The 71,671-nt window shown below is 43.1% G+C and overlaps 3 protein-coding genes across 9 annotated transcripts in view; all 3 read right to left on the bottom strand.

Moving 5' to 3' along the window:
* Nucleotides 1-19,291: 19,291 nt before the first annotated feature.
* actr8 (actin related protein 8) lies at nucleotides 19,292-39,921 on the bottom strand. 3 transcript variants are annotated; one of them, XM_029648361.2, is made up of 13 exons: nucleotides 39,647-39,920; nucleotides 39,122-39,292; nucleotides 31,535-31,645; nucleotides 30,147-30,251; nucleotides 29,813-29,986; nucleotides 26,348-26,441; nucleotides 25,044-25,176; nucleotides 23,182-23,335; nucleotides 21,032-21,127; nucleotides 20,744-20,887; nucleotides 20,346-20,619; nucleotides 19,938-20,101; nucleotides 19,292-19,769 (listed from the first exon to the last, which is right to left on the bottom strand). In XM_029648361.2, the coding sequence occupies exons 1-13, from the start codon at nucleotides 39,788-39,790 to the stop codon at nucleotides 19,626-19,628; spliced, it is 1,908 nt and encodes a 635-aa protein (XP_029504221.2). In that variant the 5' UTR covers nucleotides 39,791-39,920; the 3' UTR covers nucleotides 19,292-19,625. The 3 variants fall into 3 exon arrangements, with proteins under 3 accessions (XP_029504221.2, XP_029504222.2, XP_029504223.2); XM_029648362.2 differs by having other exon boundaries at nucleotides 20,747-20,887; nucleotides 39,647-39,918; XM_029648363.2 differs by lacking the exon at nucleotides 31,535-31,645 and having other exon boundaries at nucleotides 39,647-39,921.
* Nucleotides 39,922-48,414: 8,493 nt separating this feature from the next.
* On the bottom strand, nucleotides 48,415-59,251 carry LOC115119533 (uncharacterized). The gene is made up of 9 exons (XM_029648365.2): nucleotides 58,823-59,251; nucleotides 58,718-58,745; nucleotides 58,267-58,395; nucleotides 58,061-58,167; nucleotides 57,777-57,897; nucleotides 54,542-54,562; nucleotides 54,394-54,441; nucleotides 49,469-49,573; nucleotides 48,415-49,375 (listed from the first exon to the last, which is right to left on the bottom strand). Exons 1-9 carry the CDS (start codon nucleotides 58,883-58,885, stop codon nucleotides 48,699-48,701), a joined length of 1,299 nt encoding a protein of 432 aa, XP_029504225.2. The 5' UTR covers nucleotides 58,886-59,251; the 3' UTR covers nucleotides 48,415-48,698.
* Nucleotides 59,252-69,064: 9,813 nt separating this feature from the next.
* The window catches only part of LOC115124333 (voltage-dependent L-type calcium channel subunit alpha-1D-like), a 231,158-nt gene continuing 228,551 nt past the window's right edge, over nucleotides 69,065-71,671 (bottom strand). For all 5 annotated transcript variants that reach the window (XM_065005347.1, XM_065005346.1, XM_065005348.1 and 2 more), the window contains one exon: nucleotides 69,065-71,671. This exon is cut by the window's right edge and continues 2,932 nt beyond it. The gene's annotated coding sequence lies outside the window, so the exon portion shown is untranslated.

Genomic DNA, 71,671 nt, shown 5'->3' with positions numbered 1-71,671 from the left:
CATCCCACGGAACACCATCAAGAGAGGGCCGCCCAGCAAAACTCACGGACCAGGCAAGGAGGGCATTAATCAGAAAGGCAACAGAGACCAAAGATAACCCTGAAGAAGCTGCAAAGTTCCACAGTGGAGATTGAAGTACCTGTCTATAGGACCACTTTAAGCCGTACAAGCATACTGCCAAAGCAACACTCGAGTGGTTTAACCTCTTGAACCTATGGGGGCGCTGTGTCATTATTGGATAAAAAGACGTGCCCATTTTAAGCACAATATTTTGTCACGAAAAGATGCTCGACTATGCATGGAATTGACAGCCTTGGAAAGACAAAACTCTGACGTCTCCAAAACTGCAAAGATATTATCTGTGAGTGCCCCAGAACTAATGCAACAGGCCAAACCAAGATGAAGTTTCATACAGGAAATGCCCCAGATTCTGAAGGCGCTGTGTTCCAATGTCTCCTTATATGGCTGTGAATGCGCCAGGAATGAGCCCGCGCTTTCTGTCTATAACGTTTATTCAAGTTGGATAATCTTTGGATGCCGACAGCAGTCGTACCATTGGAATACATAGCTTGGACAGTAGTTTACAAAAACCTATTCCTGCTCTTTTCCCGTGATTCTTCAAATCCATTTTATATGTTATAGTGTTCTCTGACTTGTGGTCAGACTCGCTCAGTTGGAACAAACTGAAACTTGTTCCAATGCTGATTTGAATGTCCTTGAGAAACAGAAAAGTGTCAAAGATTGTTTTTTTGCGAAATTTAAAAGTAATCCTCAAAGTAATCATCTAGTTTTTCAAAAGTATCTGTAATCTGATTACAATATTTATCTTGGTAACGTAACGGATTACAGTTACCATTTTTTTGTAATCCGTTACTCCCCAACCCTGCCAGCCAGGCCAGGACAGCCAGGGCTCTGGGCCTGAGGAATGTACCAGGACATGGGACACTGATCCTGATAGGATTAAAAGACCTAGATGCACTATTGTAAAGTGGCTGTTCCACTGGATGTCATAAGGTGAAAGCACCAATTTGTAAGTCGCTCTGGATAAGAGCGTCTGCTAAATGACTTAAATGTAAATGTAAATGATAGGAAATAGAACTCATCTCACCATATAAATGCCAATGAGTACGAGGAGGAAAACAACTCACCACAGGCCTCTGTTCTAATGGTAAGTAAAACTATTGGTCTGGCCAGAGCTACTGGGTTATATACCCATAGAAATAAACATTCCTAGAAGGGCGTCCCCATTCAGGTCACTGGGTGGCTGATGTGTAAACCGTTCTAGAAATACTATTTATATGATTATAGCATTTCAGACCACAGAGCCCAAGGTGTTAGAGAAAGGGAGGAGAGATGAAGGGTTACTCTGTAACCAAGAGGAGGAGAGGAGAGAAATTAGGAAAGGGAAACAGAAATGTAATTTGGTTAATGGTTCTAGAGAGGGAAAAAGACTAGTGATGCAAACAGACGAGATGAAAATGTCAGTCTCAATGAGAAATTCTGTATTTCATATAAACTTGTAAAAACATTCTTGCTTTACGTAATTGGAAACATCTAAACATCTAACGTCTTGCAGGGGAAGCGGAAAAAGGGAGCATCTGGAAATAAATCTAATTATCATCAAATCGGACCATATGGTGACTTTAGCCATACCAGTTATCCTAACGCCTGAATGAAGGGTAATGGTGTGTGTGTGTGTGTGTGTGTGTGTGTGTGTGTGTGTGTGTGTGTGTGTGTGTGTGTGTGTGTGTGTGTGTGTGTGTGTGTGTGTGTGTGTGTGTGTGTGTGTGTGTGTGTGTGTGTGTGTGTGTGTGTGTGTGTGTGTGTGTGTGTGCGTGTGTGTGTGTCAGTGTGTGTGTCAGTGTGTGTATGTCCGTGTGTACGTTTGCATGTGTGTGCTAATCTATGGGACGTGTCTTTGTCAGCGTTTGTGTGCTTGCTCACCATGACAGCACCTTCATGAAATGTCTGCTGACTGATGATACAGGTCCTCCCTCCCCAGCTGCCAGGGGCTGGCTGTGACCTCTGGGGCTTCACGGGGCCATCTATCAGAACTACAACAACCAGCAACCTGCAGGTAGAGTCTCACCCTGTAGGAGAAACAAGGGGAGGAGGAGGGAAGAGGACATGGGCTGAGGGGAGGGAAGATAGCAGGGAAGTACTAGGCACGAGTCAGAGACCTTCTCATACATCAAGATCATTCTGTCTTCATTAAGGTTACTTCAGATTCTCTACGTGTGAAATCGTTTATCCTCTGATATTAATTTCCTTCTCCCTTCTCTGTGGAAAAAGGATAATTGCCACTTGCTTATAAACTTGATTATACACTGTACTTTAGTTTGTTTTTCCTAATATGAAAATAATGAACACTTGGATTGGATTAAATAATGTTAGTAGTAGTCGCTTGGCACAGCGTGTGTTATGGTACAAATTGTCCCTTCCAACCAGAAGTAAATATAAAGTAGCAAAGCCAAATTGTTTTCATTCAGGATTTTGCCTTGTGGGGTAGACTTGTGAAATGTGAGATCATTATTTCAAACTCTTTCAGCCTAGCTCACACAGACACCACGCTCATGCGCGAGCACAGACAGACAGACAGACAGACAGACGACCCGATTGCTGCTCTCCAGTCCCAACATCAACAGTGTGTCTGAGGCAGTTGCAGAAACATAACTCAGAGTGTGTCTGAAACAGAAGCTGTGAGTGGCTGCTGCACCCCTCAGACCCCCCTTTCCCCAAGCAGGGAAAGCCAAACAAAAAGATAACCAAAAATCCACAGGAGCCCTGCAAGTTCAGACACAGGGGAGCCCCACATAGAGAGGTCTGGTTTAGGCCCCTAATTCTGTTGCTCTGGCCTGTTGAACTACTCTGCCCCCCCCTCTCCCCTGCTCTATTCCCCTGACACTCTAATTTAATCAAGAGCTCTATCAGCAAAACAAATGATCTGAGGGGCCCTAAGCACCTCCAAACAATCCTATCCATCACTCTGGCACTCTGTCAGTGTGGTCAGCTTTTTAATGAAGCGCCCACACACATGCTAGCATGCACACACATCAGGGTTGTGTCTGAGAGAGAAAGAGAGAGAGAGGGAGAGCAGCTCTGAGGTCAGATCTATTAGGATGACCTTGCAGACAGACGCTGAGGCGTCCCCCACAGGAGCTCACCCTGGACTAGGTCTGCCTACCTCACTGACACCTGTCTGGCTTCCTCTGTCTGAGTGTCAGAGATAGAAAGAGCAAGAGAGTGAGAGAGAGCAAGAGAGTGATAGAGAGCAAGAGAGTGAAGTGTCAAGAGGTGAGTGGTAAACGACTCGTGTAGTGGTGGGAGATGCTATGTATGTATTGTACGGTTCCTTGATAAAGTTAGGGGTTGTGGTTCGAGGCCTGGGCAGGTTGTTGTGCTGTGGGACCCCAGGTCTGTGCTTCTACTCAGTGGAAGCACACATTTTCATTGGAGGAGCCACTCTAGGATGGATAAAAAAGGAGGTCACACACACACGCGCACACACACACACACTGACTCGCACAAACACACACACACATACATTGACGCAGAAATGTTTTTATAAATTCAGAACATATCATCAGCTGAGGGAATCAGCTCATAGGATGCTTCGAGTGCAGACAAGTATCCTCTGGGCTGCCTGGGTATCAGAGCTCTCTTCTGACTGCAGCTTCTTCCAGGTCTCTGGGGCTCAGTGATGAGATGCATCCCAACTAAATACAGCACACACAGGGTACTGATTAGGAGATGGATCATGGATGATGATACAGTATGACAACAGATTGGTATAACACTGTTTTACAACCTTATTCCAGTCCTTCTCCAGTTCATATGTACCTGGTATTTACTTTGTAACAATGTAGCTATATTATAATATCAATTCCTTGGTATGACTTGTGTACATTTATGAAAATGACAATGATATCCAATCAAAAAGCAGTGGAGATCAGTTTGGGGACATGATTGGCTGAGCCAGGAATGAGCTGGGGCAGATGAGGTTTACTGGTACAGGTGAAGTGTGGCTTGACTGAAGAGAAAGTTGATTGGTTCTGGGACGTTGCTTGGGCATTCCCTAGACTGGTGTGATGTGGGTACAATGCGTGCCTCTGTCCCTGCCTCAAAGCCCACTAAAGAGAAGCAGGCCAGCAGGAAACCAGAGAAGGAGAAATACAGAGGAAGGAAGTGAAAAATGTCCTCTTTACAGTTGCATAATACAGATAAGATGAGGTTACTAAATGCGGAGGTGTGTTGAGCGGAGAGTTTTCATTGCTCAGCACTTCTGACTGATGTGGAGATCAGAGAGCACAGAGGGGCCACAAAGTAACGCGGCGCAGCTTCAAGAGCTCATGAAGAAACAGAGGTATGGTATGATAGGCATCTGACGCACTGGATAAACCGTACCCCAAAACACCTATGACACACATACTGAATCGACTTATTTCAAATACGCTTTGAAACGGGAGGTTTTCAGACGTTTTTGAAAGAAGGGCAGGGACGTTGCTGTCCTAGCTTCAGGGGGAAGCTGGTTTCAGCATTCGGGTGCCAGGACAGAGAAGATCTTTTGACACACACAGTTATGGTATTCCCGGCAGCTCCTCTGTGTTTATCTTTGAACTGAGAAGGGAACCGGGGTAATTTATGAAAGACACACAGGGCCGTCCTCACACACCCTCGTTGTCCATACGCTCATACCCTCGAGTCCACACACACCCACAAACACTCCCCGCTCACTCCCAACAGGGTGGGAGTGAATGGGGGCCAATTAGAAACAGTACAGCTAAAGCATTAAGGACTTCCTGAGGTTGAAGAGGTGCTGTTGCGCCTTCTTCACCACGCTGTCTGTGTGGGTGGACCATTTCAGTTTGTCCGTGATGTGTACGCAGAGGAACTTAAAACTTTCCACCTTCTCCACTACTGTGGAGTTGCTGTATGTTGTTATGATTACACCATGAGTTGTTAATCATGAAGCATACACCCCCGCTCTTCCTCTTCCCAGAGAGGTGTTTATCTCTGTCGGCGCGAAGCATGGAGAAGCCCAGTGGCTGAACCGATTCCGACAACATATCCAGAGAGAGCCATGTTTCCGTGAAACAGAGAATGTTACAATCTCAGATGTCTCTCTGGAAGGCTACCCTTGCTCGAATTTCGCCTACCTTGTTGTCAAGAGACTGGACATTGGCAAGTAGTATACTCGGGAGTGTAGATGATGTGCACATCTACAGAGCCTGACCAGGAGGCCACTCCGTCTGCACCTTCTGCGGCGTCGTTGTCTTGGGTCAGCTTCTGGGATTAGATCCATTTTCCTGGGAGGTGGTCCATACAGAGGATCCACTTCGTGAAAGTCGTATTCCTGATCGTAAGGTAAGTCGGTAAGTTGACGTCGCTCTTATATCCAAAAGTTTCCTGGGGTAACAATGTAAAAAAAGAACACATAAAAACACAAAATACTGCATAGTTTATTAAGGACTCGAAGCGAGGTGACCATCTCTGTTGGCGCCATCAAACTATCTGCCCTCCATGACACCTACAGCACCCGATGTCACAGGAAGGCAAAAAAGATCAAAGACAACAACCACCCGAGCCACTGCCTGTTCACACCGCTACCATCCAGAAGGTGAGGTCAGTACAGGTGCATCAAAGCTGGGACCGAGAGACTGAAAAACACGCTTCTATCTCAAGGCCATCAGACTGCTAAATAGCAACTACTAACTCAGAGAGGCTGCTGCTTACATGGAGACCCAATCACTGGCCACTTTAACAAATGGATCACTAGTCACTTTAAATAATGCCATTTTAATAATGTTTACATATCTTACATTACTCATATCATATGCATATACTGTATTATTGCAGCAGCAGCAGCCTCCATCTTCAGACAGACAGACAGAGAGACAGAGACAGAGAAACAGAGATACAGAGACAGAGAAACAGAGAGAGAGAGAGACAGACAGAAACAGAGAAATAGAGAAACAGAGAGAGAGAAACAGAGAGAGAGAAACAGAGAGAGAGAAACAGAGAGTGAAAGGGAGAGTGAAAGGGAGAGAGAAAGGGAGTGAGAAAGAGAGGGAGAGGGAGAAAAAGAGAGAAACAGAGAGGGACAAACAGAGAGTGAGTGAGAAAGAGAGGGAGAAACAGAGAGGGAGAGGGAGAAAGAGAGAGAGAGAAACAGAGAGAGAGAGAGAACCAGAGAGAGAGAACCAGAGAGAGGGAGAGAGAGAGAGAGAACCAGAGAGAACCAGAGAGAGAGAGAAACAGAGAGAGAGAACCAGAGAGAGAGAGAACCAGAGAGAACCAGAGATAGAGAGAGATAAACAGAGAGAACCAGAGAGAGAGAGAAACAGAGAGAGAAACAGAGAAACAGAGGGAGAACCAGAGAGAGAGAGAGAAACAGAGAGAGAACCAGAGAGAGAGAGAACCAGAGAGAGAACGAAACAGAGAGAGAACCAGAGAGAGAGAGAGAAACAGAGAGAGAAACAGAGAAACAGAGAGAGAACCAGAGAGAGAGAGAGAAACAGAGAGAGAAACAGAGAAACAGAGAGAGAACCAGAGAGAGAGAGAGAGAGAGAACCAGAGAGAGAGAGAAACAGAGAGAGAACCAGAGAGAGAGAGAAACAGAGAGAACCAGAGAGAGAAACAGAGAGAGAGAGAACCAGAGAGAGAACCAGAGAGAGAGAGAAACAGAGAGAGAACCAGAGAGAGAGAGAAACCGAGAGAACCAGAGAGAGAGAAACAGAGAGAGAGAGAAACAGAGAGAGAACCAGATAGAGAGAGAAACAGAGAGAGAGAGAGAGAGAGAGAGAGAGAGAGAGAGAGAGAAAGAGAGAGAGAGAGAGAGAGAGAGAGAGAGGAACAGAGAGAAAGAGAGAGAGAGAGAGAGAGGAACAGAGACAGAGATTAGACTGATGTATATGTTAAAGAACAGAAAGCTGTGCCCTCTGGGACAAAGTCACTAACTGTTCTATGCACTTTGTGTATATAACATAAATTATACAGATGATAAAAAAGTGTCTTTAAAAACAGGCTTTTTTTAATCAGAGTGAGAGTGTTCAGACCAAGGGCACTGTATGATTCATAACCATAACAGTACTGTACATCAATCACATTAGAGAAGGGGGTGGGAAGCGGGACGGGCATGGATGCCATCACTCTTCATATTGATTTGTCTAATAAAAGAGCCTCCTGTCTCTTAGCAATGAATTATGCATCGTACTTATGAAATGTCCCCTCATATGTTGTACTGTAATGCACACACTTGCATGATGCATGCAGTCTTGCACACCTGCTTCAGTAGGGACCTGTTTCTCTCTGCCTTACACACCTGCTTCAGTAGGGACCTGTTTCTCTCTGCCTTACACACCTGCTTCAGTAGGGACCTGTTTCTCTCTGCCTTACACACCTGCTCCAGTAGGGACCTATTTCTCTCTGCCTTACACACCTGCTTACACACCTGCTCCAGTAGGGACCTGTTTCTCTCTGCCTTACACACCTGCTTCAGTAGGGACCTGTTTCTCTCTGCCTTACACACCTGCTTCAGTAGGGACCTGTTTCTCTCTGCCTTACACACCTGAACACATTAGCAAGGGCATGCACAAACAGGCACGGATGCAGGTACATGCACGCACACACAAAGAAGGTAAGATAGGCAGCAGAGATGAAAGGTGCTTGTAGTGATGGATTACTCTGTTCTTTCCTCTCACTCCTTCAATCACACAGATAAGTAGTCTGTAGTGTGTACCATACAGAGAGGCAGAGTGCTGTTCCGTGGGAACAACAGAGCCCATTCTACCTCCTATATTTATCCTCTGACAGAAGTGCCTTCAGACTCTCCTCTCCCTCCTCTCCTTTCCTCCCCCTCTCTCCCTCTCCTCTCCTCCCTCTCTTCTCCTTCCTCTCCTCCTCAGCAGAAACTCCTCGCCTGGCTTAAGTGGTAGAAGTGTTTACGTCCGGTATGTTGAGAGCAGGCAGATTTGAGGACACTCTGCATACCTTGGTACCACACAAAGTACATTTTCTTACTGGGTAGAGGCAGAGCTATCCCCTTACCTACTTTAACACTAAGCGTGACTGTTCCCAGGACCAGAGTCTTATCAGACAACTCCATGTCAGGTTTCACCAGACAGTAGCTTAACTGCTCTTTACTTACCACTCTACACTCTATTTTCCATGGCACAAACAAAAACGCCCCGCCCTTCCTCCAGCCCTATCACGGCACAGATCAATGCATCACCTGCCACTGTGCAAACGGCCAATGGTAACCCTGGCAACCAGAAATATGGCTAGTCAATTATTCATTTGATCAGGGAAGTGGAAGTCATAAGAGCCCTGGTCTGTAGACAGGCAGACATACAGACAGACAGACACGCCAGGCATGGTCAGTAATAGCCCTGTAGCATGCTGTTTACACACTAACACACAACACCCTCGCAGAGCTCAACACAGTTGACCGCAGATCAAAGCCCTTAACCCTCAGGCCCTATGGCCGACATGGGAGTGCTATATGAATATCTGTCATCCAGACACACAGAGTTCACATTTTACAGCCCAGTACCACAACAGACTGACACCAGTAGGGTGAAGAGCATGGCGGGGGTGGTGACGGCACTCTCTCAGAGGACTTTGAACCTGCTGTACAAAATACTGCCTCCCTGACCTGTACAGCACAGGACATCCATTATGCCAAAACACCATAACATGGTATGACACCTGGAGCTGACACACAGAGAAAGGCTCTATGGCTCAGAAATAGCGGAGGTTGTGGATGGTGAAAGATCATGGCAGATTAGTTATGTTAGAGCCATGGGGTCACAAACAGACAGAGTGAGAGGAGGTGACTTCATCCACGTGATTTTTAAGGGAGGGCGAAGAGGTTTCAAGTTTCAATGTCAAATGTTCAAGTACGGTGAAATGCCTTTCTTGCTCTACGTGTCTCCAGTAACGACCTCATCTCTGAAGACAGAGAGACAGCCTCTGGCTTTAACATACCTCTTCAATATCTTTAGAGTGTATTCAGTAATCCTATCTATCATTCTTTAGGAGCTAGCTATGCCCCCTAAGCCTCCCCCCCAACCCCCCATGCCCACTGCCCCTAAATGTTCCCCCTTATCAACAACCCATTAGCTCCATTAACATGAAGTAACCCAGGGGATGTCATGCCCTCATGTACAATCAGGTCAATTCAACAGCAGGAATGCAATGTAAACATCTCTGGAACACCATCAATCAACAGGTGTGAGATACATAACTACAGAGAAGCATAATGGCTGCCGGGACAAACATAGCCATGGAAAAACAACAAGGGTCAATTGTCAACATGGGACGTTTTACAGCTTGGCGAAAAGAGATCCAAAAGGGGCCAAGACATACCGACCCAATATGGCACTGGTACAACTGGAACCCAAGCCACAGCCTGGGAGAGGGCTAATCAACATGACAAAACAAAGAAGCCTTGCCAGTTGGACTGAGAAAGGGGAACAACATGTGTGAAAGATGAAACCGTACTGGCTATGCAGCGGCTAACTGTGACGTGGGACAGGGTTCAGAATGCTCTCTTACAGGGAGTGAGAGAACAAAGATGTTTCAGATCATTCCAATGTTCTTCTTGTGCATCTTCAGAACAAGATGCTCTGCTGAAGAAAGCCTCCACAGCTCCTCTTGTCTTGTCTAATAAATGGATAATACACACACACACACACACACACACACACACACACACACACACACACACACACACACACACACACACACACACACACACACACACACACACACACACACACATACACACATACAAAACACAATCCCAACCCATCCCTACGTTTCTTCCTTCCTCCTCCTTTTCTTCTTCCCACCCAACCACTTCTAGGAAGTATTAAATGATTCATCCATTACTTTACAGTACAGTATTATTCCACAGATGACAACACATCCACCTGTATTCAGCCACAAAGATGTAAGCAGTCCCCCTGGAATCTATTGATACTCATTCATAGAATGGACTACAGAGACAATCCAACTGTCCTGCTGTTGTAACACATCCTCTCAGGACAAAAAGGCGGGGGGGGGGGGGAGCAGAGAGAGCAGCACACCAAAGGTCACACTACAGAGAACTCTCTTTACACAAACAAAGTTTGTTCAAACAACCTTCAACAGTGAAAGAATGAATCAAAAGAAAGCTGGTAATAAATTGGCTGTGTTGTTAGCTTTTTGTTCATTGGCTTATGAACAGCACTGTGCACACACACAATGTTAACTCTGGAGGAAGAAGGGAAGACAAAGACAAAATACAAAAGGAATAGAAGAAAAGACAGGAAGAGCACAGGGGGACGGGACAGAATGAGCAGGATGCTGTAGTTTAAGCCTCGGCTTTGTAGAAATGCCCACAATAACTCCACACCCATCCCCACCATAGGCCATTCACCATACCCTGCCCCTCCCTATGCCATTCACCATATCTGAAAGAATCCCCATACACCCCCCCAACACTTCCTCCTGTCCACCCCTCCCATTCTCATCCACTGTCTCTAAGAGTTTTGGCACTGATCCAGTGGCGGGGGATAGGGGATGCCAGACAGGCAGAGGTCTAGATGTGGAAGATGTTCAACAGTTCAGAGACAGCTGCTTTTCTGGGTATAAAAGGTTTTCAACACAAGTCGTAAGTAACCCAATGGGAGCTCTGCGCTCAATAAAAGGGCCTCCGATGAGCTCCACGTGCTCCAATGGGCTACGTTGGTCAAGGTTTGATATTGATGGTGTAAGCATCACGGAATTGACCACGGCACATCACTTACTTGAGATGCACAAGTTACACTTCACAGCCTAGGCTGTAACCCAGCTGTTACTCTGTATAGATCTATGTGGGCCTAGGCTGTAACCCAGCTGTTACTCTGTATAGATCTATGTGGGCCTAGGCTGTAACCCAGCTGTTACTCTGTATAGATCTATGTGGGCCTAGGCTGTAACCCAGCTGTTACTCTGTGTAGATCTATGCAGGCCTAGGGTGTAACCCAGCTGTTACTCTGTGTAGATCTATGTGGGCCTAGGCTGTAACCCAGCTGTTAGTCTGTATAGATCTATGTGGGCCTAGGCTGTAACCCAGCTGTTACTCTGTATAGATCTATGTGGGCCTAGGCTGTAACCCAGCTGTTACTCTGTGTAGATCTATGCAGGCCTAGGCTGTAACCCAGCTGTTACTCTGTGTAGATCTATGTGGGCCTAGGCTGTAACCCAGCTGTTACTCTGTGTAGATCTATGCAGGCCTAGGCTGTAACCCAGCTGTTACTCTGTATAGATCTATGTGGGCTCCATAGGCTGTAACCCAGCTGTTAGTCTGTATAGATCCATGTGGGCCTAGGCTGTAACCCAGTCCCCCTGTTACATTACTGAAGATCAATCAATCAAAGATTTATGTTTTTACATGCAGATGTCCTAGGCTGCCTAAAACCCCAAACAGCAAGCAATGATTACTCTGTGTAGATCTATGCAGGCCTAGGAAGGTGGAACCAGGCCAGCTGTTACTGGCTGTGTGGAGATTATGCGGACCTAAGGCAGATTGTTAATCAAGCTGTTACTCTAGATGACCAGAGGGTTCTACGGTGCGGGCCTCAGGCTGTAACCCAGCTGTTACTCTGTGTAGATCTATGCGGGCCTAGGCTGTAACCCAGCTGTTACTCTGTGTAGATCTATGCGGGCCTAGGCTGTAACCCAGCTGTTAGTCTGTATAGATCTATGCAGGCCTAGGCTGTAACCCAGCTGTTACTCTGTGTAGATCTATGCAGGCCTAGGCTGTAACCCAGCTGTTACTCTGTGTAGATCTATGCAGGCCTAGGCTGTAACCCAGCTGTTACTCTGTGTAGATCTATGCAGGCCTAGGCTGTAACCCAGCTGTTACTCTGTGTAGATCTATGCAGGCCTAGGCTCCATATAATAGAGGAGGGCCCAGCCCTGGTCTGTGTGAGGCCGGAGGGGAAGTAGAGGAACAAACCCACTTCAATGGCTCTTTGTGCGTCTGATAGGAAACACCCAGTGTCCCCCTGCTCACGTATAACATTACTAGGACAGAGAAGATCAATCAATCAAATGTATTTATAAAGCCCGTTTTTACATCAGCAGATGTCACACAGTGCTATACAGAAACCCAGCCTAAAACCCCAAACAGCAAGCAATGCAGATGTAGAAGCATGGTGGCTAGGAAAAACTCCCTAGAAAGGCAGGAACCTAGGAAGACACCTAGAGAGGAACCAGGCTCTGAGGGGTGGCTAGTCCTCTTCTGGCTGTGTGGAGTGGAGATTATAATGACCATTAAGGCCAGATTGTTCATCAAGATGTTCAAACGTTAGATGACCAGCAGGGTTGTAGAGGGTGCAACAGGTCAGTACCTCAGGAGTAAATGTCAACTGGCTTTTCATAGTCGAGGTAGAGAGAGAGAGGTAGAGAGAGAGGTAGAGAGAGAGAGAGAGAGGTAGAGAGAGAGAGGTAGAGAGAGAGGTAGAGAGAGAGAGAGAGAGAGAGGTAGAGAGAGAGAAAGAGAGAGAGAGAAAGAGAGAGAGAACAGCAGGTCTGGGACAGGTAGCACGTCTGGTGAACAGGTCAGAGTTCCATAGCCGCAGGCAGAACAGTTGCAACTGGAGCAACAGCACGACCAGGTGGACTGGGGACAGCCAAGAGTCATCAGGCCAGGTAATCTTGAGGCATGTCCTAGGGCTTAGGTCCTCTGGGAGGGGAGGGAGAGATAATTAGAGGGAGCATACTTAAATTCACGCGACAACAGATAATAAGACAGGAGAATTACACCAGATATAACAGACTGACCCAAGCCCCCCCAGCACATAGACTATTGCTGCATAGATACTGTTTTCCCCCATACTTGGCTTCTCCATTGTCTCTGAAACCCTGCGCTCTGTGATGACCTCACACCACACCCACTTCACCAGTCAGCAGCTGCACTGGCCTGAATGTGTTTCATAGGGACTTATCATAGCTGTAAAAAATAGTATTTTCTTCCCTGCTGTTGCCTAAATGGAAGTGTGTAGTTCTCTCGCTTTCCTCGCCCTTCTCATTCGTTGAATTCCCTTGCTTCCTTTTTCTAAAATGAGTCCCAAATAGAATTGCACAATTAGCCGAGCACAATGATGGTGTCTGTTTGTGAACATATGAAGACATCAACTCATAGAGATAGCGTGGGTTGTGTTCTGTGTGAGAGGAAGAAAATTAGAAAGTGTGTAATGATGTGAGTCTCTTGGAAAATTGAAAAGGCACCAAAGTTCATTAGAATGGTAATAATGATAATACTAATATCACCTATATCTCAGTAAAACATGGATTGATATGATGGCTGTCTACCTGCAGAAGATACATTTTTCAATATCTAAGCAGCCACTTGACTCTACAGTGGGTAACATACAGAGGACCATCGATAGTAATAAAAAATTAAAAAATAAGAATAGGCATGGACTGCCATCTACTGGACATGGACTGCCATCTACTGGACATGGACTGCCATCTACTGGACATGGACTGCCATCTACTGGACATGGACTGCCATCTACTGGACATGGACTGCCATCTACTGGACATGGACTGCCATCTACTGGACATGGACTGCCATCTACTGGACATGGACTGCCATCTACTGGACATGGACTGCCATCTACTGGACATGGACTGCCATCTACTGACATGGACTGCCATCTACTGGACATGGACTGCCATCTACTGGACATGGACTGCCATCTACTGGACATGGACTGCCATCTACTGGACATGGACTGCCATCTACTGGACATGGACTGCCATCTACTGTTTTGGGGGCAGCAATACTCCTTTACTGTCTGACTGGACATGCCATCTACTGACTGCCACATGGACTGCCATCTACATGGACTGCCATCTACTGGACATGGACTGCCATCTACTGGACATGGACTGCCATCTACTGGACATGGACTGCCATCTACTGGACATGGACTGCCATCTACTGGACATGGACTGCCATCTACTGGACATGGACTGCCATCTACTGGACATGGACTGCCATCTACTGGACATGGACTGCCATCTACTGGACATGGACTGCCATCTACTGGACATGGACTGCCATCTACTGGACATGGACTGCCATCTACTGGACATGGACTGCCATCTACTGCACATGGACTGCCATCTACTGGGCATGGACTGCCATATACTGGACATGGACTGCCATCTACTGGACATGGACTGCCATCTACTGCACATGGACTGCCATCTACTGGACATGGACTGCCATCTACTGGACATGGACTGCCATCTACTGGACATGGACTGCCTGGACATGGGCCCTCACCTCCTCATTGTAGACCATCTCGTTGTTGTTGGTAATCAAGCCTACCACTGTTGTGTTGTCTGCAAACTTGATGATTGAGTTGGAGGCGTGCATGGCCACGCAGTCGTGGGTGAACAGGGAGCACAGGAGAGTCCTGAGAACGAAACCCTTGTGGGGTGTGGTGGTTAATTTCTTTACTATCAAATGAGAGAAACTAATCACACAAATCATAGACTTACACTAAATCTTTATTCACTTTTTAATAAGGGAACAGGTCAATACAACACACACATATAAAGTGAATCAATCGAATGCTCTACAATAATGATGGCTGGTCGACAAATCACCCACAGATGATTCGTTGAGAGCCCCGAGACAAAAGTACAAAGGTATTTTATAGCCAAGATACACCCTCTTCAGTCTACATGACGAACAACAGATGTATGGAATGGATCACAAGGTTAAGATTTGTATGAAAGATACTGTCTGCTGTGAAAACTGTTCTCTTCGTGTAGAGACCAAGGACTGGCCCTGGGGGTCATCTCTTCCTGGTACCTTATAGAACAGAAACATTAACTCATGCTCTGGAATGCCGTCTCTTTAGGTTTGATCACCCAAAAGACATTGTAAATCTCTGGTCAGTGTTATCTCCCAGAGGCCCACTTTCAGTTCACACAATAGAGTTATAAGAACCCTATATTCTGTTGCATAAAACAATTTGATGCAATAAAAGTATTATAACATAATCTTGCAATTTTGCTCTCACAGGGGCCCCAGTATTGAGGACCAGCGGAGTGGAGATGTTGTTTTCCAAGACCCAGTTGCACAGGGCGGGTCGAGACCCAGGGTCTCAAGCTTAATGATGAGTTTGGAGGGTACTATGGTGTTGAATGCTGAGCTGTAGTCAATGAACAGCATTCATACTTAGGTATTCCTCTTGTCCAGATGGGATAGTGCAGTGTGATGGCGATTACATCGTCTGTGGACCTATTGGGGCGGTAAGCAAATTGAAGTGGGACTAGGATATCAGGTTGGGGGGAGGTGATATGATCCTTGACAAGTCTCTCAAAGCACTTCATGATGACAGAAGTGAGTGCTATGGGGTGATCGTCATTTAGTTCAGTTACCTTAGCTTTCTTTGGAACAGGAACAATGGTGGCCATCTTGAAGCATGTGGGGACAGCAGACTGGGAGAGGGATTGATTGAATATGTCCGGAAACACACCAGCCAGCTGGCCCGTTCATGCCATGAGGACGCAGCTAGGTCCTAGGGTTAGGGTTAACTTGTTGAGTGTAGGAGGCTGTATTTTGATTTTTTGGGATGAAAAACGTACCCATTTGAAACTGCCCATTTCTCAGCCCCAGAAAATAGAATACGCATATAATTGTCAGATTAGGATAGAAAACACTCTAAAGTTTCCAAAAATGTCAAAATACTTTCTGTGAGTATAACAGAACTGATATTGCAGGCGAAAACCTGAGGAAAATCAAGCCAGGAAGTGCCTCTATTTTGAAACCTTTGTGTTCCTATGCATCCCTATTGGCCATTGAAAGGGATATCAACCAGATTCCTTTTTCTACGTATTCTCTAAGGTGCCTACAGCCTTTAGACGTAGTTTCACGCCTTTATGTTGAAAAATTAGCGTAAACGACTACATTGCGTAAGTGGCCAGCTGAGGGCTCTGTGATTCTTGCGTAAAAGACAGAGGTAGTCATTTTTCCTCTCGCTCCTACTGAAAAGCCAATAGTCCCGGTTGATATATTATCGAATAGATATTTGAAAAACACCTTGAGGATGTTTCTATCGATATTATGGATATAATTTTGATTTTTTTTCCCCGGCGTTGTCGTGACCGCTATTTTTCCAAAAATAAAAATAGTGCCCCCTAGTTTCAAGAGGTTAACTCGCTCACCGAGTCAGCGCATACGTCAATGTTATTATCTGAGGCTACCCGGAACATATACCAGTCCACATGATCAAAGCGATCATGAAGCGTGGAATCCGATTGGTCAGACCAGTGTTGGATAGACCGAAGCACGGGCGCTTCCAGTTTTAGTTTCTGCCTATAGGACAGGAGCAACAAGATGGAGTCATTGTTATATTTGCCAAAAGGAGAGTGGGGCAGGGCCTTGAACGCATCGCGGAAGTTAGAGTAGCAATAGTCAAGCGTGTTACTCACTCGTGTACAGCAATCGATATGCTGATAGAATTTAGGTAGCCTTGTTCTCAAATTATCTTTGTTAAAATCCCCAGCTGCAATAAATGCAGCCTCGGGATACAGTTCAAGTCGGAAGATTACACCCCTTAGACAAATACATTTAACTCAGTTTTCACAATTCCTGACATTAAGTCCTAGTAAAAACTCCCTGTTTTAGGTCAGTTAGGATCACCACTTTATTTTAATAATGTGAATGTCAGAATAAATAATAGTAGAGAATTATTTATTTCAGCTTTTATTTCTTTCATCACATTCCCAGTGGGTCAGAAGTTTACATGCACTCAATTAGTATTTGGTAGCATTGCCTTTAAAAAATTTCAACTTGGGTCAAAAGTTTTGGGTAGCCTTCCACAAGCTTCCCAACAATAAGTTGTGTGAATTTTGGCCCATTCCTCCTGACAGAGCTGGTGTAACTGAGTCAGGTTTGTAGGCCTCCTTGCTCGCACACGCTTTTTCAATTCTGCCCACAGATGTTCTATGGTATTGAGGTCAGGGCTTTGTGATGGCCACTCCAATACCTTAACTTTGTTGTCCTTAAGCCATTTTGCCACAACTTTGGAAGTATGCTTGGTGTCATTATCCATTTGGAAGACCCATTTGCGACCAAGCTTTAACTTCCTGTCTGATGTCTTGACAGGTTGCTTCAATATATCCACATGATTTTCCTACCTCATGATGCTATCTATTTTGTGAAGTGCACCAGTCCCTCCTGCAGCAAAGAACCTCCACAACATGATGCTGCCACCCCCGTGCATCATGGTTGGGATGGTGTTCAAGCCTCCCCCTTTTTCCTCCAAACATAATGATGATCATTATGATCAAACAGTTACATTTTTGTTTCATCGGACCAGAGGACATTTCTCCAAAAAGAACAATATTTGTCCCCATGTGCAATTGCAAACTGTAGCCTGGCTTTTTTGTGGCAGTTTTGGAGCAGTGGTTTCTTCCTTGCTGAGCGGCCTTTCAGGTTATGTTGATATAGGACTCATTTTATTGTGGATATAGATACTTTTATACCAGTTTCCTCCAGCATCTTCACAAGGTCCTTTGCTGTTGTTCTGAGATTGATTTGCACTTTTTGCATCTCTAGGAGACAGAACACATCTCCTTCCTGAGCGGTATGACGGCTGCGTGGTCCCATGGTGTTTACACTTGCGTACTATTGTTTGTGCAGATGAACGTGGTACCTTCAGGAATTTGGAAATTGCTCCCAAGGATAAGCCAGACTTGTGGAGGTCTACAATTTTTTTCTGAGATCTTGGCTGATTTCTTTTGATTTTCCCATGATGTCAAGCAAAGAGGCACTGAGTTTGAAGGTAGGCCTTGAAATACATCCACAGGTACACCTACAATTGACTCAAATTATGTCAATTAACCTATCAGAAGCTTCTAAAGCCATAACATCATTTTATGGAATTTTCCAAGCTGTTTAATAGGCATAGTCAACTCAGTGTATGTAAACTTTTGACCCACTGGAATTGTGATACAGTGAATTATAAGTTAAATAATCTGTCTGTAAACAATTGTTGGAAATAATTGGCAACCGACTTGCCAAAAATACAGTTTGTTAACAAGAAATTTGTGGAGTGGTTGAAAAACAAGTTTTAATGACTCCTACCTAAGTCTATATAAACATCCGACATAAACTGTATATGGTTTCCAGTTTGCGTAAAGTTCATTGATGGCCGTCTTGGTATCCACTTGCGTGGGGATATACATGGCTGTGACGATAACCGAGACGAGTTCTCTTGGGAGGTAATATGGTCGGCATTTGATTGTGAGGAAGATGAACAAAAGGACTTGAATTCCTGTATGTTGTTACAATTACACCATGAGTCTTTAATCATGAAACATACACCCCCGCCCTTCTTCATACAAGAGAGATGTTTATTCCTGTTGGCGCAATGCACTGAAAATCCCGTTGCCTGTTTGTACTCCGACAGCATGTTCCCAGCTAGCCATGTTTCCTTGAGACATAGTATGTTACAATCCCAGATATCTCTTTGGAAAGCAACTCTTGCCCTGATCTCCGGCGGCGTTGTTTTGGGTTGGACTCTGGAATCAGTTCAAATGCCCTGTGAGGTGCAGACAAAGGATCAGCTTTGGGAAAGTCGTATTCCTGGTCGTAGTGCTGGTTGTGCTGGTAAGTTGACGTCTCTCTGATAGCCAATATTTCTTCCCGGTTGTATGTAATAACACTTAAGGTCTTAGGTAATTGTGAAGTAGAATAGGTACACGTTCATAAAAAAAAATGGTTTTGTTATTTTACCCCCTTTTTCTCCCCGATTTCATGGTATCCAATTGTTAGTAGTTACTGTCTTGTCTCATCGCTACAACTCCCGTACGGGCTCAGGAGAGACGAAGGTTGAAAGTCATGCGTCCTCCAATACACAACCCAACCAAACCGCAATGCTTAACACAGCGCGCATCCAACCCGGAAGCCTGCCGCACCAATGTGTCGGAGGAAACACCGTACACCTAGCGACCTGGTCAGCGTGCACTGCGCCTGGCCCGCCACAGGAGTCACTAGTGCGCGATGAGACAAGGATATCCCTACCGGCCAAACCCTCCCTAACCCGGACGACGCTAGGCCAAATGTGCGTCACCCCACGGACCTCCCGGTCGCGGCCGGCTGCGACAGAGCCTGGGCTCGAACCCAGAGTCTCTGGTGGCACAGATAGCACCCGGGAGGCCACGTTCATAATATGCCTCAAATCAAATTTCTTCCAACCTACATAAGGTCTATAAGAAATGTCAAAACAGTAAGTCCTTCAAGAAATAAGTACGTTTTTAATCAAATTTAACATCCACAATGCCAGAAGAAAGAAACTGTGAACAAAACAGCTATTTAAACAATCTACCACACAGGCACCATTTAAACTGTCAGAAAGACATGCAGTACACGTTACACTACACAATATAAGGTACTAAGAGAGAGATGTTTGAAGCCTACGAGGGACAGTGCCCAGGTTAAGTATTTGCCTTATATTGTGTGTCCGACAGTCTTTCTCTGTGAGTAGTACCTGTGCCAGTGTTTACTGTCTAAATTAATGGGCTTCTCCCTCTGTGCTCCCTTGTTTCAGTGGGATGTAGTCTGGGGTGGTTCACCAGACAAACGCAGCCCTCTCCCTCAGCATGCGCACACCAAAGCGCTGCCACTCCCTCTGGTGGATCCACATCTCCTGGGTGGTGTCCAGGCAGGCCAGCACCGCTCCCCCCTTCCACGAGATCAGGCGAGGGTCCATGTCCTGGAAAACACAGCCATTAAAACACCTCTGCTTGGAGCGACACACAAACTCCTGCAAGATTGCATTTTATACCCACTGTGTTAGACTAGATATAAACACCTGGTCTTCTGCATGCCTCAAGACCATGTTAGTCCACTGTAAAGCCAGGGTACGTAGAAGCCAGTGTACCTTGGGTCGTGTGATGACCTCCACGCTCTCCACCACCCTGCGGAAGGAGGGGGGCATCTTGTTGAGGATGCGGTGCTGCAGGAACTCCTGGGCCCTGTGAAACAGCAGGCCTCCCCCCACCACCAGGATGGAGCTGTACATCTTCCTCTTGGTCTCGTCAGATGCTGGGCACAAACAAAATACACACAAAACCTAACATTCCCCTATCAAAACATCCAACATTGGAAACCACTGCTTAGAATTCACAATTTACCCTCACTTGATAACAGAATAATGAATATCATGTCCAATAATGTTTTATCTATATCTTATGTTTATTATTTACTGTATGTTACCTCGTGTTTATGGTAGAATAAAACAAGATACTGTATTATAGGACAGAGTTTTGAAGCAGGGTATTTTGCTTACCACAGCAATCGATGCTGTGTAGGATGGCTTTGTCCAAGCCTAGCGCTTTGCCCTCAAACTGGGTCATGGCATTCTTCCTGGAGAGGAGTGCTGAGGGAGGCTCCTCCATCTCTGCTCCTCCCATCAGGCAGTCGTTCTGGGAGTGTCCCAGCTCCACATCCTGGCCATGGGCACCACCTCCACGTTCTGAGGGGTCCCCACCCTGGCTGCTCAACTCCCCCTCGAACCCAGGCGGCTTGGGAAGGGATTTACGCTCCGCTGAGGCTTTAGAGGACTGAGCATAATAATGGGAGAGGGAGGATGAGATGGAGAGAGGAGGAAGGGAGAGGTGGAAACAGAGAGAGGAAGTATCAGCCAATCAGATAGTTCTAATAGGATCGAGTCAGGTGTTCCTAGACTACCTGGTCCTGCTTGCTCTGGGTTCCCAGTAGGTAGTGTTCATCATGTGGGTCCTCTGGGTCACCCTGAGATCTGTGCTGCAAGGAGGTCATCTTCTGGCCCACTATTCCAAACGTGGTGGGGTAGAACAGGGCCATAGGAGCCTGAGGTACACAAACGATACATTGTGACAGCATTTATTATGTCATATTTATTATAGTCATCTTCAATATCAAAATTGGGCTTCAAAACCACAATCATCCACTTTACCACTGACAGCCCTTCCCTGACTGGGTGTGTATACATACCTGCAGTTTCTCATCCCCAAGTCGAACCTGGTAAAGAAGTGCAGGGGACTCTGGGAAACGGGTGCGGAACTCGTGGTCTTGAAGCCCAGAGATGTCCTGGAGAAAAAGGGGAAAGAGCTGAGCAGGTAGAAAAGGGGTATCACCTTTTATTCCTACGCCCCGTTCTTCAGTAACGCACCTTATTTCAGCTACGGCCTTATAGCCCAGTCGGAAGACCATGATTCATTAGTTGGCCATGTGAAACTGGCATGTTGTGATGTCTTGAAATAAAAGCCATAAACCTACAGTTCGCACTTCAAGACCAGGGTTGGAGAGTCCTTACATTGAAAAGTGCACCAGGGACTTAGATATTAGAGCACAACATAGAAGAAACTAAATCAAATTTGAATGTCACATGCACCGAATACAACAGGTGTAGACCCTACAGTGAAATGCTTAAGTACAAGCCCTTAACCAAAGATGTAGTTAAAAAAAAAAAATTAAAAAAGCAATAAGAAAAACAAGTAATTAAAGAGCAGCAGTAAATAACAATAGCGCAGCTATATACAGGGTGCACTGATACAGAGTCAATGTGTCATTGTGCAGGGGCACCGGTGTCAAGGTAATTGAGATAATATGTACATGCAGGTAGGTTTGTTTAAGTTTTAGAAAATAAACAGAGAGTAGTAGCAGGGGGGGCAAATAGTCTGGGTAGCCATTTGATTAGCTGTTCGGGAGTCTTATGGCTTGGGGGTAGAAGCTGTTTGGAAGCCTTTTTAGCCTAGACTTGGCGCTCTGGTACCCACTTACTACCTGGGGGGGGGGGGGGGTCAGGAAGTCTAGGATCCAGTTGCAGAGGGAGGAGTTTAGTCCCAGGCTCCTTAGCTTAGTGATGAGCTTTGAGGGCACTATGGTGTTGAACGCTGAGCTTTAGTCAATGAATAGCATTCTCACATAGGTGTTCCTTTTGTCCAGGTGGGAAAAGGCAGTGTGGAGTGCAATAGAGATTGCATCATCTGTGGAGCTGTTGGTGCAGTATGCAAACTGGAGTGGGTCTAGGGTTTCTGGGATAATGGTGTTGATGTGAGCCATGACCAGCCTTTCAAAGCATTTCTTGGCTACAGATGTGAGTGCTACGGGTCGGTAGTCATTTAGGCAGGTTACCTTACAGTTCTTGGACAATGGTGGTCTGCTTTGGTATTACAGACTCAGACAGGGACAGGTTGAAAATGTCAGTGAAGATACTTGCCAGTTGGTCAGTGCATGCTCGGAGTACACGTCCTGGTAATCCGTCTGGCCCAGCAGCCTTGTGAATGTTGACCTGTTTAAAGGTCTTACTCACATCGGCTGCGGAGAGCGTGATCACACAGTTGTCCGGAACAGCTGATGGTCTCATGCATGTTTCAGTGCTACTTGCCTCGAAGCGAGCATAGAAGTTATTTAGCTTGTCTGGTAGGCTTGTGTCACTGGGCAGCTCTCGGCTGTGCTTCCCTTTGTAGTCTGTAATAGTTTGCAAGCACTGCCACATCCGACGAGCATCGGAGCCGGTGTAGTACGACTCGATCTTAGTCCTGTATTGACACTTTGCCTGTTTGATAGTTCGTCGGAGGGCATAAACTTATACGCTTCCGGGTTAGAGTCCCACTGCTTGAAAGTGGCAGCTCTACCCTTTAGCTCAGTGCGAATGTTGCCTGTAATCCATGGCTTCTGATTGGGGTATGTAAGTACAGTCACTGTGGGAACGATGTCCTCAATGCACTTATTCATAAAGCCAGGGACTGATATGGTGTACTCCTCAATGCCATTGGAAGAATCCCGGAACATATTCCAGTCTGTGCTAGCAAAACAGTCCTGTAGTTTAGCATCTGCTTCATCTGACCACTTTTTTATAGACTGATTCACTGGTGCTTCCTGCTTTCATTTTTTCTTGAAAGCAGGAATCAGGAGGATAGAGTTATGGTCAGATTTGCCAAATGGAGGGCGAGGGAGAGCTTTGTACACATCTCTGTGTGTGGAGGTGGTATTTATTTAACCTCTGGTTGCACATTTAACATGTTGATAGAAATTTGGTAAAAATAACTGTTTATTAAAATGGACAAGTTAAAGAAGCTCCTCCCTATTTCAGGCTGTTTTCTTCCGATTGATGCCTTATGACTTTGATGTTTAAGTACCTGGTCAAGGTGGCAGAAGGTCTCTTTGAGCTGCTGCAGCAGGATGCAGTCCACCCTGTTGGAGAGCTGACACTCCCTGTAGGGGAAGCCTGCCCTCTGCAGGAGCCAGAAGAAACAGCGGGTGACATCAGCGCCCCCGTATGCCAGACACAGCCTGCATGAGGACAGACACATGTACAGTCGTGGACAAAAGTTTTGAGAATGACACAAATATACATTTTCACAAAGTCTGCTGCCTCAGTGTCTTTAGATATTTTTGTCAGATGTTACTATGGAATACTGAAGTAATAATTACAAGCATTTCATAAGTGACAAAAGGCTTTTATAGACAATAACATGAAGTTGATGCAAAGAGTCAATATTTGCAGTGTTGACCCCTTTTTCAAGACCTCTGAAATCCGCCCTGGCATGCTGTCAATTAACTTCTGGGCCACATTCCTGATGTGATGGCAGCCCATTCTTGAATAATCAATGCTTGGAGTTTGTCAGAATTTGTGGGTTTTTGTTTGTCGAACCGCCTCTTGAGGATTGACCACAAGTTCTCAATGGGATTAAAGGTCTGGGGAGTTTCCTGGCCATGGACCCAAAATATCGATGTTTTGTTCCCAGAGCCACTTAGTTATCACTTTTGCCAAGGTGCTCCATCATGCTGGAAAAGGCATCGTTCGTCACCAAACTGTTCCTGGATGGATGGTTGGGAGAAGTTGCTCTCGGAGGATGTGTTGGTACCATTCTTTATTCATGGCTGTGTTCTTAGGCAAAATTGTGAGTGAGCCCACTCCCTTGGCTGAGAAGCAACCCCACACATGAATGGTCTCAGGATGCTTTTTCCTGTTGGCATGACAGGACTGATGGTAGCGCTCACCTTGTCTTCTCCGGACAATCTTTTTTCCAGATGCCTCAAACAATCAGAAAGGGGATTCATCAGAAAAAATGACTTTACCCCAGTCCTCAGCAGTCCAATCCCTGTACCTTTTGCAGAATATCAGTCTGTCCCTGATGTTTTGCCTGGAGAGAAGTGGCTTCTTTGCTGCCCTTCTTGACACCAGGCCATCCTCCAAAAGTCTTCACCTCACTGTGTGTGCAGATGCACTCACACCTGCCTGCTGCCATTCCTGAGCAAGCTCTGTACTGGTGGTGCCCCGATCTCGCAGCTGAATCAACTTTAGGAGACGGTTCTGGACCTTGCTGGACTTTCTTGGGCGCCCTGAAGCCTTTTCACAACAATTGAACCGCTCTCCTTGAAGTTCTTGATGATCCGATAAATGGTTGATTTAGGTGAAATCTTACTGGCAGCAATATCCTTGACTGTGAAGCCCTTTTTGTGCAAAGCAATGATGACGGCACGTGTTTCCTTGCAGGTAACCATGGTTGACAGAGGAAGAACAATGATTCCAAGCACCACCCTCCTTTTGAAGCTTTTAGTCTGTTATTCGAACTCAATCAACATGACAGAGAGATCTCCAGCCTCAACACTCACACCTGTGCTAACGAGAGAATCACTGACATGATGTCAGCTGGTCCTTTTGTGGCAGGGCTGAAATGCAGTAGAAATGTTTTTGGGCGATTCAGTTCCTTTGCATGGCAAAGAGGGACTTTGCAATTAATTCAATTTTATTGGTCACATACACGTGTTTAGCAGATGTAATTGCGGGTGTAGCGAAATGCTTGTGCTTCCAGCTCCGACAGTGCAGTAATATCTAACAGTTTCACAACATATAAGCAAAATACACGTAAATCAAAGTAAGGAATGTATTAAGAATATATATACATATGTGTCAGAGCGGCATTGGACTAAGATACAGTGGCATAGTATAGAGTACAATATATACATATGAGATTCATGATGCCATATTCCCCACCTGGAGTTGCGGTGAGACACCCCGTCCTCCACACAACACAGACTGGTCTTCTGGTCGCCCACGTCCACCACACAGGCACTGCTCAGACCACTGCCGAAGGTAGCACACACAGACTCCTGGTGGACTACGATCGCTGCAGACCAAGGAGCGAAAATCAAGTTTCAAAGTCACATACACAAGTACAGCTAAATGCATTTCTGGCCAGCTCTAAACCCAACAACGCAGTAATCAATAACAATGTTATACTAAACATAACAATGTAGAACACAAACACAAGAAATAGAAATAAAAAATTACAAAAAAAGCAAGCAAACAAGCTATATATACAGGATCAGTTCCAGTACCATATTTACTAGGGGTGTGCCGAGTAGCCAGACAAAACGAGTATCCTAACAGATATGGGCAAATATCTGGATAAAATTACGGTCCAAGTATTTTTTGTAATGATACGTGATAGGGAAAAAATATATATTTTCTGGTGACAGCACGCATCTTTCTCATGTCAGTCAGTAATGTGAGAGGTTCTACATGGTCTAAATAACTCCACTGGCTGTCTTTAAAGAGAAGGGCGGGCTGTACTTTGATCCTGCTGCTCTGGTTGGATAAGAGTGAAGCTGTATTTCTCCATCCACTCGGTTCATCATTTCACCAGATCAATTTTCCTTGGATATTTTTGGTCTGATCATTCAGATTGCTGCTGCCTGGCTACTACTATGATAAATCACATTGCAAGGACATTTGCTATAAAGCCATCAATGTGCACAATATCTAACAAGCAGGCAAGGGTATGGAGAGAAAAAAATGAAACACTGATGCGCATTCTGACTGAGTAACAGCAAACGTGGCTGCCTGTTGCAAGTTGAGGACACACAGACACACCTCTCTGCCCGCTGCTCCTAATCTACAGCTTTTTTTGCAGTGAGAACATGCAGGGAGGTACATTGCCAACATCTACTTAACACTTCATTTTTTTCAGATCATGAGTATCATCCGATCCGACTATTAAATGTCAACTTACGGATATGAGTATGTGGGTAAAACAAAGCGCAAAAGTAAACATGTATAAGATAAAGGTGACTAGGATTCAGGATATGATAAACAGCAGTGTATATGATGATTGTATGAGTGGGTGTGTGTAAAGTCAGTATAAATGTATGTGCATATTATGTGTGGGAGCAAATTATGAAGTGAGTGTATGTGTGAAGGGCCCTGTAAGTGTGCATAGACAGTGCAACAACAACAAAACATGAATGATACAAGGGTCAACTCAGGTAGTCCGTGTAGCCATTTAGTGTGTATTGTACCTGAAAAGCCCATGTTGAGCAGCAGCATGTTGACCAGTTCCTTGATGTGATGCCTGTTATAGATGTCAGGGACTAAAAGGATACATCTGTAATACTGCCAACCCAACAAACAAAAGATTAGATCAGAGTACAAAATAAAACTGACAACTGACCACAACATTGTCTCTGCTACATGTTATGATTTGTTATGATTTGTTAGGTTTAGTCAGGTAAAAAAAATATATATATACTACCAGTCAAAAGTTTGGACACACCTACTTATTCAAGGGTTTTTCTTAATTTTTACTATTTTCTACATTGTAGAATAATAGTGAAGACATCAAATCTATGAAATAACACATATGGAATCATGTAGTAACCAAATCAAAATATATTTATATTTGAGATTCTTCAAAGTAGCAACCCTTTGCCTTGATGACAGCTTTGCACACTTTTGGCTTTCTCTCAACCAGCTTCGTGAGGTAGTCACCTGGAATGATTTTAATTAACAGGTGTGCCTTGTTAAAAGTTCATTTGTGGAATTTCTTTCGTTCTTAATGCATTTGAGCCAATCAGTTTTGTTGTGACAAGGTAGGGGTGGTATACAGAACATTGCCCTATTTATGGCAAGAACAGCTCAAATGAGCAAAGAGAAACAACATTCCATCATTACTTTAAGACATGAAGGTCAGTCAATCCGGAAAATGTCAATAACTTTTAAAGTTTCTTCAAGCGCAGCCGCAAAAACCATCAAGCGCTATGATGAAACTGGCTCTCATGATAAGGATATTTGTATAAATGGTTACAATGTGTATCGCACTGATCAAGTTAAGAAAGGTGGGGGTGTGGCTATACGTGAAGACTAAAATCCTTATAAATGTGGCAAAGTCTGAAACTATTTGTTGCTTTGAATTTTGAGGTTTCAAAGAGTCTCTCTATAACTGTGATTGGCTGTTATAGACCCCCCTCTGCTCTCTGTGATGCATTTTCTTCTCTGATGCACATTATGTCTAAATTTCTTTACAGTGAAATGATCTTGATTGGTGATCTCAACTGGTGTTGGTTAAAGCCGGTGTCTGGTGATTTTAAAATGTATTGTAATTCTATGAATCTTACCCAGTTCATTAACTCACCCACCCACCCAAATCTCCAGAGAAATCTACCCTGATTGATTTGATATTGACAAATGTTCCACATAAATATTCTGTGTTTGGTGTTTTTTGTAAAGATTTAAGTGACCATTTCGCTGTTGTTGCTTTTAGAAATACTAAAGTTCCTAAGACAACCCCACGCTTTATTTGTAAGATAAATTAATTTTAAGAGTTTAATAAGCAGGCTTTCTTTCATGATTTGTTTTTATTTTGACTGGAGCCAGATTGAGCTTATTCCTGTGGAAACTGCCTGGAAATTCTTTCATGATGTTTTCTTCCAAATAGGAACCAAACAAGAAAACCATGTTCTGATGCTGATTGGCTTATTTTTAGGCAGCTACAAAACAAGTGTTATTTTCTTCTCAGGAAGACCAAGTCTGAATATTTTATGTCTGTTACCACTGATAACCTGTATGACCCTAGAAAGTTTTAGAAGGCTATTAAGTCTATGTCTGGTAACAGTAATGTTAATGAATTACCGTCATGTGTATTGAAGGACTCTGTTGCTGTATTTGACAAAACTGAAATGCTGAATTGTTTCAATGCGCACTTTGTATCATCTGGTAGGCTGTTTGATTCAGTATCCTCAGTCTTTGTACAACCCCGTGTGGATGAACCAGTGAGAGTTGGTAAAACTTTTAGCTTTTTGCCATTCTCAGTGCAGGTGGTACATAAAAGCCCTGAAATCCATAGATCAGAGAAAGCTTGCAGGTCCTAATCTTCTTGATCACTGATTTTTTTTTAAACTGGCAGGTGATTTCATAGCTGAACCACTTACATATCTGTTCAATTTAACTCTGGAATGTAATGAAATTCCGAAAATCTGGAAATCAGCATTTGTCCTCCCACTTTAAGGAGAAGATCAATTCTTAAATAATTATAGGTCAATCTCAAAGCGGTCACCCCTGGTGAAAATACATGAAGCCCTTGTTAGTGAACAGCTAAGAGTTTTTATATACTAACTATTTCATCAATGTACCAATCGGGCTTCAGGGAGAAGCATAGCACAATTAAAGCAGCCATGAAGGTTTTAAATGATATCACTGAAGCCTTTGACAAAAAACAGCACTGTGTTTCACTTTTTATTGGTCTCTAAGGCTTTTGATACAATTGATCATGCTATACTGAGGCAGAGATTGTCAGGGTCTTTCGGCGCATGCAGTTGCATGGTTTGCCATCTATCTGTATGCTAGAACTCAGTGCACTCAATTTGATGGGCTCATGTCAGGCCAGGATGATCAGCCCTTCCTGGTTAAATAAAGGTTTTTAAAAAATAAAAAATGAGGGCCGCCATAGGAAAGGAAGACCCAGAGTTACCTCTGCTGCAGAGGATATGTTCATTAGAGTTACCAGTCTCAGATTGCAGCCCAAATAAATGCTTCACAGAGTTCAAGTAACAGACATCTCAACATCAACTGTTCAGAGGAGACTGCATGAATCAGGCCTTCCTGATCAAATTATGGCAAAGAAACCACAACTAAAGGACACCAATAATAAGAAGAGACTTGCTTGGGCCAGAAACATGAGCAATGGACATCAGACTGGTGAAAATCTGTCCTTTGGTCTGATGAAACCAAATTTGAGATTTTTGGTTCCCGAGCGGCGCGTGTCTTTGTGAGACGCAGAGTAGGTGAACGGATGATCTCTGCATTTGTGGTTCCCAACATGAAGCATGGAGGAGGTGTGATGGTGCTTTGCTGGTGACACTGTCAGTGATTTATTTAGAATTCATGGCACACTTAACCAGCATGGCTACCAGAGCATTCTGCAGCGATACGCCATCCAATCTGGTTTGCGCTTAGTGGCACAATCATTTATTTTACAACAGGAAAATGACCCAACACACCTCCGGGCTGTGTAAGGGCTATTTGACCATGAAGGAGAGTGATGGGGTAAGTCAGATGACCTGGCCTCCACAATCATCCGACCTCAACCCAATTGAGATGGTTTGGGCTGAGTTGGACCACAGAGTGAAGGAAAAGTAGCCAACAAGTGCTCAGCATATATCGGAACTCCTTTAAGACTGTTGGAATATCATTCCAGGTGAAGCTGGTTGAGAGAATGCCAAGAGTGTGCAAAGCTGTCAGCAAGGCAAAGGGTGGCTACTTTGAAGAATCTCAAATATAAAACATATATTTTGATTTGTGTAACATGTTTATGGTGTTACCGCATGATTCCATATGTGTTATTTCATAGTTTTGATGTCGTCACTATTATTCTACAATGTAGAAAATCAAAATGAAGAAAAGTCCTTCAATGAGTAGGTGTGTCCAAACTTTTGACTGGTAATATTCAGGCACTGTAGTGTGAAGTGAGCCAATTGTCTGTCCTGTACCTTGAGGTCTTTTAGGGGGATTTCCAGTTGTTTCTGGATGACGTGGCTCCAGATGGCCTCCAGATCGGCCAGGACAGCAGTCAGAGAACCCCCTGCACCGCCGTGCACGTTGAGCTGCCCCCTGCTGATGGGCCAGTGCACGTTGTAACAGTCAGTGGGGTTTACATACAATGCCTGCCATTAGGACAGAGGGGAGAAAAAACAAAGCGAGAGAGGAGGGAGAAATCAATGATTGACAAAATCGACAAAGGACTTATATACTAAAAACTATTTTGGAAAGTAACCTGCTCTTTAACATGCATGTATTGTGTCCAGATGTGCTGTACTCCCTCACCTCCTCTCCCACCAGGTGCTCTGGATGGTGTGCTGTGGTGGTCCACTTCATCCTGGAGCTAGTGTCCAGACCTGCTGGTCGAATCAGTCTGTTATAAGACCTGGCCTGCAAGACAACACACCCAAACAGACTATCAATCCGTCGTTCACGAGCTGCCGATAGGGTGACCACATTTAAAATACCCAAATGCGAGACAACAGGATGATTTTGGCAGGACAGTATAGCCTACATGAATACAAAATTCATAAATGCTCAAAGTTTGTACCGACATATGTTGCTTATTGAATATCATTACAGAATATACAATTCAATTCAATTCAATTCAAGGGCTTTATTGGCATGGGAAACATGTGTTAACATTGCCAAAGCAAGTGAGGTAGACAACATACAAAGTGAATATATAAAGTGAAAAACAACAAAAATTAACAGTAAACATTACACATACAGAAGTTTCAAAACAGTAAAGACATTACAAATGTCATATTATATATATATATATTCATATTATATATATATATACAATGTACAAATAGTTAAAGGACACAAGAATATACATCCTCCAATTGCAATTTTTGCCCACACATATTGTCTCAAAAAAATGTTATATTTTTAATACCCAGTTAGGCATACATACTTTCAAAATGATAATTCTTCAGGTTTTACCTGTGAAACATTCAACCTGCATCTGCATGCCAAACATTTGATCTCAGTCAGTTTATTGGGAATATGCATTGAACTTCTACCATTACTTTTTTTGTTGTAAATTAGAGCATATAGTGTTAAACTACTCCACCTTCCTATATTTTTTTTCAATCCAAGCAATTTCTTCCTAGTGTTGAGTTTTGGCCGCATAAGAAAAACAATGTGAATATTCTGCTAACCATCCTAAAAATAAACGACTACGGTGGTGTTTTGGTGTAACAATGTTACACTATGCTATTTTTGGGGGTTATGTAGAACACTAATTAATCTGTATGTGAAATTCCAAGGCATTGATTTAGCTTTGGTCTAACTTTACTAAACGAGAACCATTGTGAAAAGTGTCAGAGCAACGTTCTGGCAGCACTACACCGAACAAGCTAATTAAAGCACACTTATCCTACTTTTTTGCCATGAGCCAAATTTGGTGACGCAGAAACAGTGCAGTGACTATAAGAGACAGGTTGTAATGTCAGACTGAAATACAGAACAAATCTACATATTTTTTGTAAATTAGTGGTGTTTGAATTTATTGATAAAATGCAGGACATGATTGTTTGTAGAACAAAATCTGGGACTGTCCCGCACAATCAGAGACATGTGGTCACCTGATTGTGCTGCAGAGCAGACCTACACACTGGCTACATAGGTAAAGATACGTAGAGCCCTGCACATACAACTACACACACCTGTTCAGCAGACACTGGCGTTCTCCGTACGCCATTGGACATCTTCTTTGACCAGATCGCCTGGTCAACCATTTTGAGACCATTCTGCCTCTGTTCATTACTCTCTGGTTTCTTTGTTGAGAGAGAGTACACATTGGAGGATTATAAGGGTGACAGTGTGTATATGTGTGTGTTGGTAGGGGGTCAATTTCACGCCATATGTATTGAATTCAAAATCAAATAAATTGTGAACATGAAAAATAAAGTTGAGAATGTAAACATATATTTTTTTAGGACGGGTGAGATAATGATGTTGAAATCAAAAACCAAACATTTGAAAGCAAAATGTATAGAATTGTAAACAAAAAAATAAGACATCAAAAGCAAAACCCAAAAACTTGTAAGCAAATCATTTTAAAGCGAGAGCAAAACTATGACAAATTATTTTTTTAAATATTTGAAAACGATTGTAAAAATTGTTTTCGGTTTAACTTTCCCAGCAACCAATCCTATTGAATACATTTTGCCGACGCTCTTGCCTGCATGTACTACCTTTTCGTTACGCTACTTGTATCTTTGCTTTTGATGTCTGTTGCTTTGCTGTCACTGCCAGTCTTTTCGATTGCGAGTTTTGGCATTATTTTTCCGTGAAGGGTGGGGTATAGAGGGAGGAGTAGACAATGAGTCTCCATTGGTCCGTTAGTTTTGGAGTGACGGTTCGTCTTAATCCAATCAATGAATATGATAAGTAGGCAATAAAAAAAAAATATTTTAAAAAAAGAAGAAGTTTTTATTAACAACAAATCAATACATAAAGCACATGAGGGAACACAAGCATACATAGATTACAAACAATGGACAATCGAGCTAGGGGGTACAATATCACATTACAATTACACAAGGACCTTAAGGGACATGCATATACTTACAATTCTAACAGCTTTTTTGTTAGTAGAGCATTTAACAGTCTTAAAATACAGTTCAATTTATTTTTGTAGGGTATGAAAATGTGGTTTTCTGTTTGCAAATTTACATTTGTGTATATGAAATTTGTCCAAAAGAATAATGAAATTAATTACATAAAAATGTTTCAGCTTATTTCTATTGTATGTAAAGAATCCAAACAGTGCATCTCTCCACAATAGTGTAAAATCTTCATAAATGTGTTCAATTATAAACCTACTGATGTCTTGCCACAGTTTTCTTACGTGCATACAATGCCAAAAACGATGCAACACTGTTTCTGGGTGGTCATTACAAAAGGAGCAATTTGAGTTGATGTTTTCCTTAAACTTCTTCATATAGTGGTTGGCAGGATAATATTTATGAATCATTTTAAAGGAAACTTCCTTAATTTTGTTAACAAGTAGGTATGTGTGTGGCAACATCCACACTTTTCTCCAACAGATATTATCAATAAATCCATTCCAATAAGGCATAAGGTATAGATACAACATCCTGCTGAAACAAGGATCGTATCGCTCTGTTGTTGAATGGACCAAAAGAGAAAAAAAATCTTTCCTACTGATGAGTCAACAGGGTCAATAGAAGGTAGGCTCTGAGGGTCAGGTCTTGACATGTTCCTGAATAACATAGCAACACCTGAGAGAATGGCATCTAAAACAATTGCAAAATCTTTAGGTGTTACAGGGACCTTGTAAAGTGATAAGAATTCTTTATAACTGAGTAAAAGACCCTCTGCATTTACCAGTTGGCTCACCAATGGGATATTATTTCGGAACCAATATTCTAAAAACAAAGAGGTATTTTTATACAATATATCCCGATTATTCCATATATAATATCTGTGTGGAGAAAAATTGTGTTTATAAATTAAGGACCATGACAAGAAAACCTGCCGATGAAAAGCAGAAAGTTTCACTGGAACTTTGTCAATATTATAATTGCAAAACAACATTTAGTTAAGGCCACCAAAAGAAGAGAAGACATGATGAGGAATAAAATTCCAGATAGAAGTGGGTCTTCTTATGAATTGTTTAATCCAATTGATCTTAAAAGTATTATTTAAAGTAGTAAAGTCCAGAAAATTCAGTCCACCATTCTCAGTGTTCATTACAACAGTTTTCCTAATGTAATGGGTACGGTTTCTCCAAAGAAAGTTGAAAAGCATCTGGTCTATCTCCTTGCTTATTTTACTGTCAAGATATAAAGATAGAGCACCATATGTTAGTCTCGAGATACCTTCAGCCTTGGTTATTAGGACTCTACCTTTTAAAGATAAGTCCCTCTGTAGCCATTGATTTAGTTTCTTCTGGGGGTTTTTAATAAGAGGGTTCAAATTTAGTAAGCCTCTAGACTTCTGATCCTTTGTAATGGTTATGCCTAAATATGTAAGTTCTTTTTTTACTTGAATACCATAATATGAAGGTGTCACACAATCTTTGACAGCTATGAGTTCACATTTATTAATGTTAAGATATAGACCAGACGCTTTGGAAAAGGATTGTAATCACATTGATCGATATGGGAATTTGATTAGCGTCTTTCAGAAAAAAGTGTAGTATCGTCAGCCAGCTGGCTTATAATAATTTCTTTACCAGCTATGGAAATACCTTGTACAGGACTATTATTTAAAACATTTGCAAGAAGTTGGGTGATTAATAAAAACAGGTACGGAGAGATAGGACCACCTTGCCCAATTCCTCTCTAACTCAAATCTAGGCGAGGTGCCATATTTCAATTTGATAGAGCTGTTACCATTTCCATAGAGAGTCTTAATAGCCTTACAGAAAAAATCCCCAAAGCCAAGTCTCTCAAGGGAGTGGAAGAGAAACGGATGCTCTACTGTGTCAAATGCTTTATAAAAATCTAAAAATAGTATGAAGCTATCCTCAGTTATTAGGTCTGAGTAGTCAAGTATGTCTAATACTAGTCTGACATTGTTAGAAATATGTCTGTTCCTCATGAAGCCAGACTGTGTTTCATCAATGATTGCATCCAGGACTTCTTTAATTATTTTTGCAAGTAGTAAGGCTAATATCTTATAGTCATTATTTAAGAAGACAAATTGGACGCCAGTTATCGATGAGCAGCACTTCTTTTTTAGGTTTAGGTATCAGTGTTATTAACCCCTGACTCATTGTAGGAGGGAGAACATTGTTTTTAATACTCTCTAAAAAGACTTCAAATAGGAAGAGAGCTACTTGTTCAGAAAATAATTTGTAAAATTCTGATGTAATTCCATCAACACCTGGTGATTTATTGTTCTTTAGATGTTTGATAGACTCGATAATCTCTTCAACTTTGATGGGTTCATCACACTGTTTAGATTCTATATCACTGATAGAGTGAACATTATTCAGTGAGTTAAAAAACATATCTGTGTTCCTGACAGTACGTAGAGCTATACAATTTTCTGTAAAAATTGCTACAGTATTTAGCGATTAATTTTTGGTCATCTGTAATAACACCATCAATGTTTAACTTATGGATAGTGTTATTTTTAGAGTGAAATTTCTCAAGTCTAAAGAAATAGGATGAATTCTGTTCTTCCTCCTCAATCCATTTTTTCCTAGATCTAATAAAGGCTCCTTCTGTTTTTAATTTATATACACTGCTCAAAAAAATAAAGGGAACACTTAAACAACACAATGTAACTCCAAGTCAATCACACTTCTGTGAAATCAAACTGTCCACTTAGGAAGCAACACTGATTGACAATACATTTCACATGCTGTTGTGCAAATGGAATAGACAACAGGTGGAAATTATAGGCAATTAGCAAGACACCCCCAATAAAGGAGTGGTTCTGCAGGTGGTGACCACAGACCACTTCTCAATTCCTATGCTTCCTGGCTGATGTTTTAGTCACTTTTGAATGCTGGCGGTGCTTTCACTCTAGTGGTAGCATGAGACGGAGTCTACAACCCACACAAGTGGCTCAGGTAGTGCAGCTCATCCAGGATGGGACATCAATGCGAGCTGTGGCAAGAAGGTTTGCTGTGTCTGTCAGCGTAGTGTCCAGAGCATGGAGGCGCTACCAGGAAACAGCCCAGTACATCAGAAGACGTGGAAGAGGCCATAGGAGGGCAACAACCCAGCAGCAGGACCGCTACCTCCACCTTTGTGCAAGGAGGAGCACTGCCAGAGCCCTGCAAAATTACCTCCAGCAGGCCACAAATTTCCCAGAGAACACAAAGATTGGCAAATTCGCCACTGGCGCCCTGTGCTCTTCACAGATGAAAGCAGGTTTACACTGAGCACGTGACAGAGTCTGGAGACGCCGTGGAGAACGTTCTGCTGCCTGCAACATCCTCCAGCATGACCGGTTTGGCGGTGGGTCAGTCATGGTGTGGGGTGGCATTTCTTTGGGGGGGGCCGCACAGTCCTCCATGTGCTCGCCAGAGGTAGCCTGACTGCCATTAGGTACCGAGATGAGATCCTCAGACCCCTTGTGAGACCATATGCTGGTGCGGTTGGCCCTGGGTGCCTCCTAATGCAAGACAATGCTAGACCTCATGTGTGTCAGCAGTTCCTGCAAGAGGAAGGCATTGATGCTATGGACTGGCCCGCACGTTCCCCAGACCTGAATCCAATTGAGCACATCTGGGACATCATGTCTCGCTCCATCCACCAACGCCACGTTGCACCACAGACTGTCCAGGAGTTGGCGGATGCTTTAGTCCAGGTCTGGGAGGAGATCCCTCATGGATTATTTTAGTGTTCCCTTTATTTTTTTGAGCAGTGTATATTATTCAGTTTATTTTGTAACTCAATTAGTTCCATCTTCTCCTCCCCCGAGAGGTCAGCTGGGGACCTCTGAGAAAGGGAAGTTATCTTAATGATCACCTTTTCCTCCTCAGCTCTTCTGGTCTTAGCAACATTACGTAGGCAGCCTTCCCCTCATTTCGTGCAATCTTGATCGTTGGCCACAACTTGTTCCTTCTTTTTTATGTCTTCCGGGCTGAGATGCTCGGTGAAACGGAGACCATGGCTCTGAAGGAAGGCGTTCTTCCTAGTAGCTTTCCAGACAGCATCCCTGTGGAATCTGGTAGTGAATAGGATGATGATACCCCTAGGTCTTGAATCGTTTTGCTGTTGCTTCTTGCCGAGGCGCTGCACAACGTCGATGGTATCACCAACTTTGTTCTTCTCTGCAGGCAAAACTTCTTGGCAGATACGGATAGCCTCTCCTCGCACATCTTCATTCTCCACCTCTGGCAAGCCGTAGAGTCTCAGGTTCCATTTTCTTGTGTATTGTTCCAGATCAGTGAGACGTCTATGGTAGACATTGTTATTCTTTTCCACCCTTTCCACATTTTTTCAACTTTTGCCACTCTCGTTTTCACATCCTTGATTTCACCACATGAAAAAGACTGAAGTTTGCAAGCCTTCGATAACTATGGTGTTCGCGCCTACCATTTTCTCAATGGCGTCACACCTGGAGTTGATGAGTAAGGAGAGGGTAGACACGATGTCAGAGTTCATGTTGGGTTTTTTGGAGGGTGGAGGTTTGCACGGAGTAACCAGTAAAGAGGGGTATTCGTCATCTTCAACAGCATTCGAAAGCATGATATTATCCATAGGCCAGGCGTAGTTATGGCAGCTAACTTCTTCCTTTCTTTTTTTGTCACGACTTTGCATGGACATGCCAAAATAAATGATCCAATTATCATTCCAGTCACAGGAAAGGTCTTATATCTTGAACAAATAAAAATAGTAATGACTGTAAACTTGTTTTGTGTTTTTCACAATCTTTCTGAAGTTTGGTACGGAGCTCTGTAAAAAAGCGTCTGTTCAAGCCGCCATCTTGGCACCTAAGATTGGCAATAGAAAGAAGAAAATAATAATAATAATAAAAAAACCTGTCTAAGTAGACGGTCTGACGTCAACACTATGCGCCAAATCTTCCCCTGTGCCCGCAGCATCTCTTTTTCCCAACGCAGTTAAGCCAAAAACACGCCCCGTTATTCAGAGTGGCGTTCTACTACGCTCCCATTGGCTAGCTAGCGTTGTCTCACTCACAGGAGATCAGCGCAGAGATGGAAAGTGTAATTTAACAATTAGCTTCATACAGTAAAGCAGGCCTACTATTATCATCATGTTTGGTAACATTTGCCAATTTATATATTTTCAGAGTTACAATGACTTGTAAAAGTGTCTCAGAACTCTGCTGAATTACCTAAATTGAAGGTCAACTAAGTTTACCTAGGCGACTTAACGTTACTAGGTCGGTTTATGAAGTTGTTATATTAACATTAGTAGTCTATTATCAGGTAAAAGCATATGCTTATTATTCATAATTTCGCTATGTATTAGCTAATCATTCAGTCGAATACGCTATGCTACAGCCATTGAATCTGTCTTTGAGCTTTAGGGACATTATGTTATTATATTTTTCAATGTTGAAATACAAGGGCAAACGTTATTAATCAGTGACTGAAATTTCGCGCTACGTGATATTCACTTCCGGACTTGGAGAGCGCTCAAAGCCTTGTAGAACGTCTCTCTGAATAACGGGTCGTGGTTTTGGCTGAACTGCGCTGGGGAAAAGAAAGACGCGTGCCCGCATGTTCTGAACATGGCGAACCAGTTACCAACACCTGCTCTGAACGTTGTGCAACAGTTAATCCATACGTTTACCTAAGTAGTTAGAAAGGTCAGAGCCAGTGACACATCAAATCATTGTTTGGGTTAAGATGAACAGTCACTCCAAATCTAGCGGACCAATGGAAACTCATTGTCTACTCCTGCCTCTATACCCCGCCCTTCACGGAAAAATAATGCCAAAACTCGCAATCGAAAAGACTGGCAGTGACAGCAAAGCAACAGACATCAAAAGCAAAGATACGAGTAGTGTAACCAAAAGGTAGTACATGCAGGCAAGAGCGTCGGCAAAATCTATTCAACAGGATTGGTTGCTGGGAAAGTTGAACAGAAAACGATTTTTGCATTCGTTTTAAAATATTTTCCTTTAATAATTGTCAGTTTTGCTCTTGCTTTAAAATGATGAAGTTTTTAGGTTTTGATGTATTTTGTTTACAATTCTATACATTTTGCATTCGATTGTTTGATTTTGATTTCAACATCCATTTCACCTGTCCTTGAAAATATTGTAATGACCAGACTAGATCATAAAAGGAACAATTGTCCAGACAGAGGATTGAGTTAACGAATTGACGGTTTATTGACCCAACTTTACACAGGCTACTGTTGGGCCGTAGCCCACGCCAAATAAATGAAAGATACCCTACAAACCAACTGTGACCTTCTCCTGTGAAGAACAGACGTAAGAGGAAGAACAATAGCTAAACCTGGTCTTAACTTCCAATGTTCCATCCCCCTGCCCAACCCCCCTCCACGTAACTCGGCCAACCACCAGGATGCCCGGCATCAGAACATTCCAGGCATTCCCGTGATTGACAGAGAGCAGGTTGATTGGCATGTCGGACCCTGCGAACTGGTAAGTACAACAACTAATAGCCTAACAACTAATAGCCTAACACATAACACACAGCTATCTGTGCGGGTCGCTACAATATGTTAACATTCTCAACATTATTTTTCATGTTCACTATTTATTCTATTTTAAATTCAATACATATGGCGTGAAATTGACCCCATATATGTTGGTCATTTTTGACTCACATTCAGGCCTTCTCTCACCAGCCATCCATCCTCATATCGGGGCTGGCACGTTTGTTTATGTCTGCGGGCTATGACGTGCGGGACAGTCGCAGGAAGCGTGTCGGTTGCTCTTCCAATTCTCAACGTTTTCGATCCAGGGTGTAACACAACGATAAAGTTGCTCTGAATTTGCTGTGAAGGGAGATGTAAGGTCACAATATGTATTCACAAACAAGGAAGCAAACAGTACGGGGACTACAAGACAGAGTAACCTTGACATTGTAGTGTGTAATTGTGGGCTTTGGGTTCTGAGTTCAGTTTTTTATTTAAAAAATGTGACGTCGGAGTTCCAGTCCGCCAGCTAGTAGCGCCTTCGTAAATCGTTGAGTCGGCAAGCTGCTAGCTAGCTAACATTAGCCCATGTGTAGCTGCCATAGATAGCAGTCTTTGTGCAAACTAAACATTATTCCCATATAATTATTTAATATGTTCGTATTTGAATCTCATATCAATCCTTGGCCCTTTTAACGCTGCTTTGCAACTTACTTCTTGAAGAGGCTCTGGGATAACCGGTGGTGCGATTGGTCTTTTGATACCACGCTGTTCCTTTTCTTTCTCTTTCTCCTTCTCTCGCTCCTTTTCCTTTTCTTTCTCTTTGCCGTTTTCTTGCTCTCTCTCCGCTTGTGTCATTGTGGAGTGTCGTGGGCAATAAAGCTAAAACCAAATCTGTATCACAGTTTCTACATTAGTAGCTACTAACATAACATCAGTTTGCTGGACAACCATGACTATTCCCATGATTTTAATTGGGTGGCCGATCATAAAACGTAGCAGGAAAAAGATCGTCCAATATCTACACTTAGCACACCAAAGAAAGAAGCAATGTAGTGTAATGACCCTGTGTTTATAAGCGCAGAGCCAATAGCGCGCAGGACTTCGGGCTAGAACGTCGAGGGTTCGAGACCTGCTCCCTGCCTGTTTCATTACACTGGTGTCAGAAGTGTATATACTATATATATTCTATTTATCTATATATAAAATTCTAAATGGTTTACAAGTGTGGATATTTGCCTATTAGTTCCAGGCTGCCGGTGTCAGGTCTGGAGCATGACATCACGAGTTATGCTAGTGCGCAGCAGCCTACCAGTGCCAAAAGCACTGCGGTCTGCCCTGGAAAGCTATGTAAATTAACACAATTAGTTTATTATGATCAAGTTCAATCCCCACAGTGAATTATTTTAAAGTTCGCTACAAATATTTAGGGTGCGTTTGTCTATCTACTCTGATTTCAGAGCATTCTTCTCTGAGAGTGTCAGAAAACTGATGAATTTACAAATGCACAACACCAGTTGAATATGATTGTGTCAGTAAACATCGGCAAAAAACGTTGTTAAATACAAAAAAATGTTTTTCAATTTGTATCTAAGTAAAAAAAAATGTATTTACCAACTTCTTATAGCCCCTTTAATGCAACAATACTTATTCTATTACAACATATATTTTCATCTTGTGCTAATGATGAGTTCACACAGCAGCTCTTCCTTCTCAGTATTAAAGTCCAGACTATCAAACCTAGAATAAACTGTAAATACTTCAGTGCAAATACAATGCAATGCTTTTTTCATTGAACATTGGGCTCAATGTCTTTGGTTGGTCATCCAGAGAGGGATTTGTTCCCTACAATTTACGATCCTCTTCATTCCCACTTTGGGTCCACTATTTTACAGTTATGCTCAGTTCTCACACTCTCCCTACACATTAATCACTATATTTGCCACAACTTTATAATTCATGTACTTTTTATATTATGTATATCCTAATATGCACTTTTATCTCCCTTCCAGGAAACACAAACCTTCCTACCTACCACAGCCATCCTACAGGACTTGAAACAACAACTTCTAAGCCTCCACTCCAACCCCTCCATTCAAACCCCTCATGTGCCTCTGTATTTCTGTTTTCTCTGTGTAATAAATATCTAATACTGGAACCCTTTTGATTTCATTGCATTCTCACTGATGCAGTACTACCCTGAACCAATTCAATTAAACTAAGTGTACTGAAGCTGTTGCTATACTGCTAAAACTGTTCAGTCATAATCACCAGTGCTACTTTGTTTGCAGCCACTAGTCAAAGGTGAATAATGTATTCTGTAAAAAATAATTACAATACAGTAATGCACTTGCTCTTCAGTAAAGTTCTGGCAATCTTATGTTGGAAACCATATTCAAGGAAACCTAGAAACCTAATTATAACCTGTTTCTTAAACACCAGTAATATTGTAGGACAAGAATGAATGTGTAAGCTTTAGACAATGTCTCTGTCACAGGTTCCCAGGTTACAATATCACATGTGATGGTTAAATGTTCAGAGTAATTGGTATGCCACAGTCATGAAAAAGCAATGAACCCATGTGAAGTAAGGTGTATCTTTAAATGTATTGAGTCAAGCAAATATGGTGTACATAGTGTACCAGTACTGGAGGGGTAGAGCAAGCAAGTGGGCTTCATCCATCTCTGGAGATCACACAGTGGAGATACTCTGATTGGTGTAAAATGTGTGGAAGAGATGATGACTAGTTGTAAGCAAGCAGCTTTTAGTGGACTAACTATACACTCAAGTCCTCTTAAAATTTGAAAAAGACAAAACTTGTTGATCAAGCTAAATTATACAGTAAAATTGGTTGCTAGCGGGTTCACCATACTAGCTACCATCATATTTCAAGCTTTCGATTAAGCACTGTGCTTGCCAGATCTGTCTCCCTTTTCCCGGGCACGAAGGTTACGTACACTACCAGCCAAATATTTGGACACATCTACTCATTCAAGGGATTTTCTTAATTTTTAATATTTTCTACATTGTAGAATAATAGTGAAAACATCAAAACTATGAAATAACTAGGAATCAAAAAACTATTAAACAAATAAAAAATATGTTAGATTCTTCAAAGTAGCCATCCATTGCCTTGATGACAGCTCTGCAGATGCTTGGCATTCTCTCAACCAGCTTCACATGGAATGCTTTTCAAACAGTCTTCAAGGAGTTCCCACATATGCTGAGCACGTGTGGAGGCCAGGTCATCTGATGCAGCACTCCATCACTCTCCTTCTTGGTGAAATAGCCCTTACACAGCCTGGAGGTGTGTTATGTCATTGAAAAACAAATGATAGCCTCACTAAGCGCAAACCAGCTTTGATGGCGTATTGCTGCAGAATGCAGTGGTAGCCATGCTGATTAAGTGTGCCTTGAATTCTAAATAAGTCACGGACAGTGTCACCAGAAAAGCACCCCCACACCATCACACCTCCTCCATGCTTCACGATGGGAACAACACATGCAGAGATCATCCGTTCACCTTCTCTGTGTCTCACAAAGACAAGGCGGTTTGTACCAAAAATCTCAAATTTGAACTCATCAGACCAAATGACAGATTTCCACTGGTCAAAGGACTCGTGTTTCTTGGCCCAAGCAAGTCTCTTCTTCTGATTGGTGTCCTTTACTAGTGGTTTCTTTGCAGAAATTCGATCACGAAGGCCTGGTTCATGCAGTCTCCTCTGAACAGTTGCTGTTGAGATGTGAATGTTACCTGAACTCTGTGAAGCATTTATTTGGGCTGCAACTTCTGAGGCTGGTAACTCTAGTGAACTTATCCTTTGCAGCAGAGATAACTCTGGGTCTTCCTTTTCTGTGGCCGTCCTCATAAGAGTCAGTTTCATCATAGCGCTTGATAGTTTTTGGGACTGCACTTGAAGAAACTTTCAAAGTTCTTGAGATTTTCCATATTGACTGACCTTCATGTCTTAAAGTAATGATGGACTGTCGTTTCTCTTTGCTTATTTGAGCTGTTCTTGGAATAATATGGACTTGGTCTTTTACCAAATAGGACTATCTTCTGTATAACACCCCTACCTTGTCACAACAGAATTGATTGTCTCAAACGCATTAAGAAGGAAATTAATTCCTTTGTTAAAACACCTTTGGCAGCGATTACAGCATCTTGTCTTCTTGGGTATGACGCTACAAGCTCGGCATACCTGTATTTGGGGAGTTTCTCCCATTCTTCTCTGCAGATCTTCCCAACCTCTGTCAGATTGGATGGAGAGCGTCGCTGCACAGCTATTTTCAGGCCTCTCCAGAAATGTTCAAGTCCGGGCTCTGGCTGGGCCACTCAAGGACATTCAGAGTCTTGTCTGGAAGCCACTCCTGCGTTGTTTTGGCTGTGTGCTTAGGGTCGTTGTCCTGTTGGAAGGTGAACCTTCACCCCTGTCTGAGGTCCTGAGTGCTCTGGAGCAGGTTTTCATCAAGGATCTCTCTGTACTTTGCTCGATCCTGACTTGTCTACCAGTCCCTGCCCCTGAAAAACATTCCCACAGCATGATACTGCCGCCACCGTGCCTCGCTGTAGGGAGGGTGCCAGGTCCGGCCAACTGGCCAGATAGATAGGTCCGACTAGGTAGGTAGGTCGGTCCAGCCAGCTGGCCAGGTAGCTTGGTCCGGCCGGCGCACCAGATAGGTAGGTCCGGCCAACTGTCCAGATAGCTCGGTCCAACCAGGTAGGTAGATAAGTCTGATGAACCACTTTGGACCATTGAGATGCAGCCTTAGCTTGGTAACAACAGATGTATTCTGGAAACTGTAATCCTCTTATTTCACAAAAGCACAAATGTATTTTAATTTTCAATTATTTTGTTGTTGAAGACTGATTACACCAAATAAAAAAGACAGTGGTTCATCAGACTTTGGTGTAGGCTACAGTAAATTCTGACTCAGGTCCCCTTCCCAGTGGCTCATGTTTCTTTCTAGGCCATAATATGTTCCCTAACACTGAAAAGAAAACATGTAGAAAACGTATAGTGCAAATCAAATCAAATCAAATGTATTTATCTAGCCCTTCTTACATCAGCTGATATCTCAAAGTGCTGTACAGAAACCCAGCCTAAAACCCCAAACAGCAAGCAATGCAGGTGTTGAAGCACAGTGACTAGGAAAAACTCCCTAGAAAGGCCAAACCCTAGGAAGAAACCTAGAGGGGAACCAGGCTATGAGGGGTGGCCAGTCCTCTTCTGGCTGTACCGGGTGGAGATTATAACAGAACATGGCCAAGATGTTGAAATGTTCATAAATGACCAGCATGGTCAAATAATAATAATCACAGTAGTTGTCGAGGCTGCAACAAGTCAGCACCTCAGGAGTAAATGTCAGTTGGCTTTTCATAGCCGATCATTAAGAGTATCTCTACCGCTCCTGCTGTCTCTAGAGAGTGAAAACAGCAGGTTTGGGACAGGTAGCACGTCCAGTGAACAGGTCAGGGTTCCATAGCAGCAGGCAGAACAGTTGAAACTGGAGCAGCAGCACGGCCAGGTGGACTGGGGACAGCAAGGAGTCATCATGCCAGGTAGTCCTGAGGCATGGTCCTAGGGCTCAGGTCCTCCGAGAGAGAGAAATAGAGAATTAGAGAGAGCATACTTAAATTCACACAGGACACCGGATAAGACAGGAGAAGTACTCCAGATATAACAGACTGACCCTAGCCCCCAGACACAAACAACTGTAGCATAAATAATGGAGGCTGAGGCAGGAGGGGTCAGGAGACACTGTGGCCCCATCCAAAGATACCCCCGGACAGGGCCAAACAGGCAGGATATAACCCCACCCACTTTGCCAAAGCACAGCCCCCACACCACAAGAGGGATATCTTCAACAACCAACTTACCATCCTGAGACAAGGCCGAGTATAGCCCACAAAGATCTCCGCCAGGACCAAATCGTAAAGATAGGTAGGAGCAAGCCCATGTAATAATTTATAGGTTAGCAGTAAAACCTTGAAATCAGCCCTTGCCTTAACAGGAAGCCAGTGTAGGGAGCCTAGCACTGGAGTAATATGATCAAATTATTTGGTTCTAGTCAGGATTCTAGCAGCCGTATTTAGCACTAACTGAAGTTTATTTAGTGCTTTATCCGGGTAGCCGGAAAGTAGAACATTGCAGTAATCTTACCTAGAAGTAAGAAAAGCATGGATTCTTTTTTCTGCATCATTTTTGGCCAGAAAGTTTCTGATTTTTACAATCTTACTTAGATGGAAAAAAGCTGTCCTTGAAGCAGTGTTGATATGATCGTCAAAAGAGAGATCCGGGTCCAGAGTAACGTCGAGGTCCTTCACAGTTTTATTTGAGACGACTTTACATCCATCAAGATTAATTGTCAGATTCAACAGAAGATCTCTTTGTTTCTTGGGACCTAGAACAAGCATCTCTGTTTTGTCCGAGTTTAAAAGTAGAAGGTTTGCAGCCATCCACTTCCTTATGTCTGAAACACAGGCTTCTAGCGAGGGCAATTTTGGGACTTCACCATGTTTCATTGAAATGTACAGCTGTGTGTCATCCACATAGCAGTGAAAGTTAACATTATGTTAATGAATGACATCCCCAAGAGGTAAAATATATAGTGAAAACAATAGTGGTCCTAAAACGGAACCTTGAGGAACACAGAAATTTACAGTTGATTTGTCAGAGGACAAACCATTCAGAGACAAACTGATATCTTTCTGACAGATAAGATCTAAACCAGGCCAGAACTTGTCCGTGTAGACCAATATGGGTTTCCGATCTCTCCAAAAGAATACGGTGATCGATGGTATCAAAAGCAGCACTAAGGTCTAGGAGCACGAGCACAAATGCAGAGCCTCGGCTTGACGCCATTAAAAGGTAATTTACCACCTTCACAAGTGCAGTCTCAGTGCTATGATGGGGTCTAAAACCAGACTGAAGTGCAAGATTGTAATGATGCTGTATCTGGTGTGTGCTCACCATCCTGACCTGTCCCCGCTGAGTTAGCGCTGCCTCTTGAGTGCATTGAAGTTCCAGTGCATCAGTACATACATGTATGAAATGTTGTTTTTCATTTGCACTCAAATGGTTTGAGATGTGTCCTCTAAGGCAGATCATTTTGTCTTTCTGGCATTTTATATTTTATAACTTTATTCTTAAAAATTGTGTGGGTTGGTCACATCAGAGCCAAAGCAAATTAGTTACTGGAATTCCCACTAGAGGGTAAAGTGAGGGTAAAGTTAACAGAAATGAAGCATGGGAAACATACAAGACATGAAATAAAACATTATTTTCATTCACACCAACTGACATAACTGTAACACTTGCAATCAACAGAGTTGATTGGAATTTGGTTCAGTGCACCTCATACAAACAAGACTGTAACACAAAATAAAAAACAAACATCCATAAAAGCATTCATATTTTAACAATACTCTAGATCTCGAGAGCCTCTGTACATACTAATGACAAGCGCTAACCAGAATAGTTTTGTCTTCACTAAAGTGCCTGTGAAAGGAAGCTACTAGACTATTGAGACACAAATGCAGCCACAGTGTATTTCCTTAAGGTGAGGAGGTGTTGAAGGTGCTCCCCGGGGGTCGGCGGGAGGCGAAGAAGTCCTGCTGTGTGAACATGATGATGGCGCTCGGTTTTCGTAGTAACGGGAACTGCAAGAAGTCGCCCATCATGGCGTGGAGCTCTGGGTGTTGCCGCAGGTACGAGGCATGCTCCACCTTCAACTCCTCCTGTAACACACACACAGACATCTTGTTGGAAATGTAGTGGTTTGTGTGTGTACATGTGTATGTGTGTACCTGTGTGTACTTGGGGTGGGACCAGCATGAGCCTCATGTTGATGGAGAGCCCACCTGTACTCAGCTGGCCTGGAGCATAAACAGGAACACCATATGACATCACAAAGAGAGAAAGAGATGACAGTGGTGTTCTGTATGTATACTGAACAAAAATAAAAACACAACATGTAAATATGTTGTAATCATGAGCTGAAATAAAAGATCCCGGAAATGTTCCATACACAAAATTCTAATTTTCCAAGATTATCCATCCACCTGACAGGCGTGGCATATCAAGAAGCTGATTAAACACCATGATCATTCCATAGGTGCACCTTGTGTTGGGGGCTATAAATGGCCATTCTAAAATAAGTCGTTTTGTCATACAACATAATGCCACAGATGTCTCAAGTTGAGGGAGGATGCTGCCATATTTTCTCAAACAATGTTGGAGGCAGCTTATGATAGAGAAATTAACATTTAATTCTCTGGCACCAGAGCTGTTGCCAGAGAATTCAATGTTAATTTCTCTACCATAAGCTACCTCCAACATTGTTTTAGAGAATTTGGCAGTACGTCTAACCGGCCTCACAACTGCAGACCGTGTGTATGGCGTCGTGTGGGCGAGCGGTTTGGTGATGTCAACGTTGTGAACAGTGTGCCCCATGGTGGCGGTGGGGTTATGGTATGGGCAGGCATAAGCTACAGACAGAATGAACACAATTTAATTTTATCGATGGCAGTTTGAATGCACAAAAATACAGTGACAAAATCCTGAGGCCCATTTTTTTAAAGGTATCTGTGACCAACAGATGCATATCTGCATTCCCAGTCATGAAATCCATAGATTATACCCTAATACTGTACGGACAGATGCTGGGAGATGAGAAGCAAGTACAGGGAGGGAATATTTGTCACGCCCTGACCTTAGAGAGCCTTTTTTATTCTCTATTTGGTTAGGTCAGGGTGTGACTTGGGTGGGCAAATTTATGTTTCTATTTGTTGGCCTAGTATGGTTCCCAATCAGAGGCAGCTGTTTATCGTTGTCTCTGTTTGGGGATCATACTTAGGCAGCCCTTCTTCCCACCTTAGATTGTGGGGTCTTGTTTGTGTGTAGTTGCTTTCTGCACTGCATGTAGCTTTACGTTTGTTTTTGTATTTTGTTGTTTTTCCGGTGTCATTTAAATAAAAGAAAAATGTACGCCTACCACGCTGCACCTTGGTCCAATCAATCTCTAAACGATTGTGACAATATTTAATGAATAAACAGACAGGAAACATAACACGAACAGTGTCTGTACAAGGGACACATAACGACATTAATGCTGGCTTGGGAAAGAAACTGAGGCAGTGACGGATATAGGGGAGGTTATTAATAACGTAATGGAGTTCAGGTGAGTCCGATGAAGTGCTGATGCGCGTAAGGATGGTGACAGGTGTGCGTAATGATCAGCAGCCTGGCGACCTCGAGTGCCAGAGAGGAGAAGCAGGAGCAGATGTGACAGTACCCCTCTCCCCCAGGGGCGCCACCTGGCGTCCCACCTGGGAGAGCCTTACGAGTCGGCTGAGGCGCGGGAGCATGACGAGCCGGCTGAGCCGTGAAAATGCACATCTTATACAAAATGTGGTACTACAGAGCTTTATAAAGGAAAATACAGTGTAATACTGTATACTCATTGAAGTTAGTCAATAATTAGATTCAAGTATTTATTTACATAAACAAAACATTCAATAAGTATATAAAAAATGTCAACACCATAGAATAATTGTTTCATTTCCAAAACAGAAACATTTGATGAAAAATAACACATTAAACTATTTAAAAAGCAATCTTAAAGCTAAGTGAGAAAAGTTAGCATGCCCTCATTTTTGCAGTCCCACTGTTCTACAAGTGGTCAAAAGAGAGTTTTTACTTAGATTATTTTCATATTACTATTTAAGCTCTGGATTTGTCATCACACCAGCATCATCAGGTTCTTACAGTCTAGCCATCAATTTGGTCAAAGGAGCTGCCTCCCCTGCACCTCCTGGCTGAGAGCATTGCCATGCCTCTAACTGCTGCACAGCCTCTTTCAGCTTCCCTGTCGCCCTCTCCCCATAGGCCAACCCTGATCTGAACATTAACCCTGGTCTTTTGGAGCCCTGCTGATGCAAGTGTCTACACAGTTTCTCCAAGTCCCTGTTCAGACTAAATTCCCTACAGGATGTCAATTCCACAGGTAGGCCGCTCCTCTCCGGGGCCTTGCCTAGGTGCACCAACCAGAACTTGGCCAGCTCATTGGGGCACTGAGCGTAGCTTGCCACCATGTTGAGCACCAGAGGAAACAGGTCATGAGCCGCGGCTGGTACTGTGTGTTCCCCTGGGCCAGTGTGGCAGTGGTTGGGCTGCGGGCTTACAACCATCACCCTGGCTACGGATTTGGCTTGATCTGCTAGCCAGCGCATCGGGCCCTGCTCTGCCAGCCTGCCACGCTGCCACATGTCGATAGCCACCTGGCAGTCACCATGCCACTGGAGGAACTCAGCAAAAGCTAGCACAGCTCTCTGAAAGACAGGGTTTTCTGCAGGGTACACCACCAGCACCGACATAGTGACCTCAGTTGCCTTCGGCAGCTCAGTGAAGTGGGAATTTGAGTGCCTTCCATACATTTGATCTGGAAAATAAATGAGAGAGGAGATAGTTACTTCAAAACAAAGAGTTTGTTCAATGTTGATTCCTGAATTTAAAGAGATACTGTTTAGCTTACACAGAGTGAGAGAGCAAGCCACCAGTGCCACGAGCCCAGCTAAGCATCCAATATAGACTATTAGAAGGCTTGCTGGTTTCCCCTCATCATCATTACGGGTGGTAACTGTAATGCAAAAAACTCCAGAAGATTACATTTTACCCCAGGAGACCCATTACGGGTGGTTACTGTAATAACACTGCATTTTACCCCAGGAGACCCATTATGGGTGGTAACTGTAATAACCCTACATTTTACTCCAGAACACCCATTATGGGTGGTTACTGTAATAACACTGCATTTTACCCCAGGAGACCCATTACGGGTGGAAACTGTAATAAGACTACATTTTACGCCAGGAGACCCATTACGGGTGGTAACTGTAATAACCTCACATTTTACCCCAGGAGACCCATTACGGGTGGAAACTGTAATAAGACTACATTTTACCCCAGGAGACCCATTACGGGTGGTAACTGTAATAAGACTACATTTTACCCCAGGAGACCCATTACGGGTGGTAACTGTAATAAGACTACATTTTACCCCAGGAGACCCAATATGGGTGGTAACTGTAATAAGACTACATTTTACCCCAGGAGACCCATTACGGGTGGTACCTGTAAATGACAATGTAGCTTTATTCACGTCAGGGGAATTTAGCGAGAGCAAAGTATTTTCAGTGGGGCTCTATATGCCGTATGATATGTAGCTACTGTATGTTCACGTCAGGGGAGCTGAGCCAGGAGGGAGCTTCAATAACTCTACATGATTCATGAGACACTGCTATGTTCACGTCAGGGGAGCTGAGCCAGGAGGGAGCTTCAATAACTCTACATGATTCATGAGACACTGCTATGTTCACGTCAGGGGAGCTGAGCCAGGAGGGAGCTTCAATAACTCTACATGATTCATGAGACACTGCTATGTTCACGTCAGGGGAGCTGAGCCAGGAGGGAGCTTCAATAACTCTACATGATTCATGTAGAGTTATTGGAGGGAGGTTCATGATTCATGATTCATGTAGATTCATGTAGTGTCTCACCATACCTTCTCTGCTATGCAATCTGGTTTCAGAGCTGGTCATGGGTGCACCTCAGCCACGCTCAAGGTCCTAAACGATATTTAACCGCCATCGATAAGAAACATTACTGTGCAGCCGTATTCATTGATCTGGCCAAGGCTTTCGACTCTGTCAACCACCACATCCTCATCGGCAGACTCGACAGCCTTGGTTTCTCAAATGATTGCCTCGCCTGGTTCACCAACTACTTCTCTGATAGAGTTCAGTGTGTCAAATCGGAGGGTCTGCTGTCCGGACCTCTGGCAGTCTCTATGGGGGTGCCACAGGGTTCAATTCTTGGACCGACTCTCTTCTCTGTATACATCAATGAGGTCGCTCTTGCTGCTGGTGAGTCTCTGATCCACCTCTACGCAGACGACACCATTCTGTATACTTCCGGCCCTTCTTTGGACACTGTGTTAACAACCCTCCAGGCAAGCTTCAATGCCATACAACTCTCCTTCCGTGGCCTCCAATTGCTCTTAAATACAAGTAAAACTAAATGCATGCTCTTCAACCGATCGCTACCTGCACCTACCCGCCTGTCCAACATCACTACTCTGGACGGCTCTGACTTAGAATACGTGGACAACTACAAATACTTAGGTGTCTGGTTAGACTGTAAACTCTCCTTCCAGACCCATATCAAACATCTCCAATCCAAAGTTAAATCTAGAATTGGCTTCCTATTTCGCAACAAAGCATCCTTCACTCATGCTGCCAAACATACCCTTGTAAAATTGACCATCCTACCAATCCTCGACTTTGGCGATGTCATTTACAAAATAGCCTCCAATACCCTACTCAACAAATTGGATGCAGTCTATCACAGTGCTATCCGTTTTGTCACCAAAGCCCCATATACTACCCACCATTGCGACCTGTACGCTCTCGTTGGCTGGCCCTCGCTTCATACTCGTCGCCAAACCCACTGGCTCCATGTCATCTACAAGACCCTGCTAGGTAAAGTCCCCCTTATCTCAGCTCGCTGGTCACCATAGCATCTCCCACCTGTAGCACACGCTCCAGCAGGTATATCTCTCTAGTCACCCCCAAAACCAATTCTTTCTTTGGCCGCCTCTCCTTCCAGTTCTCTGCTGCCAATGACTGGAACGAACTACAAAAATCTCTTAAATTGGAAACACTTATCTCCCTCACTAGCTTTAAGCACCAACTGTCAGAGCATCTTACAGATTACTGCACCTGTACATAGCCCACCTATAATTTAGCCCAAACAACTACCTCTTTCCCAACTGTATTTAATTTATTTATTTATTTTGCTCCTTTGCACCCCATTATTTTTATTTCTACTTTGCACATTCTTCCATTGCAATACTACCATTCCAGTGTTTTACTTGCTATATTGTATTTACTTTGCCACCATGGCCTTTTTTGCCTTTACCTCCCTTCTCACCTAATTTGCTCACATTGTATATAGACTTTTTTTTTTTTTTTTTTACTGTATTATTGACTGTATGTTTGTTTTACTCCATGTGTAACTCTGTGTCGTTGTATGTGTCGAACTGCTTTGCTTTATCTTGACCAGGTCGCAATTGTAAATGAGAACTTGTTCTCAACTTGCTTACCTGGTTAAATAAAGGTGAAATAAAAATAAAATAAATAAAATAAAATTCATGAGACACTGCTATGTTCACGTCAGGGGAGCTGAGCCAGGAGGGAGCTTCAATAACTCTACACGATTCATGAGACACTGCTATGTTCACGTCAGGGGAGCTGAGCCAGGAGGGAGCTTCAATAACTCTACATGATTCATGAGACACTGCTATGTTCACGTCAGGGGAGCTGAGCCGGGAGGGAGCTTCAATAACTCTACACGATTCATGAGACACTGCTATGTTCACGTCAGGGGAGCTGAGCCGGGAGGGAGCTTCAATAACTCTACACGATTCATGAGACACTGCTATGTTCACGTCAGGGGAGCTGAGCCGGGAGGGAGCTTCAATAACTCTACACGATTCATGAGACACTGCTATGTTCACGTCAGGGGAGCTGAGCCGGGAGGGAGCTTCAATAACTCTACACGATTCATGAGACACTGCTATGTTCACGTCAGGGGAGCTGAGCCGGGAGGGAGCTTCAATAACTCTACACGATTCATGAGACACTGCTATGTTCACGTCAGGGGAGCTGAGCCGGGAGGAGCTTCAATAACTCTACACGATTCATGAGACACTGCTATGTTCACGTCAGGAGCTGAGCCGGGAGGGAGCTTCAATAACTCTACACGATTCATGAGACACTGCTATGTTCACGTCAGGGGAGCTGAGCCGGGAGAGGACTTCAATAACTCTACACGATTCATGAGACACTGCTATGTTCACGTCAGGGAGCTGAGCCGGGAGGAGCTTCAATAACTCTACACGATTCATGAGACACTGCTATGTTCACGTCAGGAGCTGAGCCAGGAGGAGCTTCAATAACTCTACACGATTCATGAGACACTGCTATGTTCACGTCAGGGGAGCTGAGCCAGGAGGGAGCTTCAATAACTCTACATGATTCATGAGACACTGCTATGTTCACGTCAGGGAGCTGAGCCAGGAGGAGCTTCAATAACTCTACATGATTCATGAGACACTGCTATGTTCACGTCAGGGGAGCTGAGCCAGGAGGGAGCTTCAATAACTCTACATGATTCATGAGACACTGCTATGTTCACGTCAGGGAGCTGAGCCAGGAGGGAGCTTCAATAACTCTACATGATTCATGAGACACTGCTATGTTCACGTCAGGAGCTGAGCCAGGAGGGAGCTTCAATAACTCTACATGATTCATGAGACACTGCTATGACGTCAGGGGCTGCTTCAATAACTCTACATGATTCATGAGACACTGCTATGTTCACGTCAGGGAGCTGAGCCAGGAGGGAGCTTCAATAACTCTACATGATTCATGAGACACTGCTATGTTCACGTCAGGGGAGCTGAGCCAGGAGGGAGCTTCAATAACTCTACATGATTCATGAGACACTGCTATTTTCACGTCAGGGGAGCTGAGCCAGGAGGGAGCTTCAATAACTCTACATGATTCATGAGACACTGCTATGTTCACGTCAGGGGAGCTGAGCCAGGAGGGAGCTTCAATAACTCTACATGATTCATGAGACACTGCTATGTTCGCGTCAGGGGAGCTGAGCCAGGAGGGAGCTTCAATAACTCTACACGATTCATGAGACACTGCTATGTTCACGTCAGGGGAGCTGAGCCAGGAGGGAGCTTCAATAACTCTACACGATTCATGAGACACTGCTATGTTCACGTCAGGGGAGCTGAGCCGGGAGGGAGCTTCAATAACTCTACATGATTCATGAGACACTGCTATGTTCACGTCAGAGAATTTTACATTTACTTTTTTCTGTCCTTGAGCTGTTCTTGACCATTAATGTTCTGTATTATGTCATGTTTTAAGTTTTGTGTGGACCCCAGGAGGAGTGGCTACTGCTTTAACAGCAGCTAATGTGTATCCTAATAAAACACAAAATGCTAATCAATCTCATGGACAGAATCTCCCTATTTATCTACTTGGAGAAGTATATTAAAAGGGAACACAGTCCATGTCAAATACATTATGATAAATCATAGAATTTGTGTTTGTATAGACATAGCCATTTTGCTAATAACCTTTGTCACAAAGTGTTACAGAAACCTAGCAAGGAAAAGCTTCCAAGGCAGGCCTAGGGGGAACCTGACTGTCTGGCAGGGAGGACATTCAGAATGACAATCTAAGCAAGGTAGTTGGACCAGGGCACACATTCAAAGCTTGTCCAAACAGGAATATTGTTGCCATCACAGAGTGGTGGGAGGCACCAGCATGTCAAATAGATCACAGATGTTCAGACACTCAAAAGACTTAAAGATCTTACCAGATATGGGCATCACAGTGGGGTTTGAAGTAGGCCTAGCCAACTCAGCTTAAAAGAAAAAGAAGAAGAAGACACAAATACCACCTATCAAATACATAGGAATCCCTGCACTTCAAATCATATGTGTCAAATGAATCAGATTCCTCACCTGTGTCGTCTTTTGATGTCGCTGGCATGAAATAGAATGGAAATGGTTAAACAAAGCCCAGCCACTTTAATAAACAAATATAGAAATGATTGAACATGAGGTGCTAGCTATAAAGAAAAACATCTCAGCACCATGATCTCAGGTATACACTGTCGTGGCACACACAGCCGCAGCCCCTGCAATGGGGACACCCAACCTCCCCCATTTCTTTTAGGGGGGGTGATTGGGGTTCCCCCTGAGGTTGACCTGTAGATAGCATATGCACACATCATAAGCCATGAACACACAGGCAGAAGAGGCAAATAGGCAGTAGAGACAATTGCCTCAGGCTTCACATCATCAAGGGGGCTCATGAGCTGGGCATGAAAAAACAATAATAATGGCTAAACCCTGCCTTTTTATTTTTTATTTTTTACAATTGATATACTTAAAATCTGATTTTAAGCCTAACCCTGACCTTAACCCTAACCTTAACCAGACTGCTAACCTAATGCCTAACCCTAACCAAAAATACCAAAAAGCTAATTTTAGTCTTCATGAGTTTTTATGACATAGCCATTGACTTTGTGGCTGTATTAACTAGTGACAACGGTGGAAGGTGGCAGAGCTACAGCAGTGTTTATCAGACATCCCGAAAATCGATGTTCTCACGAAAAAGTCTGTAGCGTCCGAACCGTTTCTGCTACACACTAATATGCCCTCTCTACAGAAAGATTAGACTCATGAACACGTTGGTATTCTCTGTTTTGCTCCATGACTCCCTCAAGTTTCACGGGACTCGTCTGAAGGTAACCTGGTGCCTGCTGAAAAATGTATTGAAGTGAATAGGCCATTTCCACATAAAAGGTATACGAGTAATTCCATTATAAAAATTATGTATTTATTTTTCTTATACAGTGCATTTGGAAAGTATTCAGACCCCTTCCATTTTTCCACATTTTGTTACGTGACAGCCTTATTCTAAAATGTATTCATATTTTTTCCCCCTCATCAATCTACACACAATACCCCATAATGACAAAGTGAAAACAGGTTTATTTATTTTTGCAAATATATTATAAATAAAAAACAGAAATACCTTAAATAAGTATTCAGACACTTTGCTATGAGACTCGAAATTGAGCTCAGGTGCATCCTGTTTCCATCAATCATCCTTGAGATGTTTCTACAACTTGATTGGAGACCACCTGTGGTAAATTCAATTGACTGAACATGATTTGGAAAGGCACACGCCTGTCTATATAGGGTCCCACAGTTGACAGTGCATCTCAGAGCAAAAACCAAGCCATGAGGTTGAAGGAATTGCCCGTAGAGCTTCGAGACAAGATTGTCCATTCTTAAATGGAAGAAGTTTGGAACCACCAAGACTCTTCCTGGAGTTGGCCGCCCGGCCAAACTGAGCAATCGGGGGAGAAGGGCCTTGGTCAGGGAGGTGACCAAGAACCCAATGGTCACTCTGACAGAGCTCCAGAGTTCCTCTGTGGAAATGAGAGAACCTTCCAGAAGGACAACCATCTCTTCAGCACTACTCCAATAAGGCCTTTATGGTCAAGTTGCCAGGCGGAAGCCACTCCTCAATAAAAGGGACGTGACATCCCACTTTGAGTTTGCCAAAAGGCACCTAAAGAACTCTCAGACCATGACAAACAAGATTTTCTGGTCTGATGAAACCAAGATTGAACTCTTTGGCCTGAATGCCAAAGTTCACGTCTGGAGGAAACCTGGCACCATCCCTATGGTGAAGCATGGTGGTGGCAGCATCATGATGTGGGGATGTTTTCAGCAGCAGGGAGTGGGAGACAAGTCAGGATTGAGGGAAAGATGAACGGAGCAAAGTACCCTAGAGATCCTTGATGATTACCTGCTCCAGAGCAGTCTGGGCATCAGACTAGGGTGAAGGTTCACCTTCCAACAGGACAACGACCATTAGCACTGTGGTGGAAATGTAATATTCATTACATACTATACTGTTTAATTAGACCTACTATGTTGTTTTTACTTAGATATTATATGTTAGTATTTTGCTGGTACAGGCTTGTCTTGTGTGATTTAGTCATAAGTCTGGGCATACAGATAAGAGCCGTGCGACTGCAGTATGTGACATCCTGTTTTCACAATCTACAGGAACTTAGATGTTTGGAAACATGCAGGAAGGAACAGACAATGGTCAAAACCATAAACTGTCAACTTCACCAGCCTGATAAATTAAGATAGAATATGCTATATTAGATTTTAGAGTCATAAAGCAAATGAGGAAAAACACAATTACTACCATGTATACCACTTGAATGAAGAAGAAAAATGCCAATTTTGTCAACTCCGTTAAACATTAACTCCATCAGATTTGTGTCTAACGTCAACTCCGTAAGAGTGCTGACAGATCTGATAGAATGTTATGTTTTTATTGGGGATTTTCAAATGAATAATTTTCCAAATTTTCCAAATATTTGTATTGAACTTTTATTTTTAGAGGCTAAAATATGTGTTTTGAGTATCTGTTGTCAACTCCGTCAGTGGTTTGTAATATCTGTCACTGATGTTAGCCGCCTTATGATCGATTTGTTTTGTCAATATTCTGAACAAATATTTGCATCACTGTTTTGCAAAATATGCTGAAACAATTGAAGTATTTGCTGGACCTAAGGGGTAATGTTTGCTTTATAAATGTTATTTTATATGCTAAATATTGATCAAAACGAGCATTGAATAGAGCAGGGATATTGAAGGAATTGCCCGTAGAGCTCCGAGACAAGATTGTCCATTCTTAAATGGAAGAAGTTTGGAACCACCAAGACTCTTCCTGGAGTTGGCCGCCCGGCCAAACTGAGCAATTGGGGGAGAAGCAAAACAAAACAAAAAAAGTTGTTCCTTTACATGGTAAAGTTGATACTTTGGCCTATCAAAAAATATATATTATTTTTTATATTAAGACAAATATTTGTGAAAAATAAGTTACGACTGTTCTCTAAAACAGCAACATTTTCTCTCAGCCTAATGTCAAAATGTGTAAAATAGCATGAGTTTAGCTATACAACTCTCTCTGCCCCAAGGGTTGGGGGGCCTTGCTCTGACCTTGCGGGGCCCAACAAATCTGTGCTACGCCACTGTAGGTATAGTCTTATATACTAGAGTATACATTTCAGTAAGATATGCTAATTATTAGTATTCTTCTTCTTTTTTATTGAACTAATATCCCTATAAAAACACATCAATTCATTAAAAAAAACGTACTTACCATACGGTACATTACATGTCGTAAACTTGGAATATTCGCCCTCTGCCGGAATCGGAAGATTGTAAGCAGTGATGATCATATGGAGCGCTGGTTCTGCAGGTGCAAGGTAATAGAACCACAGCTGTATGAAAAAGACATTATCTCAATGAGCCTTACCTGAATAATACAAAAAGAGTTAGACATTAGCAAATATACCTTTTTTAACTATGGCAATTATCAGCAATATATAGCCACTGATTGGGATTTTAAGTTTGTTGTAAAGGAATAGGCTACAGTAGGCAAACCTGTTCGAGACCCCTGAGGTCAACTTCTTCGAAAGGTGGTTCATACCGACAGCGGTATGTATCACCATCTATAACGATCCAAGTTCCTGTGAGATAGTAAATGCTTTCTGCAAAATATATGAAGTGTTGGTATTATATGCATCACTGTTATTTTTCCAAATCTATTTCTATTAACATGCAATTAATTCCGATAAGGCTTCCCCTACTGTCGATGTTGATGGCCCAACTTATGTTCAGCCGAATAGCCCCAAAGTCTTCAGGCAGAACAGCAACTTTGAGTGCGAGCAGAAGAGAAGGACATGCCTGAGGAATCTCTATCCATTCCGGTGGTATCACTTGGGGAAAAAATACCCCATCAATAAATGACAGCATCCCACTCCTGACACCAATGTAGCGAACAGCAGCATGTCTACAAAACACAGACTTGCTAACCACTGCTTTAATAGGAATAAGGTAACCCTCTTAAGGAAGATTGCAATGAGCACACCTTTGCACAGGTCATTAAAATATTATTTCCTCACCCTGAAAGCAGTCTATGGATTAGTAGACTGATTTGACAGCATGTGGATTACAGTCTATTCTTGTCACCATAATTCAAGGTAAGAAAACAAATAAATAATATTGTAATCTGAGTGAACCATCCCTGGGCTAACTCACCATCTTCTGATTCCTCACATGTAACACTCTGTGGATAACATAATGAACAATTAAAAGGATTAATCTCCCAACTAAACAGTTTTTATAGGATAAATAAAAACTTACAATTATGGGTGACGGCTGAGCAGTAAGTAATTTAGAGAATATAATCAACAGCAAGGTCCTCATGACTGAAAACAATGATCACATATTCATCTGTAGTTGCAAAATGGCTAAATATCCCGTGAAAGGGTTATATAATAAACTATTGAGAACACCAAATCCGTCCGCCTACTGACGATCACTCTGTGAACCCCTTGGTTATATAGGTTGGATAGGCTACGTGCGCGTGGCACCCCGCGCGCTGGATTGTAGGGTGTCATGGTGGGACAGATCATTGTAGGACTCTTCCCACTCTGCTGCTCCCGGCGCGCACTGCAAACTAAATACAGCGCTCGGTGGCATACCATCCTCGTCTCTGCAGTGTGTGACAGAATTCAAAGATCGGTCAATGCGATCAACAATAGCGATAAGCAAACCCGTTTTTTAAGATGCCATTTCTATTTAAAACCACATCATCGGATCGAAGTTGATTGTTTCGAAATTTGAACCACAGTTCGAAGACCTATGCCATTTTCTGCATTGCTTGCTGTGACCCCACTCCAGTTTTACATCGTGTTAATGCCTGCATTTTAAAAAATCATAACAGACACATTATCTGTGTTTTCATAGACAGGTGAATTTAAAAGTAAAAAATTAAATATAGATGATGTCGCAAACATTTCTCGCTTTTAAAAAAAGTTGAAATGGTTTGATATGTTGAAACTGAAACTCGAGAATGAAAGCGTTGACGGTTGACTCTCCTTATAGCCGCCTCCCAGTATAGTCCATATAGGCTACATGATTCTCCTTGACTAGAAATGTATGATAGGCTACTATATTTATTTACCTTCATTTCAACAGAGAAGTCATATTGAGACTAGTCTCTTGCAAATGAGTCCTGCACAATACGAAAACAAACACATCAATAGACAAGTATAAACTTGCCTAGGTAAATAAAGGTTAAATAAACTAAATACAAAAATAAATATACACAACATATACACATGAAATACACATTAAGATACAAAACACTGTCAATTAAAACAAACACATTCTTCATTATAAAAATCCCATCCTCTGTCTGAATTGCCCTAGGATACCAAAGCATCTTTTGGAGATTATTTCAAACATTGGGTGCAAGTAATTCTGGTTTCCAGAGTTAACCAACCCTCGTCATTTTAACAGTGGAGTTAACAAAATAGTGTAATGATGTGATCTACATGCTAATTAGAAAGAGGCAATCTGTTTATGTAAAAAAAAAAGGCTGCTTTAAATCTTAGCTACTTAACAAGCTCATTCGTATGTTTATTAAATGTTAAATCATTGTCAATCCAAATACCAAGGCATTTGTATGCAGGGATTCGTTCGATTATAGAACCATCTGATGAGTGAAGATGTAATCCATGTGAGACAATCTTACGAGAACTTGAAAATAACATGTATTTAGTTTTTCCCGTATTACACACGAATTATAAATCACTAGAGCTTCCTGCACAGCTGCAAAATCGCACTGTAGCCTTGTCACATCCATATCAGCTGTCGGGGAAATTGTGTACATACTGTTAAAAATGTTAACAGATTAACCAATAGCATTTATATGAATAGTGAAAAGAGCAGGTCCTAGTATCAACCCCTGCGGAACACCTTTATGTACTTCAAGAAATTCGTACTTAACCCCTTCAATCACAATGGCCTGAGTTCTGTCACTAAAATAACCATGAAACCATGAGCAGGCGTCAGAACCTAGGCCAATTGAGGACAACTTGTTCAATAAAATAGCATGATCAACAGTATCAAACACTTTTGACAGATGCACAAACAAAGCAGCACAATTCATTTGAGCATCTAAATCATTGACAACATAATTAACAACTAATGTTGTTGCTGTGATAATGCTGTGCCCTGGCCTAAATCCAGATTGATTTATGTCAAAATACCATGCACAGATAAAAAAAAGAGCAAAGTTGCTTATTACTGTCACACCCTGATCTGTTTTACCTGTCTTTGTGCTTGTCTCCACCCCCTCCAGGTGTTGCCCATATTCCCTATTATCCCCAGTGTATTTATACCTGTGTTCTCTGTTTGTTTATTACCAGTTCCTTTTGTTCGTCAAGACTACCAGCGTTTTTCCCCTTACTCCTGTCTTTTTCTAGTTCCTGTTTACTAGTTTTCCCGGTTTTAACCATTCTGTCTGCCCTGAGCCTGCCTGCCATTATGTACCTTATCACACCACCCTGGATTATTGACTTCTGCCTGCCCTGAACCGAGACTGCCTGCCGTTCTGTACCTTATCGGCTCCCGTGCTTCTACATCTGCATTGCTTGGTGTTTTAGGCTGGGTTTCTGTACAGCACCTTGTGACATCAGCGGATGTAAAAAGGGCTTTATAAATACATTTGATTAATTGATTGACTCTGATATGAATTTTCGGACCTCTGCCTGCCCTTGAACTGTCGTTTTGCCTGCCCTCTGTTCTAGTAATAAAAGTTTGTTACTTCAACACTATCTGCATCTGTGTCTTCTCCTGACTGACCCAGCAGACTCGGACCAGTTCCGCAACGCCATCTCCTCCCAAGGAGCCACCATTGGAAGGCACGAGGTCTTGCTTCGTGGAAGGGTTCCAGACCTTGGCCGAATGCCATGACAGAGCGTTGAACACATTGCTGGAGCAATTCCACAGGTTGTCTGTTTGGCAGCCTACCACGACGATAACTTCCCAGCCCCTCAGTAACCCGGCTGTTAGGAACGCCGCCTCCCTGGCCACCCCAATTTCCTGGGAACCCCGCTTACCTCCTGGCGGAGGTGAAGAAAGTTCGATGCTCCATTGTCCGGGAGAGAGGCTGCCCAGAAGTTACTCCAGCTTCGGCAAGACTCCCGCAGTGTGACAGATTATGCGGTGGATTTCTCCTCGTTGGCAGCTAAGAGTTCCTGGAACCCGGAAGCGCTGTTCGACATATTCCTGCACGGAGTATCGGGGGAAGTATAGGACGAGCCAAATAACCAGATGTTTGTTCCTGACGCTGTCCGCTCCTCGGTGCTGGAGTGGGCCCACTCCTCTAAGCTGGCCTGCCACCTGGGCTCCCGTCGGACCCAGGCCTTTGTGCAACAACGCCTTTGGTGGCATACCATCGTTCCCGATATCTCCTCGTTCGTCGCCGCTTGCACGATCTGTGCGCAGAACAAGACTCCCCAGCAAGCTCCGGCTAGTCTCCTTCAACCTCTGCCTGTTCCTCACTGTCCTTGGTCTCACATATCCCTGGACTTTGTCATGGGTCTCCCCCCGTCTGATGGCAACACCGCCATCCTGACAGAAGTGGACCGGTTTTCCAAAGCCACCCACTTCATTCCTCTCCTCAAGCTACCCTCTGCCAAAGAGACAGCCCAGCTCATGGTGCAGCATGTCTTCTGAATCCATGGACTCCCAGTGGACATGGTCCTCAATTCTCGTCCCGTTTGTGAAAGGTGTTCTGCACACATATTGGGTCGTCGGCCAGCCACCCCCAGTCCAATGGCCAGTCGGAGCAAGCCAACCAAGACCTGGACATGACTCTTCAATGCCTGGTCTCCGCCAACCCCACCACCTGGAGCCAGCAACTAGCGTGGGTCGAATATGCCCTCAACACCATTCCTTGCTCTGCCACGGGTCTTTGCCCTTTGAGTTTTAAAAATTTATTTTACCTTTATTTTACTAGGCAAGTCAGTTAAGAACAAATTCTTATTTTCAATGACGGCCTAGGAACAGTGGGTTAACTGCCTGTTCAGGGGCAGAACGACAGATTTGTACCTTGTCAGCTTGGGGATTTGAACTTGCAACCTTTCGGTTACTAGTCCAACGCTCTAACCACTAGGCTACCCTGCTGTTTTCCCTGGGTTATCAGCCCCCGCTCTTCCCAGAGCAAGAGGAAGAGGTCAGCATACCCTCGGCCCAGATGTTTGTCCGTTGCTGTCATTGTACCTGGAAGAGAGCCCGGACGGCTCTTCACAAGACCATCTCCAGGTATCGAAGACAAGCGTACCCGGTTACAATTGGTCAGCCCCTGTAGATATCTTGGTATCTATAGCAAGTAAGACATCAAGGACATATTTTTTGGTGAATTGCCGAAATGCAAAAACTTGACTAACATTTTCAGAGTCAATCTCCAAAATTCCAGAACCAGTGTTTAGCCCACTCTTAAAGATAGTAGGGTTATGCCTCATGGCTACCAGATGCATCAAACTCTTTGCGTTCCGGCAAAAGTAATTTATTGTCAATGGAGATGTCCGCAATGCTAAGTTGGGGGTGCCACACTAGGCTGCAGTGTGTTCTGTGTACTGCATGTGTTCAATATTTCCAACTTGTGAGTTGCTTTAACGTGCTGTGGTACAAAGGGAAGTACACACAGACTCCAATAGCTAGCTTTTAGCTAGTTGAAAAGCTAAGCACATGTGTGTCAAGTACAGAAAATGCGGACTAGACATCCGGCAAAACAAAACACATATGCATCTGGTGGACATCGGTCATTAGACACTCTTTCAAAAAAATAACCCGCTGAAATAAAATTATGATTAAATACATCAATAGCTAGGTTTCCATCCAATTGGGGACAGATGTGAATTCATTCATGTGAATATTCAAAAATCTGCATTAAAAAATTCCCACAGTTGATAGTGGATGTCAGAGCAAAAACCAAGCCACGAGGTCGAAGGAATTGTCCGTAGAGCTCCGAGACAGGATTGTGTTGAGGCACAGATTTGGGGAAGGGTACCAAAACATTTCTGTAGCATTGAAGGTTGCCAAGAACACAGTGGCCTCCATCATTAATATATTGAAGAAGTTTGGAACCACCAAGACTCTTCCTACAGCTGGCCACACGTCCAAAATGATCAATCGGAGGAGAAGGGCCTTGGTCAGGGAGGTGACCAAGAACCCAATGGTCACTCTGACAGAGCTCCAGAGTTCCTCTGTGGAGATGGGAGAAACTTCAAGAAGAACAATCATCTCTGCAGCACTCCACCAATCAGGCCTTTATGGTAGAGTGGCCAGATGTAAGCCACTCCTCAGTAAAAGGCACATAATAGTTTGCCAAAAGGCACCTAAAGGACTTTCAGACCATGAGAAACAAGATTCTCTGGTCTGATGAAACCAAACTTGAATTCTTTGGCCTGAATGCCAAGTGTCATGTCTGGAAGGAACCTGGGCTCCCAAGTGGCGCAGCGGTCTAAGGCACTGCATCTCAGTGCTAGATGCGTCACTGCAGACCCTGGTTTGATTCCAGGCTGTATCACAACTGGCCATGATTGGGAGTCCCATAGGGTGGTGCACAATTGGCCCAGCGTGCTCCAAAACCTGCTCCAGAGCACTCAGGACCTCAGACTGGGGCGAAGGTTCACCTTCCAACAAGACAACGACCAGTGGTATAAAGTACTTAAGTAAAAAATACTTTCAAGTAGTTGTTTGGGAATTTTTTACTTTACTTTACGATTAATATTATTTTGCTACATTCCTAAAGAAAATAAGGGACGTTTTACTCCATACATTTTCCCTGACACCCAAAAGTACTCGTTTAATTTTGAATACTGAGCAGGACTGGAAAATGGTCCAATTCACACAACAGAACATCCCTGGTCAACCCTACTCCCTCGGATCCATGAAACACACATGCTTTGTTTGTAAATTATGTCTGAGTGTTGGAGTGTGCCACTGGCTATCCATACATTTTTTTTTTTAAACATGAAAATTATGCCCCCTGGTTTGCTTAATATGAGCAATTTGAAATTATTTACACTTTTAATTTGACTTTTGATACTTAAGTATATTTTTGCAATTACATTTACTTTTGATACTTAAGTATATTTAAAACCAAATACTTTTATTAGACTTTACTCAAGTAGTATTTTACTGTGTGAAAAAAAGCAACAAAAAAAAGCAAAAAAAAGCAAACTTGCACTTGAATGACGTGATGACGTGCATAACCATGGTAACAATTGAAAGGGAACAGTTTGGAGATTATCAGGAAATTATTAGACCAAAGGTGAGGACAACAGTTCACCTAACACAAGACTGAACCCAAACATTGATTTTATGTGCATTTTATATTTTCTGTACTTTTCACAGCATGTGTTGACAACGATATCTGAAAATACTCTGGATACATTCAGTGTCATAATAAGAATATTAGTGGAACATTTGGTGTAGGTGCACAGACCAAACAATGACAAGTGTTTGACTGAGAGGTCTAACTGGTGTCTCCAAGTGACCACACACCTCTCCAAATTGTGCACAGTTCGTATGTCATTTTAATGCACTTTGAGGACTTAAGGAAAGAGCCTTCAACTATTAGGTGCTTGTTTGAGCTTGTAGCTGTGCTGCTGAGGAAATGAAGCACCCGCACTTGTAGTTGTTTTGTTTGGACACAACCCTCCGCCCCCACCATCATACAATTACTGTTGCTGTTTACAAAACCCCAAAACGGTCCATTACAAATCGCCATCTGGGTCAGACAGGCATCATTTGAAAGCATATTCTATTGCCAACATGACTAGCTAAGTTTGAAATACAATCTTACAGTGTTAGAGTTTCACAAGGCACTTCAGAAAAACAGACTGTACTTTTGGAGCGCAGAGAACATAGTCATTAGTGCATTCAGGTGCATGTTCTGCAGCACATTTTCTTCACAATACGACAAACATAAGGCTTCCTTTGGCGGTTGGTCCTCACATTTAGAACTACTGTCTGTTGAATCCCATCCCATACAGCGCTGCAGAGACCCTACGCTCTGATGTCATGTATAGCATTTTACTGTACAGCCACTGCGTTCAAATTTAGGTGCTTATCAGTGTCAAAATCTGCTATTCGCAACCGTATACGGGCTGGAGTGTAAAGGGCTACGAGTTTAACCCAAACACTAGTTTACTATTCAGTAGAAAAGGAATATAAAGGGCAAGCTATAAAAAAGCTCACAAATAAAACCTGCCGACAAAAAGGTGAGCCAGTGAAATAAATTAAAGCAGCTGTAGCAAAGCTCAACAACACACTAAACTAATAATTAAATATAGTGTTCCAGTTGTGTTAAGAACACATTTTTATTTACAATGACGGCCTACACCGGCCAAAACCGGACGACGGTGGGCCAATTGTGCGCCACACTATGGGACTTCCAACGGCCGGTTGTGATACAGCCTGGATTTGAACCAGGGTGGCTGTAGTGACGCTTCAAGCAGATATTTTTTATTTCACCTTTATTTAACCAGGGAGGCTACCTGAGAACAAGTTATCATTTACAACAGCGTCCTGGCCAAGATAAAGCATAGCATTTCAACACATACAACAACACAGAGTTACCCATGGAATAAACACAACATACAGTCAATAATACAGTAGAAAAAAAGAAAAAAAAAAGTCTAGGCAATAAATAGGCCATGGTGGCGAAGTAAATTACAATATAGCAATTAAACATTGAAATGGTAGATGTGCAGAAGGTGAATGTGCAAGTAGAGACTGGGGTGCAAAGGAGCAAGATAAATAAATACAGTATGGGGATGAGGTAGTTGGATGGGATGTTTACAGATGGGCTATGTACAGGTGCAGTGATCTGTGAGCTGCTCAGACAGCTGGTGCTTAAAGCTAGTGAGGGAGATATGAGTCTCCAGCTTCAGTGATTTTTGCAGTTCGTTCCAGTCATTGGCAGCAGAGAACTGTAAGAAAAGGCAGCCAAAGGAGGAATTGGCTTTGGGGGTAACCAGTGAAATATACCTGCTGGAGCGCGTGCTACAAGTGGGTGCTGCTATTGTGACCAGTGAGCTGAGATAAGGTGGGGCTTTACCTAGCAGAGACTTGTAGATGACCTGGAGCCAGTGGGTTTGGCGACGAGTATGAAGCGAGGGCCAGCCAACAAGAGCGTACAGGTCACAGCGGTGGGTAGTATATGGGGCTTTGGTGACAAAACAGATGGCACAATTTGTTGAGTAGAGTGTTGGAGGCTATTTTATAAATGGCATTGCAGAAGTCGAGGATCGGTAGGATGGTCAGTTTTAGGAGGGTATGTTTGGCAGCATGAGGGCAGGATGCCTTGTTTGCGAAATAGGAAGCCGATTCTAGATTTAATTTTGCATTGGAGATGCTTAATGTGAGTCTGGAAGGAGAGTTTACAGTCTAACCAGACACCTAGGTATTTGTAGTTGTCCACGTATTCTAAGTCAGAACCGTCCAGAGTAGTGATGCTGGACGGGTGGGCAGTGATCGGTTGAAGAGCATGCATTTAGTTTCACTTGCATTTAAGAGTAGTTGGAGGCCACGGAAGGAGAGTTGTATGGCATTGAAACTCACCTGGAGGTTAGTTAACACGGTGTCGAAAGAAGGGTCAGAAGTATACAGAATGGTGTCGTCTGCGTAGAGGTGGATCATTGAATCACCAGCAGCAAGAGCGACATCCTTGGTGTATACAGAGAAGAGTCGGCCCGAGAATTGAACCCTGTGGCACCCCCATAGAGACTGCCAGAGGTCCGGACAACAGGCCATCCGATTTGACACACTGAACTCTATCAGAGAAGAGGTTGGATAATCAGGCGAGGCCAACATTTGAGAAACCAAGGCCGTTGAGGCTGCCAATAAGAATGTGGTGATTGACAGAGTCAAAAGCCTTGGCCAGGTCGATGAATACGGCTGCACAGTAATGTCTCTTATCGATGGCGGTTATGATATCATTTAGGAACTTGGCTGAGGTGCACCCATGACCAGCTCGGAAACCAGATTGCATATCGGAGAAGGTACGGTGGGATTGTAAATGGTCAGTAATCTGTTTGTTAACTTGGCTTTCGAAGACCTTAGAGAGGCAGGGTAGGATAGATAGGTCTGTAGCAGTTTGGGTCTAGAGTGTCTCCCCCTTGAAGAGGGGGATGATTGCGGCAGCTTTCCAATCTTTGCGAATCTCAGACGATACGAAACAAAGGTTGAACAGGTGAGTGATAGGGGTTGCAACAATTTCGGCAGATCATTTTAGAAAGAGAGGGTCTAGATTGTCTAGCCCAGCTGATTTGTAGGGGTCCACATTTTGCAGCTCTTTCAGAACATCAGCTATCTGGATTTGGGTGAAGGAGAAATGGGGGAGGGTTGGGCGAGTTGTTGTGGGGAGTGCAGGGCTGTTGACCGGGGTAGGGGTAGCTAGGTGGAAAGCATGGCCAGCCGCAGAAAAATTATTATTGAAATTCTCAATTATTGTGGATTTATCGGTGGTGACAATGTTTCCTATCCTTAGTGCAGTGGGCAGCTGGGAGGAGGTACTCTTATTCTCCATGGACTTTACAGTGTCCCAGAACATTTTTGAGTTAGTACTACAGGATGCAAATTTCTGTTTGAAAAAGCTAGTCTTAGCTTTCCTTACTGCCTGTGCCTGTGTATATTGGTTCCTAACTTCCCTGAAAAGCTGCATATCACGGGGTCTATTCGATGCTAATGCAGAACGCCACAGGATGTTTTTGTGCTGGTCAAGGGCAGTTAGGTCTGGAGAGAACCAAGGGCTATATCTATTCCTGGTTCTACATTTTTTTTAAAGGGGCATGCTTATTTAAAATGGTGTGGAAGGCACTTTTAAAGAAAGACCAGCCATCCTCTCCTGACGGGATGAGGTCAATATCCTTCCAGGAAACCCGGGCCAGGTCGATTAGAAAGGCCTGCTCGCAGAAGTGTTTTAGGGTAAAAATAGTAAAAATAAAGAAAAATTCTACCCTTGAATGAGTAGGTGTGTCCAAACTTTTGACTGGTACTGCATATCACCAGCACTTACATTTTACTGAACCTTTTCTATCTGTCTTTGTTCCTAATCCAATCCATTGTTTTGCATCGGAGTAACACATTGTTTGCCTATCTCAATTCCTCGGGATCTATAGCTCCTTGATTTCTATGGAAATGTTGGTACTTAATCAACAGCTGCCAGCTAGCCAACTGTCGCAATGGGCAATGTTCCAGTCACATTTATGACATTTCTAAAGAAATTCCCTGTAGCTGTACAGCTGAGCCTAGATAAGACATAATGATCCCACACAAACGTACCCTCTAGTTTCTACACGTTCACAGTCACGTGTACAGCATCATTATCCACCATGTTAGTGCTTCTGACTACGTTTTAAATTAAGAATATTACATCATCACATTGCACCCTGCGTTTTACACACTCACCAACAGCTGTGATGGTAATTGTTTTAATCATATGTAGAGTCCATATGTTTTGTTTGGCAAATTCCTTCCCGACGAGTACATATAACACAGATACTGTCATCTGGAGCCATTGAGTGACTTGGAGAGAGTTTATTCAGTTGTGATCGTTACAAAATCATCAGCATTCCAGGCAAATGTTCAAAAGAATAAAGGAACTGTACAAAAAAAAGGGGTTTCAACAGTATAAAATCTGAAGGTAAAACTAATCTGCTACAAAGTGGAATCATCTGTAACGTTAGCGGGTAGAAAGCAGGATTCTTCAAGTACAGTGAATCACTTTAACCTTCACATTCTGCACAGTTTCTTACACAACAGAATCAGTACAAACAATTAAGCTGTGAATTGCACTAGCTGCATATCAAACCTTTTGTTTCTCAAAGTAGCTTTTGTTTTTATCACTTGCAAACAGTATAAATAAAGATGATTCAATTAGTGGGAGTTACCTTCACATATCACTTGGCAGATCTCTGACTCAAAGGTCTCTGTAATCACATACAGTTGAAGTCGGAAGTTTACATACACCTTAGCCAAATACATTTAAACTCAGTTTTTCACAATTCCTGACATTTAATCAGAGTAAAATGTCCCTGTCTTAGGTCAGTTAGGATCGGCACTTTATTTTAAGAATGTGAAATGCCAGAATAATAGTACAGAGAATGATTTATTTCAGTTTTTATTTCTTTCATCACATTCCCAGTGGGTCAGAAGTTTACATACACTCAATTAGTATTTGGTAGCATTGCCTTTAAATTGTTTAACTTGGTTCAAATGTTTCAGGTAGCTTTCCACAAGCTCCCCACAATATATTGGGTGAATTTTGGCCCATTCCTCCTGACAGAGCTGGTTTAACTGAGTCAGGTTTGTAGACCTCCTTGCTCGCACACACTTATTCAGTTCTGCCCACACGTTTTCTATAGGATTGAGGTCAGGGCTTTGTGATGGCCACTCCAATACCTTGACTTTGTTGTCCTTAAGCCATTTTTCCACAACGTTGGAAGTATGCTTGGTGTCATTGTCCATTTGGAAGAACCATTTGCGACCAAGCTTTAACTTCCTGACTGATGTCTTGAGGTGTTGCTTCAATATATCCACATAATTTTCCTTCTTCATCATTTGATCTATATTGTGAAGTGCACCAGTCCCTCCTGTAGCAAAGCACACCCACAACATGATGCTGCCACCCCTGTGCTTCATGGTTGGGATAGTGTTCTTCGGCTTGCAAACCTCCCCCTTTTCCCTCCAAACATAACAATGGTCATTATGGCCAAACAGTTCTATTTTTGTTTCATCAGACCAGAGGACATTTCTCCAAAAAGTACTATCTTTGTCCCCATGTGCAGTTGCAAACCGTAGTCTGGAATTTCTATGGCAGTTTTGGAGCAGTGGCTTCTTCCTTGCTGAGCGGCCTTTCAGGTTATGCCGATATAGGACTCGTTTACTGTGGATATAGATACTTTTGTACCGGTTTCCTCCAGCATCTTCACAAAGTCCTTTGCTGTTGTTCTGGGATTGATTTGCACTTTTCGCACCAAAGCATGTTAATCTCTAGGAGACAGAACATGTCTCCTTCCTGAGCGGTATAACAGCTGCTTGGTCCCATGGTATTTATACTTGTGTACTATTGTTTGTACAGATGAACGTGGTACCTTCAGGCATTTGGAAATTGCTCCCAAGAATGAACCAGAATTGTGGAGGTCTACAATTATTTTTCTGAGGTCTTGGCTGATTTCTTTTGATTTTCCCACGATGTCAAGCAAAGAGGCACTGAGTTTGAAGGTAGGCCTTGAAATACATCCGCAGGTACACCTCCAATTGACTCAAATTATGTCAATTAGCCTATCAGAAGCTTCTAAAGCCATGACATCATTTTCTGGAATTTTCCAAGCTGTTTAAAGGCACAGTCAACTTAGTGTTTGTAAACTTCTGACCCACTGCAATTGTGATACAGTGAATTAAGTGAAATAATCTGTTTGTAAACAATTGTTGGAAAAATTACTTGTGTCATGTACAAAGTAGATGTCCTAACTGACTTGCCAAAACTATAGTTTGTTAACAAGAAATTTGTGGAGTGGTTGAAAAATGAGTTTTAATGACTCCAACCTAAGTGTATGTAAACTTCCGACTTCAACTGTACATAGCCCCAGGAAAAGTATAGTCTCACCATCTCAAAGACAATTTGAGCCAGCGATATAACCTCTGGTGCAGTAGTTATCATTACCAGTCCTGGAAGGCATGCATGCATACCATTATGTCAGGATTTGAACCCCACTCCGAAACACTCACTGAGTGGTCATTTCTAGATGGGATACAACTTTTGTCAAATTGACGTCAAAAGTTATTTTTGAAATTATTTTTAGCTAACCTTAACGTTTTTCCTAACCTTCACCTATTTCTCCTAACCTGCTATATGAAAAGTACATTTGGACCAAAGCTGTATTATCCCTTCTAGATAAAACCCCACTAAGTGGCCATCACTATGCCATCACTATGCCATCATTCATGTGTTGAACTGAGAGCATTGTTTGGTGTCGAGAGAAAGATGGTAGTTATGCTGAGGAAAACCTAGTAGTTGTAAACACTATATTCCATTGTTAAGGAATTTACATTTCGTGATGCCATTTCACAAAGATCCCTGACATGACATGTTTATATTGAACTTGACTTTACGCGTTTGGAAAATGC

This window comes from Oncorhynchus nerka, linkage group LG20 (assembly GCF_034236695.1).
Source record: "Oncorhynchus nerka isolate Pitt River linkage group LG20, Oner_Uvic_2.0, whole genome shotgun sequence".
In the NCBI taxonomy this organism is placed as follows: domain Eukaryota; kingdom Metazoa; phylum Chordata; class Actinopteri; order Salmoniformes; family Salmonidae; genus Oncorhynchus; species Oncorhynchus nerka.
The sequence above is the reverse complement of the archived record's forward strand: the minus strand, read 5'-3'. Positions and strand labels throughout refer to the sequence as shown.

Coding starts and splice junctions, on each gene's coding strand:
- actr8 (XM_029648361.2), bottom strand. CDS start 39,790: ATGACACAAGCGGAGAGAGAGCAAGAAAACGGCAAAGAGAAAGAAAAG. Junction 20,888..21,031: donor TTGGGGATGAGAAACTGCAG/GTATGTATACAC, acceptor TGTGTACCTCAG/GCTCCTATGGCCCTGTTCTA. Junction 20,102..20,345: donor ACACAGCATCGATTGCTGTG/GTAAGCAAAATA, acceptor GTTTGTGCCCAG/CATCTGACGAGACCAAGAGG.
- LOC115119533 (XM_029648365.2), bottom strand. CDS start 58,885: ATGAGGACCTTGCTGTTGATTATATTCTCTAAATTACTTACTGCTCAG. Junction 57,898..58,060: donor ACCTCAGGGGTCTCGAACAG/GTTTGCCTACTG, acceptor TTTTTCATACAG/CTGTGGTTCTATTACCTTGC. Junction 49,376..49,468: donor GGCTTGCTCTCTCACTCTGT/GTAAGCTAAACA, acceptor TTTATTTTCCAG/ATCAAATGTATGGAAGGCAC.